At 41.2% G+C, this 71,282-nt stretch overlaps 4 protein-coding genes across 7 annotated transcripts; 3 read left to right on the top strand and 1 right to left on the bottom strand.

Annotated features, from left to right (window-relative positions):
• Window positions 1-11,381: 11,381 nt before the first annotated feature.
• Window positions 11,382-16,948, bottom strand: zc3h14 (zinc finger CCCH-type containing 14). Of its 3 annotated transcripts, none has more exons than XM_061091207.1 (17): window positions 16,836-16,948; window positions 16,530-16,572; window positions 16,300-16,414; window positions 16,148-16,188; window positions 15,437-15,608; window positions 15,014-15,329; window positions 14,732-14,898; window positions 14,136-14,236; window positions 13,868-14,026; window positions 13,632-13,709; window positions 13,293-13,458; window positions 12,999-13,204; window positions 12,749-12,887; window positions 12,505-12,644; window positions 12,295-12,377; window positions 12,095-12,201; window positions 11,382-11,769 (listed from the first exon to the last, which is right to left on the bottom strand). In XM_061091207.1, the coding sequence occupies exons 1-17, from the start codon at window positions 16,869-16,871 to the stop codon at window positions 11,766-11,768; spliced, it is 2,073 nt and encodes a 690-aa protein (XP_060947190.1). In that variant the 5' UTR covers window positions 16,872-16,948; the 3' UTR covers window positions 11,382-11,765. The 3 variants fall into 3 exon arrangements, with proteins under 3 accessions (XP_060947190.1, XP_060947192.1, XP_060947193.1); XM_061091209.1 differs by having other exon boundaries at window positions 12,295-12,374; XM_061091210.1 differs by having other exon boundaries at window positions 14,732-14,895.
• Window positions 16,949-21,760: 4,812 nt separating this feature from the next.
• Window positions 21,761-24,065, top strand: LOC133024954 (mitochondrial thiamine pyrophosphate carrier-like). Its single transcript, XM_061092124.1, has 6 exons — window positions 21,761-21,892; window positions 22,391-22,546; window positions 22,635-22,805; window positions 23,358-23,538; window positions 23,638-23,768; window positions 23,850-24,065. Exons 1-6 carry the CDS (start codon window positions 21,761-21,763, stop codon window positions 24,063-24,065), a joined length of 987 nt encoding a protein of 328 aa, XP_060948107.1.
• A 15,911-nt stretch (window positions 24,066-39,976) lies between these two features.
• On the top strand, window positions 39,977-44,230 carry batf (basic leucine zipper transcription factor, ATF-like). The gene is made up of 3 exons (XM_061091892.1): window positions 39,977-40,049; window positions 40,954-41,058; window positions 43,322-44,230. The coding sequence occupies exons 1-3, from the start codon at window positions 39,987-39,989 to the stop codon at window positions 43,520-43,522; spliced, it is 369 nt and encodes a 122-aa protein (XP_060947875.1). The 5' UTR covers window positions 39,977-39,986; the 3' UTR covers window positions 43,523-44,230.
• A 1,961-nt stretch (window positions 44,231-46,191) lies between these two features.
• flvcr2b (FLVCR choline and putative heme transporter 2b) lies at window positions 46,192-65,422 on the top strand. 2 transcript variants are annotated; one of them, XR_009683103.1, is made up of 11 exons: window positions 46,192-47,229; window positions 51,057-51,198; window positions 54,694-54,834; window positions 56,259-56,326; window positions 56,941-57,044; window positions 58,195-58,305; window positions 59,752-59,857; window positions 60,882-60,993; window positions 62,262-62,317; window positions 63,420-63,581; window positions 64,834-64,903. XR_009683103.1 is itself a non-coding variant. In XM_061091139.1 (10 exons), the coding sequence occupies exons 1-10, from the start codon at window positions 46,648-46,650 to the stop codon at window positions 64,897-64,899; spliced, it is 1,488 nt and encodes a 495-aa protein (XP_060947122.1). In that variant the 5' UTR covers window positions 46,192-46,647; the 3' UTR covers window positions 64,900-65,422. The 2 variants fall into 2 exon arrangements, 1 of the variants encoding a protein (XP_060947122.1); XM_061091139.1 differs by lacking the exon at window positions 63,420-63,581 and having other exon boundaries at window positions 64,834-65,422.
• The last annotated feature ends 5,860 nt before the right edge of the window (window positions 65,423-71,282 follow it).

Here is a 71,282-nt window from a genome sequence, read left to right as displayed (position 1 = left end):
CTGACAGTTGTTTCCTCTGCAAGAAAGAGAAATACAATGACTTCCCGGACTCTGTTGTGTTCCCAGATTGGGTTTCAGATTGAGGTGATGGCTTCCTATGACTCCCCTGACTCACTGTTGTCTGTATCGTCCATCTACAGTATGTTGATCCAAAATCCTTTCAATGCAGATGGGACTGATACGTGATTAAAAAAACTGTTTCAATCGTAACAAGGACGATTGCTTACGTCATCCCCCAATGTGTATAAACTGAAAGATTATGTTTCTGACGGTTTTATCTTAAACTGGTTGATCCCTGTCACATTAGCTGACATCAGCTTCTTTTCATCAACCTCTTCCTCTGGATTTAATACCGTTTATAAAACAGTCATAGACACAGGCAAAGAACACCAAGTACTCGGAATATGTCATAAGGTCACAAGGGTTTGGCAGATGAAGCCAACATGTAACCCATCATTTTATCTTTCCAATACAATGCATGTCTTCCACAACTAATGCCTCTCAGTTAAACAAGTAAACATGAATCTGTGATTGTGTGCATGTTGTTGGTACATATAGTGAACTTTAGGGTCAGACCACACAGGTATAAAATGTTACCTCCACAATTCACTGCACCATCCACGGCCAGCGCGATGAATGCACTTGAATGGTTGTGTTTAGTGTCGACATGCACGGGCACGTTCCATGCAGCTGCAGAGTGGTCTGTCATTACCTGCTAATGTGTCACCGCAGGAGAGAGAGCCATGACCCCTGATGGTTGGTGGATTCCCCCGGGATCAGCCTGAGGTGTTCTCACTGCGTTCAAGCTGAACTTTCAACTCACATCAGAAAGACAAAGGACAATGGACGCATACACAGACACACACAGACACACACAGACAAACACAGACACACTTTATCTTAGGGCACTTACAAACACACACTCAGCAATTCTGGCAAACCTTTTTCTTCTCTTAACGACGACATTACATGATTTTTTTCACATACGACGTCATTATGGATCTTATAGTTGAGTCCATATCCAGGCTCCAAGACGAGGAGAATGCCCATAGCTAAAAAAAGCCAAACTCGACTTAAATACGTGTTTTGTCTGGGCTGTCGTCGATTGGCCGACGTCAGTGCATTGTGATTTTGTTTATGTAAAGAAAAACGAAACTTCAATTCAAAAAGGGAATTAACTACGAAGAAAACAAAGGCTTAGTGATTGGTCATCCAGGCACTTTAAAACTTTTCTAGCTGTTGAATACAGTCAGGCCAACGAGTTAAACTCACATGAGGACACTTTTTTATGTTAGATACTTTCCTTGTGAGAATGAAGTCAAAGCCTGTCCAAAAAAAGTTTGCACTTGGAAATTAAAAGTCACCAAGTCTAGCACAAAAAATGTAATCACTAATTGGCAGGACTGGGAATGAGTAGAACCACTGGCTTAGCTTACTAATGAGTAACCTTGATATGTTCAGTGTGTTTTGGCTCAAGATGTTTCTTATTTTTCTCCTTTTCCCAGTTTGTTTTAAGATTTTCAATTGTAGGACTCGCGGCTGCAGCTATCATTCAAGCTTTAATATCATAACCAGTGAATAATACCACCTTTAAAAATCCTAATTATTACTTATAAATGGGCCACTCATTGTCCTTTAATAATCCTGTTATCCATAACAGGTAATCAATCAGGATTTATGCTAAAAATGTCTTGTGACAAGTTAATCAAGGAATTCCCCCGTTAAGTCCCTTAAAATCATCTCAGCTAAAGAAGATGTCTGGGACCGTCCCCGGGGGATTTCTCTCCGAACATGAGGTCAGGAGAAGAGGGAGAAGAGCAACATTAGGGACATTATGCATGGCCCGACATGTCAGCTCCTGTCGTTTAGAAGTAATACGATTAGAGGAAATGTCAGAGATTATCTAAAATAGACCAGCAAGAGCTCAGATGTTACACTCGCAATTCAAAGATGATATGCTGTTTTAAATGAAAGAAGAGAGATAGAAGCAATTCTAAACAAAAATCTGTTATTCTGTTATTTACAAAAGTTTGAAATCCAGGATTATGTCAAATTTGAATTATTAGAAATCCAGTTTGGAGTATGACATTCATCAGGAAGAAAAATTAGATCAGAAATTTTATCAAAAAGCAAGTAGTTTGATTAATTTCTGTACTTTTTCTGTATCAAGTTGGGGGAAAAAAGGAAAGACTTCATGTCGTCAGGTTCTGTTCGTCATCATTTAGCACCCGTAATCTCCCGTGGCTCGTCTAACCCTCTGAGATAAGTCCTGCTCCTCAGCGTGAGCCTCCCCTCTCCCAGCCGTCGAGTGCAGTGTGTCCGACAGCTTTATTCAGCAGTGAAGGTAATTAATCTGGAAACCTAAGGCTGCTCCCCATTCACTGTGCACTGCCGAGATAATTATTGCTACAGGCTTTCAGGGGCTACAAGGGCAATGGAAGTGCTGAGAGACCGGCTTAAATGAGAGACTGAAGAACTTTATTTAATTCTTCTTTTTTTTTCTTTTACGCTCTAGAGTTTCATTTTCTCCTTTGACTTTCTGTCCTTTGGAGGAATCACAACACTACAAGGTGAGAAAGGCGTTTAACAAGAAAGCACTCCATAAAAGGCCATAAAGTCACAATTCAAATGACCAACTCGTCGTGTTAAACATTTATTTCTCCCACCTTTACAAACAGAAAGCTGGGGCAGGAGGTTTGAGGTAGTGCAGAGGTGGAGTCAGTTTAATGATGGTGCTGATAGATGAGTTGAAAGGACAAGGTCACAGTTCAAACCCGGAGGCTGCGACCCCAACAGTGACCATTTTGACTAACTGGTTGCTTGGACAGTCCAAGCCATCTGTGGGATTCCAGATCAGCTCAAACCTTTAAAGTATAAAACATTTAATTGTTTTCTATATTGCATTGTTGACATCTAAACAATTACCTGGAACTATTGCCCTAAAATTATTAGATCATCCATCAGTGCAAGAAGCTTACGGCCCAGCTGCTTTTTACTTATCTCAAGTCTAATAGGGTCTATAGATTAGGTTATGAGTTAAAACACAACAGTCTCCAGTGGCAGCCAAACACCAGGAGATATAAATAAATACAAAATAAAACAGGAAACATCAGTACACGACAGATCACAAGACAGCAACAGAACGGAGACAGAGACACACGAAGACTGAGATTGAACACAGAATACAAATCCACAAAGAGAATAAAAAAGAAAATTAGACTGAATATGAGAAAATAATGGGAAAGTATAGGGAAATGTGCTTGAGTACAGCGACAGTATACTATTTGTGCATTTTATATATAAAACAGACTGTTTAGTATAGTACAGTATAGTAAAGTATGTGTTTTAGTATCACATATAGGCCGCTCAATGTTTAAATCAACAAGTTATTGCAGATTCCATAAATTTAGCTTAGTTGTCTGAGTTCTGAAATAGATACATGTTTATAATTCTATTTCTGAACCTGCTTCATGTATATTATGCTCTGTATTTTGAGTTGAGAGAGGAAAAAAACGACTTAATATCAAATTTCTTGTGTTGTTTAGTGTGTGCTACTTACCTACCGCTTAGTGGTTTTAGATGTTTCAGGAGTCGTCTGTGTTTTCACAATGAGTCACTCACAATGAGAAACTTCACACCCACAACCCGTTGTAATGAATATTTCCTGTTGCAGGAAAAGTCTTTTTTGTGGGTTTGAGTTGTAAACTCTGTAAACTATGCATAATTTATAGGAAATAATAAACCTGTCAGAAGGTTTTAAGATGAAAAACACTACTACTTCTACTACTGCTATTAATAATAATAATAACAATAACAATAATAATGATAATAATAATATTATAGTAATGGTAATTAATTCTTTACAAGGGTCACGTTGAGCTTTGATGAAGTGAAAAAGCAAGAAGAAACAGACCACATACTATTAACCATGAACTGAGAAAATAATTATCCATCCAGGATCCTAATAATCTCTCAAGATATTCAAAAGCTTTGTATTAGTTATTATACAACTTTTAGTAAATATCATATCTGATCATTTATGGGGGAGATTAGTGTTATCAGCAGCACTGATAGAGCTGCAGGGAATCTCACAGGGAAACTTCTCCCTCCTTTGGTCCGCGGATGAAAAGCACGGCCTGGCATCCTGCTAATACTCTAATTAAAGCCAAACAGGCGCACAGCTTGCTCCACCACATAATCAGTCACCCCCCTCACCAAGATTCATTCTCACAATGGCGCGCATTATCTCGCTCATTCTGTCTCGGTAAGAAGATTATTAGTGAAAATAGCCCGAACGTGACGTGCTTCATAATGTAGGAGTGGGGTGGACGGCTTTGTTTGAGACGGCTGAATGTTTGCAGAAAAAAACACAACAGTTCTTTGGGAAAATCTTGATGATGGTGTTATTAGAATGCATCGAAACTGTGATTTCAGACTCGTAATCTGAAAATACTGAAGACTTTAGGACCATAACAACAAATGTCAGGCCCTTAGTGTTACTAAAAGCCACATCATACAGGGGGAAGTCAGGGGTTGAACTCCTCGCAAACAAAGAGAGTCCACATGTGTTGTCAATTCCAATGGGTAAATGCACTTGTTGAAGCCAACCAGCTGCAAATGCAATCAGTGGAGGTTGTTACACGACTCTGCGAAGCGTGCCAAGATGTGAAGGCTGTTAAAAGGCTTCAGCTGAATGTGTCCTGAGTAGCTGCAAACTATAGCTGTCATTGCCATTGATTCGGGCCGAAATAATATCTCAACGAACGCACGAATAAAAGAACTCATGGTCTCGGGAACCAGGGGTTAGAGTGCGTCCAGGAGAGAAAGTCATGTGGAAAACTTAATGCATTTTATTGTAAAATGCATTAAGTTCTATGTTGTAACATATCGGAGGAGAGCATCTGGGCTTCTTCTGCGCTGAGGTTCAAATGTTTGATAGTATTTTTTAACACGTCCTCAGTCATGGCGAGGTCAGAGAGGGTCGTAAAGTTATTTCAAAATACAAATATAAGCATCAATTGAAAGAAGGGAATCAACACTGCGCTCAGATCCAATTGCAGCAAATCTTCAACAACTGTTTTGTATTTTTAGAGAGGCAATAAAAAATGAGAAAAACCACAGGGCCAGCTTTAACCCACAGGGCTCTCTCTCTCCATTTGAACAATCTAGGTCAGGGACAATGTTCTTCTACTTCTTGAATATGTTTTGATGACTTCGACCTTCGGCTCTGCTGTCATCAGCCACAGTGACATTAAGGATTCACTGTAAATCATTGTCTGACTGTGTGAGAATCTTCACTCAGCAGAAGAAAAATAACATGCAAATAATGTGGTAGTATATAAGTGTCTGGTTTCCTGCCGCTTCTCATTAGCATGTGACCGTAACTTAAAATTACCCGAATTATCATACCGCGTTTTTCCACTTAAAGACAGAAACAGTTGCACCTGATGTTTCTGTTTTATGTGGTTTGGCAAGTAACAACTTCAGTGGTGTTAATGATGTTTACTCTCTGTGCCATTGTGCTGAGACTTTGTATTTTCATTCATTCTTTAATTCATTTTCACGGCAGAGCTGTAGTGAATTTTCCAGCCTTCTGTCAGATGTGTTTTGACATTTGTTTGCTTGGATTTTCTTCCACAAATACAAGTGTTGATACATCACCACATCATCGCTACAAAAATGGTGGTGAAACACATTTTTATTGGTCCACACAAGCCAAACAATAAAACTAAACAAAACCTGTTCTGCTTCTATAAGTCCGTTAAGTTGATCTGTGTTTGATTCAGAACATTAGAAAATTCAGAATAATTTGCTTGATAAGTGTTTACTCTGTTAAATTTCAGTTAGTCCTTAAATGTCAAAAACTGTTTATAAAGATTGACGACATGTTTAAACTTTTTATAGTTGTGAAAAAACTGATGAAGCCAAACTACATTTATCTCAGATTCAGGTGCAACAATCCTACAGCACATAGTCGAGATTTGGGTTTGGAGTCAGTCTCATCTGTCAATCATAACTTTACATCCTATTATAAAGTATCAAATAGCCAATTAAAAGCAATCTTTTCAATATTTTTTAGTGAGATAGAAAACGGATTTTAATGAAAAAATGTATTTGATATTTTTCGGGTTTATGACCTATAGGGCCTACTGCAGCTAGCCACCAGGAGATTTCAAGATACATACAGTCTATGATTAAAGGATTGGTTAGCCTAGCTTAGCACAACAACGACTGGATACAGGGGGAAACAGCTTTCTTTGTACATATTGCATTGGTGAGCTTAAGACGTGCTGGCATATGAATTTTGTTACCTCTGCACAGAGCTAGGCTAGCTGTTACCAGTCTTTATGCTAAGCTATGCTAATCATCTTTCGCTCTAGCTCTTTATTTAGCTTACAGACGTGAAATAAATATTATCTTGCTAATTCAGAAATAAAGCAAATGTATGTGTTTCTGTCTTTAATACATTCAGCTTTATCCTCAAGTAACATTTCTGTGCGTGATATTGCATTTGACTCATGTCCTCGTAGGATCCAACAAGACAAAAACCTTTTCTGCATTCAGATGATAATGACGGCATGGTTAAGTTCTCACTCAGCTCATATCTCTTAAAAAAGCTATCAAGACAAACACTGTCAAGAGATGCTGCTCTCCTGAGGGCTAATTGAGAATAAATGCAGACGCCACATTGTAATGAGACAACCTAAATCCTGAGAAGACCACAACGGTGCAGAGATTAAAAAGTCCAGAGTTGGAAATGTGGAAGTTGTGTAATTTGCTAAATATGTTTTTATGAAATCAAACCTTGACCCACACTCCACAGCAGAATGATGAAAATGTTTCCATCTGTGTTGCCCTGACTCTTCCACACTCAGTACTGGATGAGAGCTGCAGTAAGACACCCCCCCCCCCCCCACCCCCCCCCCCACCCCCTGCCGAACCTCGAGCAGGTTTGGCAGCTGTGATCGGGCCAGCTGTAAATCTTAATGGGCCTGCACTACCTCGCCAATCTAATGAGTAAATGCTTCACCCTTCAGATGCTGCAAATCAAAACCCGAGTTAGGCCTCAAACTTCTGGGTCCTACGCGAAACACAAGGCTGCGACCGAGCTTTGATTGCACTTGTAAGTGATTGTGGTGCCTTTCTTTTTGTGTCTTTCGCAGTAAACCGATAATTCCACTGGAGCTCCTCTGACATCACTTGTGTCTCGCCTTCGTCCATGAGTTTGTGCACAAAATCTGAGCAGCTGTTCCACCGTGTAACTCCAAAAGCATGCAAATCATCCTTATTGTGTGTGTGTGTTTGTGTGCAGAGAGAACGTGTGGTTGTGTGCTGACACCCAGCTGCAGCAGCTCCACTCGTACAGGTGTCATCTTCTCCAGGAAAAGCCAGTATAAGGTTTCAGGACATTGTCAGAGCAGGTGCAAAGAATTATCATCTTGTCATTTCTTTGTAAAAGTTTTTTTTGCTGTAACCTTCTACCTTTCCGTCCTTTCTGTTTTTCCCCCTCTCCAGCCTCGAGGTAGAGTCTGGACTCATCATAACTGTAACTGGACACTGGAGGAGTATTACTTTCCTCAATGGGAGACATGTTTCTGAGCACTTCACTTTGTCTCCGGCTCAGGAGGAGACAGGATTGTCGACGCAGCACATGCCGCTGAACAACTCGTGGAAGTTTATCAGCTGATTCAAAACTGAAGCTTCATGGTGTATGACAGCGTTTCACAGAAAGGGGAAGAAGAATTACAGTAATCCTCTGTGTAGGTGTCGGGGGGGGGAGAGGTACCGGCCACATGACAGCAAATTTGCGGTCATACATATGTACAGAATACAGAGGGTGACTGAAAGCAGCTGCAGATGGAATTCACAGAAACGTTCTCAGAGCTGCACTCTTCTCATGGTATGTTAGGAAAATTTCCATAGCTAAAAATATAGTCAAAGTAAAGTACAGAGAGAAGCCACTTATGCTTCTAATAATATAATTTAATATAATATACCCCAACATAAGAAATGGTCTTTGAGGAGGTCACATATCAGATGAAATTCAGATGAAGTTTACTCATGGTTTATTTGTGGCATTTACAGTGGATCGGCCAAATGTTACAGCTGTTACTTATTGCCAAACTACACTGACTTAAAGTATTCTATCGATACATTAGACTTCATATAAAGATAGACAACTTCACCTCCTCCTGTTGTATAAAAATTAAGTTGAAATATCATGTCTACGGGTGCCACAATTTTCAACAACCAATCACAGTCCGTCTCCGCTGTAGATTATGACATTTGGTAATATAAGCTAACAAATTACAACCAAACCTATGTAAAAAATTCAAACTAGGACGGACATCAGTTAATTAGAGAAATAATCTTTAAACTGCAATCTTTAGGTTGGTCAATGTCCCATCCACTAACATCGGGGGTGTCGGATTTATGACTTGCACTGAACCCAACCACCAGGGGGCAATCAAGGGGATTTGGATTCATTTTTGGGCCGCTGTCACGTCATCCATCTTTTTATACAGTCAATGATTGATTCACACAGAGAACAGATACACAGAGTACTCCTCTATAAACTAAAGCATTGATCTCAGGTACCTCTAGTAGGCTAGAACTCCACAGAGTTCCTTGACTTTTATATTTTCAGGAGATTCCTTTCACTATGAAGTAAATGTTGAATATTCTAGTAAATACAGTTACTTTCCTTTTCTGCAAAATCATAAGAAGACTGATACCAATCTCATGTTCCTGCACTGACAATGGAGTTAGAAGCTGGACGCAACAAAAATACTTCCACAAATGCACCAATCCTCTGCAATCACCAAACTGTTTGTTGAACTGTTTGCTCGATCTCAAACCAAAGAGTGACCGAAAAACTAAAATTTGCGCTGCACCAAAAAAAGTCTGCCCGAGTAGCTGAAGTAGGACACACTGGTTGCGTGTGACGGCGCAGTACGAGAGTTGTTTTGTCTCTTCTGATGGATGTTGTTGCAATTCCATTGTTACAAGGGTCACTGCAGAGGTCCCGTCCCTCCCTTGATCCAATTAAGCAATAGAGAAATGAACAGCTATGACACGGAGCACCTTTGCGCCCCGGAGCTGAATTTGGTTCTGCCATACTCCAGGGATTATACCGGAGCCACTCGGGGTTGTCTTTCATTCCCCCTCTGAAAACCAGACAGGAGAGGCTGTCCTCATCCAACCCTGCAACCTAAATCCCTCCTGCTCCAAGATGAATGGAAACTATTAAGTTGTGTTGGGTATGACAAATAACTGGAGTGAGCATTGAGCTTTGGCATGTGTACAAGATGTGTTCCTTTTTGTGTCTATCCCGACATCATTTTGAAGATATTTATGGCAGAAAATATGACAATGTTGATTATACTACTGATCATTTTAATAATAGGAATATGTGGATCCACAAAGGGAATGTCAAGAATATGTGTCAAAACATTTGTGGGGAAAAAAGAAAGGAAAGAAACAAAGTTGATGTTTCCAAGCATCAAACAGTTTGAGAACACAGACGGTGGCAGAGAGAGAAACTGAGCAGACAGACGCTGCCTCTGAGAGTGTTAGACACTCGTCTAGACAGAGAGTAAGATCCTTCCCGTCATTGTTGGGTGGCAATAAGGGACTGTCTGCAAAACAGGAAATATGCTGAAGGAAAACATACAGCTACGGACACAAGAGAGCCAAGGACACATGGCACACAGGCAGCATTTCACTGTTATTTTACATTTCATTGAAATTGTGATAGAGTTGAAACAAAGTGCTGATTCAATCATGTTTAACTTTTCTATTCTGTAACTTGAAACCGAGCAGCGTCTGAATATGTCGCCCATTGTACACATGCAAGATGAGGTACAACATTTATCATCATCATGTCAGTTTAATAGAATCAAGACTAATACGGAATCCTTAAACTTTTGGGTCTGTAATGTTATTACCAGTCTGTGCTTCAGACTGTGGTTTGAGTCACTTTTTAAATGGTCAGTCCTTGAGTTTAGATTCATGTTTTGGAACCAGTTTTAGTCATTGTTTATTGAATCCATTATTGAAATACTGTAAATCACAGTGGAGAGAAATAATTAGTGTTGCATTATTATCAGTCTCCTACGCCACCTTGTGGGCACAGCCATCAGATATAAAATGACACTTTTATTTTTGTTTGCTTCCTATCTGCCCATCGAGAAATCTGTCAAAAGTTTATTCAACTGATTTAACTTCTCTTCATTTCTGGGGTCAAATTTATTGTCATTGCACAGAAATACTAGGACATGAGTAAAAGTGTAGAGAGAGGTTGTTGTAGTAGGTGGTGTCCTCCAGGTGGAGGCGCTGTAACAGCAGCAGAACTGCAGGTTAGTGCAGGTTTAGGTGGAACAAGAAGATGAAGCAGCAGAGATGAAGCTGTTGTGTGATGTAAACATGTGATGTCTGTGTGTGTGTTGTGTGTTGCTGAGTATAAAAAGACTGGGTCTCGCTGTATTACTCAAGCTGCACTACAGCGTCTATTCTGCAGCGGCCTCTGGTGGCAGGAAATAAAACTACAGCCACTCCAGTTAGGAAGATGATCGATCACTGATAGACATATTTGAGTTCAGGGGAACTGCAACAACCATGAGCATAATCACGAATCAATGGTTTGACTCTTGCACTGTTTTACAAACCTTGTTGTCCAAAAAGACACAGTTAACATTAATAAATTGTGATGTTTTATGGTGATTTTGAGCAACATCTGTTCTAATCCTTTTTTTTTTTTAAATAAACTTACATGTACTGTACCACTATTTAACAGGCACAACTTGGTACAGCTGAAGTTATGTATCTCTAAAGCTGTAATTATATTTGACTTCAATACTCTGCCTCGGTTATTTGTGTCTTTCATCATCTCATACTTTAAATATTTGTATTGTCAGTATCTCCTCTTTGCAGTGACATTTGTAGTGGTTTTGGGGACTTGACTTTCATCTCACTGCAGTGAACTCACTCTTGACTCATTTTTAACTTTTATTATTCTCATGCTCTTGTGTTTGACTGTTTTGTTAGCTACTGGATGCCTACATTCCCCTCGGGAGCAATAAAGTATGCGTCTATCTTTAATTTTACATTTTAGAGTAATGAATCAATGACAGAATACAACTGCAGTGTTTCAGTTCTCATAATCTCTTACAACGCATCACTGGACGTGTTGACAGACTAAAAATCAAATGACTTCACAGTTAAAGTTACTTGGACAGTACATTTATTCAAATACTTTCATCAGTGCAGTAGGTTCTCTTATGGTTTCTCAGTGGGCATCACCTGGCTTATCTTTTCAATGTGAAAAGTAAATAAAATCTTTGAGCTGACGAGAAGAAAATATATCACAAGCAGCTTGATTGAATGTTAGAAAATTCATAGAATTTTATGTTTGTGCTTTATCATCTGCTATTCCAACTACTAATACTAATAATAATCACAATAAAAGATCATCTGTCAGTGGTGAACCTCCTTTGAACCAAACTTGTATGATCATTAGACAAATTACACAAGATAAATATTCAGTGTGGAGCAATTTAATGTTTTTAGATTATCAGCAAAAATCTGACTGGTCATCTTACAAAACACGTTTTCTTACAAACAAGTTCAAACAATCCAATAAAATAACATAACAAAACGATACAAGGCCAAGAGAGAGCAACAAGCATGATGAGTCATAGACACAGATCCAGAACATCGTCCACAGCTTCATATCTTCCTGATCATCCGACTTCTGCTCGACTTAATTAGCTGCAAGGGAGAGAAAGCCAGAAAACTTTTAGTGGTGCATCAAGTATTTATATTTTATACTGTAGACTGTTTATAATCTTCATTCCAAAATTTAAATTACCTTTTTTATTACTGTAATTCTATACTTGAATTATAAGGCATTACAATTAGCATGAGAAATTTTACATGAATTACGTCAGTTTCCTTGTTTTAAATAATGCATTGGTTGAAACCTAATATGTTAGCTGAGCTTAGTACTTTGGACGCAATTCCATGATGCATAAGAATTTATACTGATCTAAACTACAAGCTCCGGCCATATGGACTTATACAATGTGAGTTTAACCTGCTCTGTGCTTTTGTCCACTTCAGGGCGTGTCTTGGAGGCACAGATGTGTTTGGGTGGTAGAAGGTACATCCAACTCGTTTACACTTCGCTGCAAAGCGACAGGGCTGCAGGAAAGAGTGAAATTCAGAATTGCTAAGAATTGAAACATCCATTTATTTCTCTTTAAATATCAACAACTGCACTTAGGAATGCTTTACCTTAGGATGATAAAACGGGCAGTCCATCTTCTTGCAGTCTGGGAAGAAGCGACACACGCTCGTGGTTTGCACTGGCTGCACTGCTGGGAACACACACAGTCCAGTTAGAGAAGCAGCCGCAAGTTCTACAAACTGCATGTGACTGCAAAACTAAAGCTAACATCTGATTTATAATGGTACCTGGTGGTGACATAATGAAAGTTTGAGTACCTGGCTTTGGAGGAGGAGCAGCTTGGCCTCTGCGGCTCACATGAGTGAAGGGACAGTCTGGCTTTGTGCACCTGGCATCATATTTACAATTAGGGTGAACGAAGAGGCATTTTTCCCCAAACCTGCAGCTGGGAAACGTTCTTCAGGGACAAAAAGAGACAAGAAAAAACATGAAGAATGAGTCAGAATGAGAAGGGGAAAAAGCCAATTATCACATTTTCAGAATATTAACAGGATCACTCACTTGCACTGTGTTGTCGGGTGATGGTACGGACACTCATCTCCACTTTTACACACCGGCCAGAACTTGCAACGCTCCTGGACTTTCTGTTTCTTTAAAGGGACAGCATCCTCATCCACCATCTCAACCTCCATCCCATCATCTATCAAAAGAAGAAGGGTTTTAAAAAAAGATCTATTTAAGTTAAGTCTCTCATAATCATCAGATTGACATTAAAATAAAATACATTTATATTTCTAACGAGACAACACACCATCTGATGTGGTGATCACTCCTTGTAGTCTGTGAAGGATGCTGAGTTTAGGCCCCCTGTTGACGTGGATGGTCGCCTCAGTGACTTTTTTGGGAGGATTCCCTTCATCCATCTCCATTTCACAGTCTGCTAGATTCCCCAGAGGACTTGGTACTCCGTCTAAGGTCACAATGAACTTAGGGCTGGAGGAGTCACCCCTCTCCTTACTAAAATAAAAGAGAGGACAAAATTAAATATCTGACAATTCAGACGCAGATTTTGGTAGCATACTCTAATGCGTGTTTGTTTGTGTACCTGGCCTGGACAGTGCGTGGTAAAGCAGAATGCACTTCCCCTTTGACCTGAAGATGCTGCGGAGTTGTGGTCTGAGAGTCTTCCAGTTTAGGTCGACTCATTATGAAGGAACGAGTATCGAATGGCTTTGCATCACTGCCGGCAGCCACCTCCACACCTAGAGGCACTGCACAAAATGCAGACACAAGACAGTGTAATGTATCTCTGGAGAAAATCCTTTCGAACATGATCTGAGACATTAATTATTAACAACTACTTTTTAAATGTTCTAATTTGAGTTAAAACTGATAAGAAACTGTTATGTCAGCCCTTTTGCAAAAAAAAACAACTCAAACTCACCGTAGCGGCTCTGCTCTCTTGCAACATTGGTCTGTGCCAAGTCCAGCTGGAGGCGTGAAGCTAAAGATCTGGTTGGAACTGGAAATGTTTCAGGAAAAAAGATAAAAACAGCACAAAAAATAAGAATAAGACCAGATGTTGCTCAAAATTACCATAAAACCATCACAATTTATCAAAGTTAACTGTGTCTTTTGGACAAGGTGTATAAAGCAGTGTTCACTAAACAGCATGTCTACCTGGTGCTCTTAAAGGAGGCAGCGCAGCAAGTGAGTAAGTTGGCACCCCGGGAGCAACACTGTGGAGGTGATCCTGAACCAGCTGGATGGCTGCCGACATCTCCTCGCTGCTGGCCAAGCGGGTGCGAGGCGCCACAGGAACAGTTTGCCTCTGTGGTACTGTGTGGGAGGAGAAAGGTCAATGTCAGGAAGCGGTATTGACAACTGAGATAAACGGCCGGGACACACAGATTGTTCCTGACCAGGTGTCTGGCAGTGGGGGACGTACTTGAGGGGTAGGCTGTGGTTTTAGTGATGGAGTCTTGGGCCTCAGAGATGGCCTTCAGTATCAGATTCCTGTTGGCTTGCTTGCCTGGAGGGAGAGTGGGTCTGAAATAACAGTGAAGAATGTGAGGCACATGAGTGAAGGAAGCAGGACATTGTTGGAGCACAGAAGGGTTACGATCACCTCAAAAAAAACAGGTACACATCTACTGCAGTGTAAAATTACATCAGCTTCACGGATTCCAACCGGATGCCAGTTACAAGGATATATCACATTTACGAAATCACCATGCTTGGTGGAATTTATGTATATAGTGCAGACCAGATCAATCAATCAAATCAAATTGTATTTGTATAGCCCATATTCACAAATCACAATTCGTCTCATAGGGCTTTAACATGGTGTTACACCCTCTGTTCTTAACCCTAATCAAGAGTAAGGAAAAACTACTAAAAACCCTTTTAACAGGTCAAAATACGTAGAAACCTCAGAGAGACACACGTGAGGATCCGTCTCCCAGGACGGACAGAAGTGCAATTGATGTCAAGTGTAGTAAAACATCATCAAGATTAAAGTTTAAATACAGTTGAGAATCATACTTGCGCTCTGGTTTGGAGGGCAGAGACACTCTACTGGACATGCCTCTTCCTCCGTAGCTTGGCTCCTCCTCCTCCACATCATCATCACTGTCCTCATCTGCTGCTCTGTTCACTCGCACCACTGAACTCGCTACTGGCGCCTTACGCTTCCGTGACAACTCTTCCTGCTGAACAACCAATAATATTATGAATCTTCGCCAAACACCTGTCTGAAATTTTCTAAAAAGAAAGGGAAAATATCTGAGTGAAGACGGCTGACTATGCTCTGACTGAATCACATACCTTACTGGATCTGGAGGATCTGCTGCTTCTGCTGTCCTGCTGCCTGCTGTGAGAGGATCCTTCTGAGGACCTAAATGTGTCTGCAGGGCTAACTAATGAAAATTTGCTGTGACCCGCTCTGTAGATTTCAGCTGTTGGTCTACCAGCTGCACCACGTGTCCGACCATGGTTGGAGCCCATTTCTACAGCGTTGTCAGCAATGAGGTCATCATCCATCTCCGGTTTAATGTCGATAAAGGCCTCCGAGGGGACCGGCTCGATGAGGGGTTTAACAGCGGAGGTAAGTCGAGAAGAAGTCCTCTCTGAGGCCCCCCTCCTAAACACAAACAGATACATGTTAGTAGTTTTCATTGACAAAATCTGCCGTGTAGGCCAAGCATGAAAACAAACACATCCTAGCTTTAAAAAATGCACATTTAGCACCTGCTTTCGTGGGCAGAACTCGATACACTTGCTTCCGTCCTATCAGAGTGAGAACTGGACACTGTCAAGAACTTCAGCTCATCCGTCCTGAGGTCTTCGCTTACAAATAACTGGCTCTTCCCAGCCACAGAGCTGCCATCGGACTGAAACGGATTTTGGAGCGATGTAGGCTCTACAACAAACATGCAGGCAATCGGGAGAAGAAAACATGAATAACAGGGAACATCCAAGGCCACATATTCTACAATGTATTCTACATTATACAAGAGGCTCTGTTCAGACCCGATATATACATCAGCCCTGAGAGATCCGATAATAATTGGGCAGCTGTGAGTTCGTCGGTTATTAAAATATGTCCTGAATGTGCCGACTTTGAACATTTGCGATCGGATCTCACTTCCCTGCTCTATATGCAAATAATCATGTACGTCACATTGTTTTCACTCAGGCAGAGCATAGAGATGTGACCAATGCTATTGTGTATGTGTGAAGTGCAGTCAGCAGGGGGCTGAATGAGTCAATGCTGAGTGTACAATCTAACAGGTCGGAGTGATTGGATCTCGAGATGCATTGAGGACGCATCTGGATGCGTTCAGACCTGAACTCAGCACTTGTGATAAGTTCACTCAGGGTGGATGTCAATGCCTCAACAGGTTTATAGATCAATTCCCTTTAGCAAAGCTTGAATGTGTCACACAGAGACTGACTTACCGACTGCAACTGATCGCAATTTCTCCAGGACGCCGCTCAACCTGAAAGAAACCAACAAGTCCATGTCATGGCAAAACAGAGCATAACTTGGTACAAAGAAGTGCGTGCTCTTCGTACATAACATGTGGAAGTGTTGTGACTGTAATCGTTACCAGGCTGTGAACTTAATCGTGTTGTTCCCAAGGAAAAGGGAGAGATCGTCAGCCATCTGCTCAGAGGTCTTCTTGTTTGCCACCATCACCATGATGTAGTCAGGAAGCTCTTCGTCTGAATGAGTGAAGATAACGACTTCATGAAGCATGAAACCACGCGGATGTGGACTCCGACAGCAACACACACACAAAAACACAAACACACAGACACACACATGTTGTTCACTTACCGATATAAGCACCGAGCTCTTGGAGCTTCGCCTTGATGGCAGCCTGCAAAAGACGAGGAGAGACTTTAAAGGGCAGGATCACTACGTTGTGAGAGTTACGTAGGTTACAGTGAGTCCTGTTACGTTACAGTTACTTAACGGAGGTGTTTCGAAAACTGTTTAGCTCGACCTCGTTAGCATTCCGCTCGACCCACACGCTAAGCTAGCATGCTAACGTTAGCAGCGAGCCTCTGTGGGAAGCTAACGTACAAAAGCACCAGTGAGTCCGCATTAAATAACTCACGCACACTCCACGGTGGTACTCACTCTTATCTTCTTGCTGATCTCGGTTCCGATTTCCATGTTTGTCCTTTGATTCAAGCCAAAAAGTCATAAAAACGAGGAACTGTTTTCTTTTAGCTGCACCGCTTCTAGCTAGGAAGGAGTGTGACGTCGAACAACGTGACTAATGACGGCAGCCGAACAGGGATAAAACTCAAACTAACGAATTGTATTAAATGTGCGGGGAATGTTTCAATACATCTTTCACTTAAATAGTTTTGTGTGGATTTGAAATGTATATAAAATATCAATTAACACTTACTTAAATAAAAAACATGATTGTAGTTTGAAAGAGTTATTTTTATATTTAAATATACAAATTTATATTTTTGATCATTAATTCATATTAAAAAAGGAAGATAAAATACATATTAGAAATACAATGTAAAACGTAGGTGATTTACATAATCTAATACATGAACAGGTCAACTATAGAAAAGTCTTCACGTGTTTATTTAATCCTACATCTACAGCACCACCAGGACTGTCTTATAGCAATTAACTTGGTTTGTATGTCTCTGCTTTAAAGCAAAAAGTGGAATCACTCTGGGTCGAATCAATTTAATAATAAACCAAATATACATACTGTGAGATTTTGTGAGTGTTGTGACTGAATCAATCTGTCTGTGACATCAACTACGATGCTGATTTGATTTATTTTCAGATTGGATAAATAACATGGTGTCTCTTTATCAGTGATCGATCATCTTCCTAACTGCAGTGGCTGTAGTTTCATTTCCCGCCACTAGAGGCCACCGCAGTGCTGCGTGAAGTCGTGACGTCAGTCCCATTCAAACCATTCAAATCTCTGTGAGTGTGTGATCTCCTCGTCGGGTGCGGTGGCGTGCGCCTGTAATCCCAGCTCCCGGGAGTCTGAGGCTGGAGGATCGTTTGAGCTCAGGAGCTCTGAGCTGCAGCGGACTGTGTCGAGCGGGTGTCCGCACTAAGTTCGGTATCGATATGGTTCTCCCGGGGGAGCCCGGGACCTCCAGGTCGCCTAAGGAGGGGTGCATCGGCCCAGGCCGGACACGGAGCAGGTCAAAGCCCCCGTGCCGCTCAGTAGTGGGATCGCGCCTGTGAATAGACGCTGTAGTGCAGCTTGAGTAATACAGCGAGACCCAGTCTTTTCATACTCAGCAACACACAACACACACACAGACATCACATGTTTACATCACACAACAGCTTCATCTCTGCTGCTTCATCTTCTTGTTCCAACTAAACCTGCACTAACCTGCAGTTCTGCTGCTGTTACAGCGCCTCCACTTGGAGGACACCACCTACTACAACCACCTCTCTCTACACTTTTACTCATGTCCTAGTATTTCTGTGCAATGACAATAAATTTGACCCGAGAAAGGAAGAGAAGTTAAATCAGTCGAAGAAACTTTTGACAGATTTCTCGATGGGCAGATAGGAAGCAAACAAAAATAAAAGTGTCATTTTAAATCTGATGGCTGTGACCACAATGACTAAAACTGATTTTTATACTGAGCAACACACAACACAACACACACACTGACATCACATGTTTACATCACGCAACAGCTTAATCTTTGCTGCTTCATCTTCTTGTTCCAAATAAAATTGCAGCTCTGCTGCTGCTACAGCGCCTCCACCTGTAGGACAATAACCTCTCTACACTTATACTAATGTCAAACTACATCGAAACAGATTAAACAGGTTCCTCATAAACACAATTTTCAATTCACATCTGTCAGTGTTTCAGATATTTAATGCGGCAACACACAAACACAGAGGTCTCCACTAATTATAGTAGATGTGTTTACGATTGATTGACCAATAACTGTTTGCAGCATTTTCCGGTTTTACCAGAGTTTTACCACTCCTTCCTGACTATGTGATGTGTAAACAGTTGAACTATTATTTATAGTAAAGTTAAGCTATTTGTCCACTTTGATGAGTTCATCTTTTTATATCATCCTCATCAAGCATTTTTGATGATAATAGTGAAAACAAACCTTCCATGATTCAACCAAGTCTGTTTACCCTCTAATATGCAGCATATATTGGTGATAGATTAAAAAAATCAAGACATGCATCTGGGTTTTTACTAATTAGTGATATATTAGTACCTTGTGTTTGACGTGTAGTTGGTGCCACTACACTTCTTAAAAAACATTAAGACCATTAAAACAAACACATTTTCCAAACTTAGTAGAATTTTTATTTGGATCTGCAATAAATCACACACTGCTACATCCTTCCAAGTAGATTCAGTTCAGTAGTGTTTAGAGTAATCCTGCTAAATGTCAAACAAACACAGATGGAAACATAAATCTGTACTAATAAGTTATTTCAATCATACCACATCTTAACCTTTGACGTGTTTTCCCTCCAACTTCAGGTGGGAAGCTGCCAAGAGGATTCAACTAAACCAGCTGCCACCCACCTGACAGATCCTCCTGTTAAACATGTACGGTTTGCTCATCAAACATAATATGCAGGCTAAATCAAATTTTAGTGACTGTTTTACAGAGGTTGCCAGAGCAGGAAACAGGAAGTTGACATATCAATGCTTTTTTTAGAAAATCTATCCCAGGGTCAGAGTGGAGTTTCCAGATGTCTGATTGGCTCCCCACAGCTCAGAGTTTTATCAGAGGTCTGATGTTGTTCTTAGCGACGGCTGCTGTAAATCATCATCATCATCTGAAACAAAACATTTACTGCTGCTCTCTGCTCATGTTTCCACTGAGGAGGAGGGGAAGCATCACTCAGAAGTGATGGGTTGGGACAACGTGACCTCCTCTTCCTCGAGGCTGAATGACACCAGTAAAACTAAATGACGGTTTAGATTTGTTATCATGTTCAGCTCTGATAAATCCCCAGGTTCTCTCACTGTGTGTTTATCCATGTGAAGCTGGAGGACAGAGGAATTGTGACCTGACGAGTGGAGATGGGGGATTACTTCAGTTTGCACCTCGACTGCTTCGAGCTGTTGAAGATAATCACATGTTTCTATCTGAAGCCCCTCCCCGTCTCCAATTACCTGAGCCTGTATGGGAAACACAAGCAACTACTGGGCCAGATGTTGATTTGGAATGACCTGAGTTTACACAACTTAGCTGCGGAATGAGCACCATAAACCAAAACTCCAGCATAGAGAGGCTGAGTGAATTTGGTCTGGACTCTGTGGATGAGAGTCATGGTGTCAGAGACTCTGTAGAAGGACAGAACACCTGCACTGTAATCCAAGTACACTCCTACTCTGGAGAACATAGTACTTGACGGTGGGATTCTGATCCAGTTGTCACGAAAGTAATATCCTTCTTGGGAACGATCTATTAACCAAGATTTATCACTTAATCCAAATCCATATTCATCTGCGTCTCCTGCTATGCTGATATTCTTGTATGTGACTGCTACACGAACGTCTCCTCTCACCTCCACCTCCCAGTAAGAACATCCAGTCAGACTCTCTTTACTCAGGACCTGACCCCATTCAGGTAATCTGTCTGTCTTCTTCTCTCGTAAAATACATTTTCTGTTTCCCTTAGATAATAACACACGTTTGGATGCTGTGTCTGGATCCAGTGTGATATTTTGTGAATATTTTAAGAAGTCAGCTCTGGTCTTGGGCTCTGGTTGTGGCAGTAAAACATCCACTTGAGACAAAATCGGTTTCTTAAGTGGACCTTGGAGTCCAGTCTTCTTTAGCTCCTCCACTAAATCAGCTAACATGGTGTTTTTCCCCAGGACAGGCCTTGGTGTGAAGGTCTGTCTACACTGAGGGCAGCTGTAGCTTCCGCTCTCACCCTCTTTGTCCCAGTGGGATTTAACACAGCTCATACAGTAGCTGTGTCCACAGCCAATAGTCACCGGATCCTTCAGTGGATCCAGACAGACCGAACAGCAGAATCTGTCACTGTCCAGTTCATTTTCTTGCTGCTCCATTTCAGCTGGTGCCAGTGACTGTAGAATAGTTTCCCTTCCTCTGGACAGTAACAGATCTCTGCTCCTCCCTCTCTCGTTCACCTCCTCTTTTTACCACGTTTAAACACACCATTGAAAAGAGCAACAGTACCTCTCCTCACCAGTGTTGCCACATGGTTTAAAGGCGGCTGCCTTTGTTGCCCGACTGTTTAAAGGCGGCTGCCTTTGTTGCTACACTGTTTTTTTAGTGCGTGTGCCTAGCGATATTTCTTCTTTGACAGGAGTACCCGACCTGGAAGTAATACCCGCGGTCCATGGCATGCGATGAGCGGCTATTTTTGTCCTGATATGTCGGATTTGTCGGATTTGAAGTTTCCGGGTCCAGATCTGTTCCTGTAGATTCTCTTACATCCAAGCCTGTGAGCTGCTTTCATGACGGACTTTCCGACGTAACATCATGTGCATTTACCTAACAGCTGTTTACTTCCCTTACATCTGTATATCTTCATTTACGTAGCACTTCTCAAAACAATGACACGTGATAATACATAAAAAATTACATAAATACAAATAATAAGTCATGAAAAAGTTGTTGAAAGAATGACAACACAAACTACCAGCTACTGACTCTGTCTGCTGTATTTCCCATATTAAGTCGTTTATCGTATCATAATACAGCAATTTGTAAGGGACCATTCTCAACAAAATGTTCTGTTGCCAGTATTTTCAATGTAATGGAATAAATCAACAGTCCCCCTGTGGTGTTGCTACTTGAACCTAAAAAGTAAAGAACTTAGAATGCTAGAGAAATCGGAATAAATTCAAATGAAATGATCCCTTGTGTTATTGAACTTAAACGCATGAAAACAGATCTTACATTAAGGTTTTTTTGTCTTCTGCACACCTGAATAATTTTGTATTTTACCGTTAAACAAAAGCTGATGGTTAATTGACCTAACACAAATGGTGAATGACTCCTGTGTGCAGTGTTGATGGGTGATTGAGGTCGTGGAGACATGTTGGGCTTCGACCCCGGGGCTAAGGGGGCAGCTCACCCCCCAGAGGAGGCAGCTCTGGCCGGGTCGGCCGCTGGGATGGTGACCCGAGCAATCATCAGCCCGTTCGATGTCCTTAAAATTAGGTTTCAGGTAATGGATGTAGCTGAGTGCTTTGATGAGAGGTAGTTAATCAACTGCTGTAGGAAGAGAGGAGTTCAGGTCATCATCCCGTGACCAGATCTCTATAAGAATGATATTTCATGTTAATAGATTACGGTAGATGATGAAACAGGTTTTCTTAAATTGTACTTACTCCAAACTTCTAAACCACTCATGTACAAGTAAAAAATGAAGTGCAGCTCAAAACTTTGACGAAAAAAAAGGCAACACTGTTTAATATATTTAATCTTCACCTATGGAAATCAGTTATTGTTTGCTCTAAATGTCTAAACTTAGCTTGTGAATAAAAATCCAAAGCTGTTTTGAAAATAGGGGCAGTCAGATATGTTGCTAATGATGCATTTATTTGGACTGTTAATCAAAGTTGAGGTTTTCGCTGATATATCAGCTTTGTATTAAAACCTTCAGAAAGGTCTAATGTTGTGTTGACGATCCTGTGCGTTCATCCGTGTTTCTCTCCATCACCAGCTGCAGATTGAGAGTTTGTCCTCCCAGAGGCCGAAGGGAAAGTACTGGGGATTGTTTCAGGCGTCGCGCTGCATTCACTCGGAGGAGGGTCTCTCTGCCTTCTGGAAGGGCCACGTCCCGGCGCAGACACTCTCAATCTGCTTCGGGGCTGTGCAGGTGGAGCCTGTCGACTGCACGCTCACACAAAACCATTCTTATAAAGCCATCGCTTATATTCATGCATCTGTGTCTCCGTGCTTTGCAGTTCGCCAGCTTTCAGCTCCTGACTGAGGCAGTTCACAAGTCGACGGCGTATGACAGCCAAACAGCAGGAGTTCTCTTTGTGTGTGGCGGCCTGGCTGCCTGCTCTGCCACAGTGGTCTGCCAACCTCTGGACATACTGCGCACACGCTTTGCAGCTCAGGGAGAACCCAAGGTGGGATCAGTTTTACTGTAGCTGTCAGGGAGTATCTATGATGGTAGTCAAGATTTTATTAGGGCAACAGGGTTCGTCCCTCTGTTCGTTTCAATGGAAAACTGCCCAAACTGAACTGAAATGCAGTAAATTTGTTTTAAAGGAGACGTATAACAATCATCTTCAGGTTTATTATTTTAATCTGGGTTATTACTTGAGTTTACATGCTCTTATGTTCATTAGATCAATTTCACATAAAAATGCTTCAACTCTTCTTTTCAGCCTGTCTGAAACACTCGGTTTTAGCTCCTGTCTCTTTAAGGCCCTCCCTCCTGATTGGCCAGCTGGCCCGCTCTGTTGTAGTTATTCAACCACTTCCAGCGTTTGTAGGAAATGTTGCTTTACCCTGTGAGAGTGGCAATGAATTGGGATGGTTGTGACAGTGGATTGTGCTCAGAGTCACCTGCTTAGTCCTTCTTAGCAAAAGTTTAAAATTAAACAGACAAATTATTTTTAACTGGTTATCCCACGGATCTATTTCCTGCTGCTGTGATATCTGGATTGTCTTGTCAGGTGTACAGGAACATGCGACACGCCGTGTCCACAATGTGTCGCTCAGAGGGAGTTCTGACTTTTTACCGCGGCCTTTCTCCAACCCTGATGGCAGTGTTTCCTTATGCCGGGCTGCAGTTCTTTTTCTACAACGTCTTTAAAAATCTCTTGGCTCCGCTGGCCAAATCTGGGAACTCTGGAGGTCAGTGGAGCTCAGAATTCTACGGCCTGCAGATAAGAGCCCACACATGCAGCGTCTACAGCTCCAGGTACTTTGACTTATTTATGTCCTTCTTTCCAGGGAGCCTGACGAGTCTGGTCAGCGGTGGCGGAGCCGGAATGATCAGCAAAGCCATCACTTACCCGTTTGACCTCATCAAGAAGAGGCTGCAGGTGGGGGGCTTCGAAGCAGCCAGACTTCACTTTGGACAGGTGAGCTCTTCTACCACATGTTGCACGTTTTAACATGTTTCAAGTTCACATTCTATTGCCTCATGTGTCTCTTACATGCAGGTGCGGAGTTACAGCGGTGTGGTGGACTGCATGGTGCAAATAGCCAAAGAGGAGGGCGTGCACGGCTTCTTTAAAGGCCTCTCCCCGAGCCTCCTGAAGGCTGCACTCTCGACAGGCTTCACCTTTTTCTGGTATGAATTGTTCCTCAATGTCGTGCGTGACCTCAGGCGGAGGCGGAGAACAGACGACCTCACCAAAGACCTTGAGGAAAGATGATCGAGTTGAAAATGTAACCAGGACAGAATTCACGCACATCACTAACGCACTTCCTGTATGCCTTGCCCTTTGCAGTGAGATATAACTGGTTAACTTTATAACTTTTCAAAATAAAAGCTCAATACTTCCACTTTGAAATGCCAGGTGGTTTGCTCTGTGGTTTCAATTTTATTTTGTGGACCAATAAAACATACTTTGTTCGTTCTTGAGCAGAATAAAAGAGAGACACGTCAGAAGAGACAGTTGCAGGTGAGCGTGCTTTTGTCCTGTAGTGATCAGGTTCAATGGACTGTTCTGAGGGTTAAGGTTAGAGTTAGTTTAGGTTAGAGTTAAGGTTGGGTTACGCATTAAATAGTGTTAGTTAAGGTTTGGTTTAGGGGCAGTCAAGTGCATTATGTCAATGAGTGTCCTCATGAAAACAGCAAACTTCATCAGACCCAAGAAACAAAACCAAGTTCAACTTGTAATGGTAAGAAAGTGGTATTAAACACAAAACCAGATTAGTACACTTGAGGCCTACATTCCATGTGATTCCACATAATTCAAATCATTCAGTATCAATAAACAGATTAAGAAAGAGAATTACATTTAAGAGCAGCTCTATATCAGCTGATCTTTACAGTGTTTGTATATGTTTCCCGTGGGAACATTTACCTATTGTGCATCACTCCTGTGCATTTCTGGTGTCTGAGGGTAAGTTTTGTTGGGAGATGCTGTGCCGATGTGGTGTCGTTTTCTATGAAAAATGTATATTTCAAGACGTAAGACTTAGTAGATGTTGGTCCAGATGTTATAACTGTGTTGTCCACGTCGTTTTGTATTATTTTGATGAAGTTGTATATATGTTTAAGTGATGCAGTTCTTTGGCGCGATTTACAACAGTGGTGGACTGTTGATCGCCTATTTCCCTGTCTTAAGTTTGGAACTTTTATATGTTTAGGAGCTGATGTGCGGGCCATAAAATACCGGAAGGACATTAATGGTTTCATATTGTCCTTACCGGTATGTTTTTCATTTGTAGTTTATCATTAATAGCTCAGTGGCGTTTCTACATAAGGGGCACTGCCCCACCAGATCCAGATGGCGCTGTTGTGCAGAAAGCTCAATACATCTGAACTTTGTGGCAAAATATATTTTATTTTATATGCAAAGTAGCGTGAATGTGTGTGTGACTAAACTTGACTCACAAGCATTATAGTCTTGTTTTGGAGTAATTTGATTCCTGTGTGTTTCTGTCTGTGCTTGCTCTGTGAAATGCTGCTCTCCGCTGTCCCTCTCTGCTCTGTTGGGCAACGTCGCAAGCTTAAGACTGTTGCCATGAAAACACCAATGAGCGTGAAACACACAGGCCAAAGTTAACATTGGGAGATGGGGCCCTTTCAAATGTGCCCCACGAAATCTGCCTAGCAACTCGACTCGAATAATGCGAAACACGACTCCAGCTCCTAGCCTGTTGCCTGCTCGGCTTCCCCTGAGCTAACAGGCTATCCCCCGTCAGTGAATCAACCTGAGTCTGTGGAGAGGTTTCACTCACATATCGGATGAATAATACAGTTTGATGTTCGGCTTGTTTTCCTGACAGAGAAGCTAAAGACGTCTGTGCTCCCGTTTCTGTGGTAAGTCAAGTTTAGTATTGTATTTATGTGTTAGTAGTTATGAGCAGGTATTAGTGTCTCTGTACCTGGCTTGTTAGTTTAGCTCCGCTAGCCTGCAGGCAAGAGACCAGCAATAATGGCGATGCTAACAGGACCATACAGAGTTATTGACCCAACATGAATCGACGTGATCCGGTCCACCAAGCAGAGAGAAGCGTTAGAGTTTATTAGGATGAGTGTGTTTGGAGAATAAGCTCCACCACGTAAGATATCTAATGGTATGAACGAGGGGAAGCTGCAAACCTACAAGAGGCCTTGTCTGAACCCTGCACTCTGCTCAGCGTCATCATCACAACCCCCATGACGTCTGCAGAGTCTGAGAGGAACTTTTCAACGTTGAAAAGGATTAAGACGTTCACAAGAAACACGATGGGACAGAAGAGACTGAACGCCCACTCCATGCTTTCCATTGAAAACCCGTTCGTTCATGGACTGGTGGATTTTAACAGCGAAGGCATCGAGAGGTTTGCTCAAGCAAAGAACCGCCACGCCAACTTCCTTTTTAAGTGATCAACATTGTTGAGTCAAAACTTTTTTGTCATTTTACCTTAATGTTGTATTATAGGCAACATCTTTGTGTCGCTCAGCGCGACACAAAGATGTTGCCTATAATACAACTGTAAGTCGTGGTCTTTCATACCCTCATCCACACATCGGTTACATAAGCAGTGTGTCTCTTCGGACTTTTGTTGTAACTAGTTTACAACGGATATTGTTAGCATTATATTAGCATTAGAGCTATGTCAGTGAAGCTAATATAGCCTAGGTTTGACCTCGCATTCCAGCTAACAACACATTATCTCTTTTTTTCGGTGAAAGCTAATTGATGATGGTGTGCTTTTTTTTGGTTTAATACATTTACATTTTAATAATAATGTAAGCTATTTTATTTAGTTGATTTATCGTGACAGGTGGGTGTGTTAGGTTTGGGTTGAAAGCATGAGGGCTGCCTGCCAGATGTATTTGTTAAACTTACTCCAGTTCACCTGCTAGTCTCTTTAGATTGGAAGTAAAACTTATGTCACTACACTGTCATACTCCCTAAAGGCCGGCGCATGGTTCTGCGTTTTCAGAGACACGCAAGGACACGCAAGAGCCCTTTGCGTGCGTCACCCAATTTTTGTAACTCTATGGCAATGCTACGCAAGCCTCACATGTCTTGTAAAAAACTATTTGTTCACTGAATCTGCTCAACGACATCACCCCCCCCCCCCCCCCCCCCGCGACTCTCTCTCTCTGCGCGGACATTTTAACGTCTTTCTCGAAGCCGTTCAGAAAGCTCACCTCTACACTGTAACCTGTTGTCGACAAGGAATACGAGAAAATGGTAAATTAAAGAAAATCTGTGGTATTTAGTAAGAATACAAACAGGATCATGTACGTTCAGATTGTTATAATTGTGTTTCCTGTTGTGAGCAGTGTGTCTCGTCGGACTTTTGTTATGAATAGTTAAGAACCGGTGTTGTTAGCATGATATTAGCATTAGAGCTACTTCCGTGAAGCTAATGTAGCCCAAGCTAATTGATGATGGTGTGCTTTGTTTTGGGGTAATGCTTTTACATTTTAATAATAATATAAGCTATTTCATTTAGTTGATTTATCGTGGCAGGTGAGTGTATTGGGCTTGTGTTGAAAGCATGAGGGCTTGCTGCCAGATGTATTTGTTAACTTTACTCCAGTTCAACTGCTACAGTCTCTTTAGATTGGAAGTGCCACTTATATGTTTTTACCATGTCATACTCCCTAAGTAAATGATACACAATAAAGTACTAAAATATAATGATGTGCTAATTAACACATTAAAAATCCTCTGGTTCTCCCTTAAATTATTTTCTCCAAAAACATGATTAACAAATGCATTAGAAATGAATTTGAAACCTTTGTGTGTGTCTTTTCTTTCAGGGCAGAACAGCCGAGGAATGGCTTGAGATGGTTAAATTCCAAAAGGATTTGATATTTAGCCGTCAGTGCCAACCAGATGAGGTTTGTGTAACTCAGCATAGAGAAAACATGTAGACCATGTCTTTATTGAAACAGAAAAAAACGTGTTAACTGACTGTCCTTTCCCTCACAGGTTGAGCATCTCAGGGAATGTTATAGAACGATCTTCGTCTCTATCCCACCCCACCAGGCGCAGCAGCTCCTAAGGGAAAACATGGAATTTGAGAAGAAGCTGGAAGAGCAACAGGGAAAAAACCGAACCATCGAAGACTTCAAAGATATCCTCAAGGTATTAATCAGGAAACTAGAACCTGACACATATTCAGTAGCCGGAAGGATTTGGGTTCATGATGGTTTGAGAAAAGTGATGAAAATATGGACACACTCTGTTTTTTATTCATAATTTAAAAAAATTGTTCCATAAATACCTTTACATGTCCTTGGAGTGAATACGTGAGTTTTTCTTGTTTTCTAAGTTAACAAGTCATTTTGTTTTTGTTTTCAGAACGATCCAGACAATTCTTACAAGTGGTTCAACTACTTGCACTTCTTGGAGAGGAAGCATCACCCAAATGCCAGGGCAGCATATGGGGAAGCCATCGCCCTCATACCCCTCTTCCAGGAGGAGACACATTTGAGGACATATGTCGCCTCTCTAGTTTGGATCATGTTTGCGGAATTTGAAGGTGGCAGAGATGGATAAGGAGAAGGTCGCATGTCACTTCCCAGGAATTCTCCCAATATCAATGGACGACAGGGTAAGAATACAATGCCAAATTAAATGCAGCAAAGTGTTGATTGTTCATGGTTCTGTACTTTTGGCTGTTTTTCACTCCAAATACTCGAAAATGTTATTTTCTGAGATTGAGCTACAGTCTTACAAAATGTTCCAGTAAAACATAGTTAGAAGATGAACAATGGACTTGTTGATTAACAGATCTTTTTATTCTCATGTGTCAAAGAAAAACAATTATCTGGCTCCAGCTGCTCTTTTTTTCTTTGGGTTTATATTATTTTAAACTAAATACTAAAGAATTTCAGTTTTTATATTTTATACACAAATTGAAATATTACCGCAGTTTAACAAGCCACAGATTAAAAGTTGAAAGTGACTTGCAACCAGTCACGGGTTTTGATCATTATCTCTCCCTCATTTCCCACCAGATGGATACACGTTGGGAGGAGAAGTACAGATACATCTACCCAGAGGAAGAAATACTGGCTCCGAGCAGGCCTTCTCTGCGCAGGAGGAGGGGCCAGGAAATGGCAAAAAACTAAAATCGTTATCTTTAATCTAATTTCACAGGTTACAGAGTTTTAGCATTAGCATTATTAATATTGTTGTTTATTTTGAGGAATTAAATTAAATGTTTCCTGACAATGTGTTTTGTTCAATTATCATATAATTATATATAATATTATTCTAGTTTTATATTCAATGTGGCCATGTTACCATTTCTGCCTCGCTGATGTATAATAAGTTGTCTTGCATGTGTTTATGTCCATTCAAATAATAAACCAGTTCTTGAGACCAGTACAGATGTTTAACATGTCAGATTCCCATCACTCACTGTCACTTCCTCCCTTGTTTCACTTTCATACACTGATGATGTGCACGTCCACGCCGTCTTCCTTGCATTAGAGATGTGATCATTTGAATCAGACTTACCTCTACACAGGAGGAGGGGCCAGGAACTGAAAGAAACCTAATCTTATTAGTTTTAGCATTAATGAAAGCTATTTTGAAGAGGGTTCTGTGAGGAGTGTTGTGGTTGAGAGGTGACGGGAAATAAATGGGTATTATGTCCCCGAGTTGATGACCCTCTCGTGTCTTCTTTCGGCTGAGGCCTGATTCAATACAACAACTAAACGCTCGGTTACATTGGTGGCAGCGGTGGGATTCTGCCCACTCAAAGCCCATCGCAAGATAAGTGCACTGTGAAGACGAATGAAGCAGCTCATAAAGTTTTAGCAAGTTAGCTAATGTAAGCCACAGCTTAAGGCCAATTTATGCCTCTCCGTTTCTTCTATTACGGACAGATAAGACCGCCCTATCCGTCGTGAAACGCCCTCTCCGAATGCTTCGTACAGCTTTTCGTACACGTCTGATTTTTCTAACTATCCGTCTTCATGCTGGAGACCCGACGGACCGCTCTTGGCTGTGATTGGTCCGCGAACGACATCATTTCCGTATGACGCCATTTCCGTATTTCCGGACCTCAAACTTCCTGTTTACTTCCTGTTTACTTCCATGTAGCATCAAACCCAAACACAACTATGATTCTACGATTAATGTGACGTGTGTGTTAAGCCAGCGGAGTTGTCCGGCTGACGGTGGCTCGTTAGAGCACTGAGGGCATGTGTGCACGGTCACAGACGGTTATAACGAGCTTTCAAAACGGCGCTAGCAGGCTAGGCTAGCGGGCTAGGCTAGCCACCATGCTAACTGCGGTGGTAACAGTGCAAGAACCCGCCGTCACGACTTTAATTCCACTTCTATCATGACACTGTTTCTATAATACCGTCAGGTTAGAAGCAAACACTGGATAGTAGTAGTTAGTGTCGGGAGTCCCTGCTGACTGTGTGTGGAAGCTGGGGGGAGCTAGGTCCAAGTAGCTTCTAGCTACATGTAGCCTCAAGCAGATTCAAGCTGTGGAATCAGCAACACAGTTCGGAAACAAGACCGGTTCAGTGTGTGGGACGCAAGCTAACATGTCAACAGAGACACGTGGACTTCTTCTTCCCAAATGGGGTAGGCCTCTCTGAGCTCGTCTTCCATTGCGCCACCTATGGGTTTGGCGGTGAATTTTTTCCGGACGTAGACTGACGGAGAAGTAAAAATCAAAAAGAGTCTTTGCCCCCTGCTGAGAACTCTCCGAGAAACGGACACGTAGTAGTATATAAGAGCCTTAACCGATGTATTGCTAGTAACCTCGTCTCTAAAGTAAACGGTCCGTTAGTTCTGATGTTCGATGAAATCATGAACCAGACAAGCAAAACCAAGCAGCTAGACCTGCATGTACGTTTCTGGGACGTCTATGGTCGTGAAATAGGTCTTAAATTCTATTCAAAGTGGTCTTAAAAAGGTCTTAAATTTCACTTGTTGAAACCTGCAGGAACCCTGAAGTATATGCAGCAGAAATAAGCAAACTAGTCCAAGAAGCATTCCCAGGCTATGGGGATGTAGCTCAAAGAGAGTGAAAGTTCTGCAGATTTTGCCCTGATGAGTGTGGGGCAAACAGTCACCAAGCTAGTTTTGTAAACAATGTTTGACAATTAACTTTATGAATTTTTAGCTTTAGCTAAGGGCTAGCTTGCTTGCCCTTGTAAAAAAATTTATAGTTTTAAAAGTGAAAAGCAATTTGGTCTGATTTCTTTTTGAGAAAGCGCAGAATACAACTTGGAACCATTGTTTTTTTTCCATGAAATTAAATTAAAAACACAGAAACTCGGAGAAACAAACTGAAAATAAAATCAAAAACTGAACGTTTCGACCCTCTTGGGTCTTCTTCAGGTTTTAGGCACGTGAAAAAGCAAGATATTTCTATCTGAGCTATGAGGTCCTTCCACTACAACGTTCAGAGCAAGAGTGATTGAGGAGACTGAGGGGCGGGCTCCTCTATTTATAAGCTGCCTCTCACAGACTCCTCCCCCTTGACTATTCCACTGTGATCCTTTAATTCTATAAGTGAATAAAAATAAACTTATATATATATATATATTTTCATTCATGATACTGTGTATCTATGAATATATTATATTTTATTGGACTTAAGTGAAATATGTATTTATTGATATTCTATTTAAAATAAAATTGTGACTTGCGACTTTAAACGAATTTCGGATCGATAAACTGTGATTGTTTTAACTCACATATCAAATTATATGTTATTCATTTTTCAGATGTCTACATCCAATTATTGTTTTTGTAATAAATCGTCTTGTTATTACTACTTTGTGACGTCTACGAATTGTCATTTTTTTTATTACTGAACTGTGACTTGCTAATTCAAGCGAATTTTGTATAGATAAACTGTGATTGTTTTAACTTACATATCAAATAACATTATTTAATTCCTTAGCAGGGTATATGCAGCAATCCTGAGATTAAATTCAATACTTTTCAAGACCCTTCTAATATTTTTCAAGACCCCAGCGCCACTAGGAGCTGTAACCGATTACAACTACATATAGTGGATACCATCTGGATGCTGGATCATGATCTTGCTGGCTGCTGACCAGAGACTATGATGCAGCAGGACTGCTTGACATATAGTATTGAAGTTATCCTTCAAAATGTTAACCCTCATCAATGCTGCTAAAAACTTTAATTCCGATGATGTTTTCCTACACTGCGCTGAGCCTGCTCGAGCCCCGTCCCCGCTTGAACGCCAGGTATTTTTTTGTTGCGTTGTCGTGAGGACTAGAATAAGTGAATTCACAAACTCTTAACAACTTTTGACAAATATGCTATTCACATCAAGAAAACAACACATATGTTAGCTATTTTATTTAGTGGCTTTATTGTGGAAGGTTGATGTGTAGTTCCTGTATTAAGCAAGGTGTTGGTTGGGACTCTTGTTTTGAAGGGGGGTTCTAACGGAAAGGGGTGTTATCGAGAGAGAAGTGCGAAGGAAAATAAACGGGTGCGATCTCCCGATTAAATAACCATCTCTCGTGTCATTTTTCGGCTGAAGCCTGACAGTATAAGAGGAAAAAACCATCGGCTAGACAGTCTTGAATTCGAAAAAGATTCAAGACTTTTTAATACTTTTCAAGGGTCTTGATTTTCCCTAAATTTATATATCACCTTTTAATACTTTTAAAGACCCCGCGGATACCCTGCTTAGTGTTTATTTGAGTTGTCTACATCCATGTCTTCTTTTTGTGATCCATCTTGTTATTACTACTTTGTAACATCCACAAATTGTCTTTTTTTTAATAGTTTTTTTCTTGTTCTTGTGAGTACATCAATACATATACGCGTGTATTTATTCTTTTTGTTCAGTGTAATTCACTGGTCATTTGAAGTGTACTTCAGAGTGATGGAAGCATTGTGTGTTTTCAATATATTAACAAATTCATCAAACTCCTCGTTGGAGTGGGTCCAAATCCCCTAAATGTCATCTAAATATCAAAAATAATGGAGTGGCCTTTTGGGGCATTTTGCCAGGGCTTTTTCTTTCCATTCTGCCATGAAAATATTGGCAAAACAAATTGTCCATTAAACTCAAAATCATTTTTGGTGAGATTGATTTCCAATAATTGTAATAGCGCCTGATCCGGCCTTTTGATGTTAGGATATTTTCTCATTATGTTTTTCACAGCCAATAGTCCCGCTTTGGTATCAATATTGGTATATAAGCTGTCTATATCCATGGTGAAGACTAATGAATTTGGAGGGATTTGTAGGTTTTGATATGTATCTTTAATATATGATGGGTGTTCTATTGACAATGGATTGAGATGTTGTTTGGTACGTTTCACTTCCACAGTCAGATATCTGTCTATTTATATATTTATTCTTCTGTAAATCATTTAAAATGCTGTGACGGACAGGTATGGTTTTTAAATATATGGGTTCGTTAAGGTTTTTGTATTATGTAGTATTCTTTAATTGCCCATGGGCCTCCATAACATATCGATCTCTTCCTAATATTACAACAACACTCCCCTTATCAGCAGGTTTAATAACAATGTTTTTATTATGACTTAGTTGTCTAATTGCTTTTACTTTGTCATTTGATGGATTACTCTTTTCCCTGTGACTTTTAAAAAAATATGTTTTGAGTGTCATTATCTTTTTGAATTAAAAATTAACTTAACTTGGTGGTACTTTGTCAGGTGGTGGCCTCCAAACCGAAGGGGCCATGAATGGCAGAAACTCTTTATGTTGTGATCCTTGAAAATATGCCGCCAACTTTATCTTCCTATGATACTGTAATGGACTGAGTTTATGCTTATTTTTTGTATTGACTTATTTTCAGTTAAGACACCGTGTTAAAGGAGTATTGAGATGTCCTTAGGGTCAGTGAACAGGTCGGGGTAGGGCATGTGACAGTTCTGGACCAATGGCTGTGGGGTTGTGTGGGATGACAGTCTCTCATTGGCTGGTTTTGTTGGGGGGTCAGGGGTGAATGAGGAAAGGGAGTGACGAAGACGGTTTGGTCATGGAAATTTGGTTTAAAGTTATTTAAAAGTCATGGAAATCCATTGGTCAAAATGTGTATGAACCCTGTGATTTATAAAAGGGTAAGTTCAGAAATGATAGCCGAGTAAGTGTTTAGGCTCTCCCTTTGTTCAGGTAAATTGGTCTGAAGTTCAGAGGTGACGATGAACTAGGCCGCAGCTAGCTTCCAAAATAGGATCATTGATTTTAGGAACTACCAAAAATACCTGAAATCGACTATGGTTTTCTTAGCGGACGTCATGGCCTGTCAGAGACTTATTCTTTTGATATATGCATAATGCTTATATGTTTATCTGCGTATACATATAACATTACATTGCGATTAAAAATGAGTGCATTCAACATCTATGAGGGGCTCAGTATCTTGCTCTTGGACACTTTGGCATGAAGATTGTAACACTGAGGATTGAACCACAAACCACTGGTCGGAGGACGACCACTCTACACACGTATAGATATTATATTCATATAATTGAATGCTTCCAGAATAACAAAACACATTACCTGCTAGAATTTGTTTCCGATGGGAATCAGGGATTGTTACACAGGAGACAGGAGCCTCGATCCCATAGCTGGAGATGGGACTACAGCTCCCATAATCCTTCCGGAGTGACACCAGGAAGTACTGAAACACGAGCTAAATCTGGCAACTTTCCAAATCCTCTTGTCGACTTTTTTTGTCAACACTTTTCCTTGTGTTATTGAACAATTTCCTGTTGTTTCGGAGACTCTGACGTGAAAGCACGCATCGTTCTGCAGTTAGGCTACTGTCCTCCACGAGCAGCCGGCAGCACCCACTCCTCTCTACAGTTATACTTATGTCCTACAGGGGGAGACAAACTATAAATATACAGATTAAACAGCTTCCTGTTGAGTTAATCACGAACACACTCTTCTATTCACCTCTATCGGTGTCAGTGATGATATTGTGCCAGTCTCATTGTATGTACATGTCTGGCACTAACTGCAGTCAGCTATGAGCTGTGTGATCTCTGTAATGTTGACGATAATGTCCACTGAGTAGTTTACCTGATCACCCACGTGACCATGTGAACTACTTTTAGTTTGTAGAAAGTCCGAGTGAACTGTAAACTTCTAACACAAAACATCAACAATCAAACAAAAATCTGGAGCAGACTGAATAGAGATCAAACTCTGGCATTAGATGTATCACTAACAAAGTCTTAGGTAATAAAATCTGCATTTTATTAAGAAAATACTACGGTGTTTCTTCAATTACAAGTTTTCTGTCCATTGTGGATTTAAAGGAATTTAAAAACCCGCAGGACCATTGATAATTTGACTTCACATGTTCACATCAGTGACTCAATCTTAGAGAGTGAATGATTATTTCACTGTTGTTTTTTTCTTTTACAACAAAATATTCCTTACTGGATTTGGCATAAGGTTCTTTGTTGTTCAATAAATATTAGTAAATGTTAGTTGGGTGGCTATGTTATCACCAGTGGCTTGTTATGCCCCCAATCAGTAGTTTAAATCTTATTTTGACAGGTTAAAGAGTTTTAGAATATCATAATTAATATTATTGTTTGTTTCTAAGTAAATGTTTCCTCTGACAATGTGTTTTTTATTATCACATAAAAACTTGTTATTATTTCATGTATTAGTGTCATGTATCAGTGTGTCTGTGTGTTTATGTGTTCGTGTTGTGTAATGTACAAAGTCAGTTGAAGAACAAATTATCCTCAGTTGATGAATGTGATTGAAAATATCCTGGAGTTGAACGACTGATCCATAAACATGTATTTTGATTGTTTTATTTGTTTGTAGTTGTGACTCTTGTTCACCTTGATTTCATTTTAAAGTTACATCAGCGTTTTATCAGAACAAACAAGATGAATCTGCTGATCTATGATCACATTGGATCAATACCATGATGTCTCTTTATCAGCAGTTTTATTACTGATTCCTGACAAAAGCCTCAACAGCTCTACACCACTAGAGGCCACCGCAGTGCTCCTTGATGTCGTGACGTCAGTCCCATTCAAACCATTCAAACTTCTGTGAGTGTGTGATCTCCTCGTCGGGTGCGGTGGCGTGCGCCTGTAATCCCAGCTCCCGGGAGTCTGAGGCTGGAGGATCGTTTGAGCTCAGGAGCTCTGAGCTGCAGCGGACTGTGTCGAGCGGGTGTCCGCACTAAGTTCGGTATCGATATGGTTCTCCTGGGGGAGCCCGGGACCTCCAGGTCGCCTAAGGAGGGGTGCATCGGCCCAGGCCGGACACGGAGCAGGTCAAAGCCCCCGTGCCGCTCAGTAGTGGGATCGCGCCTGTGAATAGACGCTGTAGTGCAGCTTGAGTAATACAGCGAGACCCAGTCTTTTTATACTCAGTACAACAACGTCTCTCTACACTTATATAAACTTTTATTTGTGCTTTGTTAATAATATTTAATCTGATTCAATGTGGCCATGTTATCATTTCTACATCGCTGATTTAAACATAAGTTGTCTTGTGTGTGTTTATGTCCATTCCAATAATGAACCAGTGCTCGAGACCAGTACAGATGTTTAACATGTCTAACATAACATGTTTAACATTTATTGCTCTCCATGCATGTTGTATTTATTGCGTCTTTATGTTCTATGTTCATTGTTTGCACCAATTACCAGAGCAAATTCCTTGTATGTGTGAACGTACTTGGCAATAAAATACTTCTGATTCTGATTCTGATGTCAGATTCCCATCACTCACTGTCACTTCCTCCCTTGTTTCACTTTCATACACTGATGATGTGCACGTCCACGCCGTCTTCCTTGCATTAGAGATGTGATCATTTGAATCAGACTTACTGAATCTTGTGTTAATTGCAATAGCTGATGCGATCAGAGAATTTAAATATATTATCCATGGTTTTCTTTCCATCATGATCTAGAATAGGATATATTTACAGCTGATATTATCAGACCATCAGAAACAATGCCTGTAGCATCTAATGATTATTAGATTCAGCTGATACTGGTCAAGAATAAGTTTAAAAAGTCCTCCAATAGTTCAGTTGTATATAAAATGTTAGAAAAAACCTCAAATCAACATAATACTGATGATGTGAAAACAGAAGTCAGATTCTTACTGGACTTTACACTTCTACCATGACTCATTGATGGCCTTTGTTTAGAGGTGAAACGCACGATACATGTGTCACTGTTGGTGTTTGTACGAGCATCAGCTTCTTCACTGTCCCTCATTAATTTATTGGAAAACTCCCACTTTCATTTCCAAGAGAGAAGCCCTCACTGTTATCTATCCAAACAAATGAGACTTCAAGGGTTTTTCCAAGTAAACGACACCTGAAGACGAAGCCTGACAGCAATACAATTGATTAAAGATCAGTTAGCGATTGTCACTTTTACTGAATGTTCTTCAGGATGTACGTTTGATCTGTATTTTCTTTGATGACAAACTATCAAGCCTGTCAGTGCTCCTGAGAGATGAGTTTATCCCCAGAATTAAAGTGATGAAGAGAGTTAAAAAGCTGATATGATGGAATAGATCCCAAACATGGCTGTATTTTAATGAAATAAACAAAATGACAGACAAATAAAACATCTTTGAAATCATTGCAGCATTTGATGGACTTTATGGATCAATAAGAATAGAAATCAAGCATCTGAGCACCCCACTGCCTTGAAGTCACTTAAACGTACAGTATGTAACTTTGAACGATAGGTGTCTCTCAAGCCCGAGTTCGATGACGTTGTGAAGCAGCGTGGGATCATGGGAGTCGTTGTTTTCACAACTATTGCCGATGAAAATCCACCTGACACAGTGCAAGGTGAAAATCATGGATGAGGTGATGTATTCAAGTTTTATTCAGGTTACGCAGCGAATGATAATAATGAAAAGAAATAATAGTAAACTATGCAAACAGTGAAACAAAGGTTCAGCCGAAAACTGTGGAGACGGACAAAGCCACGGATAAAGTTGATTTTACGCAATTCCCAGGCGAACAAAATTGAGCGTCCCTTTTACTTGAAAAAAATTTGGTTTCTTTGGGTTTGTACATTGTTGGTAACATTTGGAATAATGCATGTACAAAAATCAACCAAATATATTCATATGTCTAGTTGTTTTTAATCATATTAATAAAGAACTGTTACATATTATATCTCTCAGGTTAAGAAAACTCGAAACAAACTGGGACACCTTAAGTCAAAGCCCTACTCTTGTCTTTTTGTTTCCTGCAGCTCTATTTTTGTCCTCTATTGTGTCTGCGCCCTGGTTAAAGCAGAATTTGACTAATCAGCTTTGCTCTTCATTCTGTCTTTTTTCTTTTTACAGACTCAACTCTTTTGGATGGCATTAAATGCCAAGTATTAGAAATGTCTGCCCTTGCCCAAGTGCTTCAAAATGCCTGTGATGGTAGAAAGAACATGTTTTTGTGTGGGAGGACTGTTCTGCCAAGCAAAGCTGTTTTGGTCCTGATTTTCATTTTTTTATTTTTCTCACAAGAAAATCGAGTTCTTGCACCACCAAATGCCACCTCGTGATGGGGGCAAACAAGAATATCATACACAAGTAAAGGGCAGAGCAGCTTTAGAGTCGCTGTGCGTCGATTTTTACATGGATTTCCTGGATTTTGAAGTATCAGTATGAAACCCACAACAAAAACTCCTTGAACATTTCTCTCCTACACAACTGTGTATATTCAGTGAATATTTAACGTCCTCAGACTGTACATTTTCTGCAAGTTTCCCCATGATTGAAGAGAGTCATTTACTGTAGAGTGAAAGTCAATGAGGGACCTCTACAGGTGGGCTTTTGGGGAGCCCCTTGAGCATTTCCTCAACACCCAGGCCTGCCTTACCTTTTGCAGCTGCTATACAATATACTGCTTACAAGCAAGGGAGCGTGGGCCACTTCTGGAAATTACCATGAAACGTGTTAAAAAGTTCACAACGCAGTCGTCCGTGTGGAACACAGGGATGCACCGTCTCTGGAGGATTTAGTTGAAACATGACATCATATGTGGCTGCTCAAAAAGAGGAAGAGGGGATGCCCGCGATGCCCATCAAACACACAGGTTGACTTCCATTCATTAAATACAACCTCACCAAAACCTGATCCTTGAACCTTCCCATGATCAATTCATGCCAAACCTTGACCTAACCATAGTTCATACCTTAGCCGAACCTTCACCAGGACATCTGATTTTAAGTTTTGCCTTCAAATCAAAAAAGGCTATGTCCTCACTTTCTCACAAGTATGTAAGTACCAAAACACAAACACACAAGGTCAAGAGAAGAGGACACACTGGATGGTGGTGGGGCACATTGATGTTGCTTGCCAACCGCTAATGGACTTAACAAAGACGAACACACACACACACACAAAGATACAGAAGTTAAGTTTTGCCTTAGTTTTACCATTGATTTTAAGAAAGGCATGTCCCCCCTTTGTTAGTTCTATACATTGGTCCTCACAAATGTACATAAGCAAAGGTACACACACATATACGTTAAAAAGGCATTACAATACGGTACATATATTGATTTATAGAAACGTAATTTCCGTTTGGGTTCTTCTCGTTCTTCTTCAATGGATGAGAACTTATAACTTTATTTGCTCTGGTGATATCCACCCCTATTGATTTGTGTCGTTACTTAATGCCTCAATATGTTATTTTTGTGGAGTTTACACGATTTCATTATGCATGCTTTAACTTTCCACCAGCCATGTGACTTCCAGTCTAATGCAACTTACCCAGATTATTACCAGAAACCACATCAGATATAGCTAATGGGGCTAGTCTCACAGTGTATGTGTGTGTCATCAGAGAGAGAGAGAGAGAGAGAGAGAGAGAGAGAGAGAGAGAGAGAGAGAGAGTGAAAGAGAGAGAGAGAGAGAGAGAGAGAGAGAGAGAGAGAGAGAGAGAAAGAGAAAGAGGAGGAGTAACAGAAAGGGAAAAGAAAAGAGGGAAGGAGTGTCAATTCTCATAGGTGGTAAACTTAAAGTTCTTCTCAGCAACTTGTGCTGCTACACAGACTCTCTCTCTCTCTCTCTCTCTGTCTCTCTCACGCTCTCTCTCTCTCTCTTACACACACACAAACCACACACACTCAAAAACACAAAGCAGAAGTGGACGGAGTCACACAGTTTCAGTCGCTGCGGTCGGCTATGGCTCACGGCTCTGACAGCAATGACACAAGTTACAAGTCCCCTTCACCTGGAAGCAGGCCGGTAAGAGAGCTTTTCAAATTTACTTTGTGACTTGGTTTTCTCCTATTTTCACTAACACATGTGTTTATGTCAAACAGTTAATGCTTTGTAAACAACATTTTATTTTTAATTTCTAACAAATCCTGTGAATTAAACATCTAAATCTTCGATTGGACGCAGTTGATTTTGTGTATATTTGCTGGGCAGCAACACGACCTATCAAAGAGACACTAGCTCATGTCCTCGCTGGCTCATTTCACAGCTTCTCTGGGTGTTTCACATGCACACATGGGCTGGAGGCATGACTCGCCTCAAGAGTAGGCTTTTAGTGAATCGCAGAATTCATCACTGTTGTAAGTAGGAGGTATCCTTTGTCTTTGCACGTTCTTCACTCTGTGACTGATATGAGAGGAACAGGCAGTGTGTCATGTATGTTTTCTGTGCATGTGAGGTATACCCATCTCCCTGAGGGCTGTGCAGATTCACACGTGCCAGCACACTGTTACTCATCTTCTTGCCTAAGAGCATTCTGGAAATAAAACCACGAAAAGCTATTATTTCACATGTTATAAGTTGGTGTGTCGATAGAGCAAAGTCCCAGACGCATCAGTTGTTTTTTAAATTTGAAGCAATGCTCAGAACATGGCAGATTATTGGCGGATAAATGATGTGCAAGTGACTCAGAGTTTTTCGAGTGGATTAGTTATTACGATACCAAGAAGATCGATGGTTCAGGACCTGAAACAGGGTGAACGTTACACATAACCGATGACTCAAGGCACTCCCTGTCCCAGCCCTTCACATTAGCTGCATGTAAAACACATCATCTGTCAAACTGTCATTACACTAACGCTGTCCCCCCCACTCACTTGAGTGTCTGATGCTACTGCACACACGTTAACTGACAGCGCTTGTGTTTCGTCAGAACTCCTCAGACAACGTGAAGAAGGTGATGCGGAGGGAGAAGAACAGGATCGCTGCTCAGAAGAGCAGGATGAGGCAAACTCAGAAAGCCGACAGCCTACATCTGGTGAGGAGAGATTCACACTCACTCACACACACACACCCCGAAAACAGTTTCACACTGACCTCTGCTTCTCAAAGAATTAGTCAGAGAGACAAAAGCCAGGACGGCAGTGAGATCATGTGAGATTAAATGTAAAAACACAGTTTATTAATAAAGTACTGCCCAGTGTTTTGAAGTATAAATAAGGCGTCTGTGCTTTGAGGATTATTCATGGCGCAATCTAAATTTATAGCGTTAAAAGCTCCTATTCTGCAGGCATTTTTATCTAATTCAAGTAACAAATCATATTATTTATATAAACATGCAATTATCAATTTTGTATAGCGGCAAATCACAACATACTCTCAAGACACTTTACATAAAACTATCAAGACCTTACGAAATCACAGAGAAACCCAATGGTGCCCACAACGAGGTGGGAAAGAGTTTTTGTGTATAATGTTGAGGTAAACAGTGATGTTAGTGCAGCATGGAGGTCACGCCAAATCAGTTTCCAACCCATCTCCACGATATATTGACCTAAACAAACAGTGCTCTGTGCTTTAAAGCGACCAGGAATGGATTTGTACTATATTTACAAAATTCTATACCTGACCATGTGGCGATGTGTCACGGCTTCTGTCAGGCCCGCACACTTGGACGCTGCTCTGCATGTTTGCAGAAGCCTCGGGAATAAATTAGCACGTGTGGGCAGTCGCTCCCTGTTGCAGCAGCGTCCAGCACCAGAGAGGGTGTACAGTTCTGCTGATTCTGATGACAGGAGCGTGTTCGGGGGGTAGCCTCTTTGCGCGTCACCCCTCGTCTGTTGTTTCAGCTCGTACTTGCTGGACTTGGGATGAGATGAAACTTCAAAAAGAGTATTGCTCTACCTCCAACTGTATGGATGTGCAGGTGTCTCTCAACGCTGCACACTTCCCTACCAAAACTCCAGTTATCTAACCTTTGCTGCAGGTCTATGAACTCAACATTTTCTCTGGCAATTTAAAATTTTTTAAAAATTCTTTACCTGTGACTGCTGTGAATATCAGCCCGTATTGCAACACTCTGACCACACATTAACCCGCTTTGTGACTTCCTTGTTGAAGGAAACACGATTTGTGCTTGTGTCTCCGTGATGCTTTCAGAGCAGCGGTTTCTCTGAACTTTATCAGATGAACTGAAAAGATTTTTAAGAAAAACCAAACTGTCTCTTCATCTAGTCCAACTGATCTGAATATCTGAGAATCTTTCCACTGACGAACGCTGCGTGTGTATTACCGATCTCTTTAACTCTGGTGGCAGTCGCTGAGAAAAACGGGGGGACCGCAGATCACATTCTGTGGTTGCTTTCATCGTCTCTGTAGATAAACAGGAAAGTTTCCCTCTTTGTGACACAGTGGCCTATTTCCTGTTTCTTCAGTAGTATTTTCTTCTCTACTTTGTAAATGAGCTTGAAATTGAGTGTGGGCAGGAGGATAGAAAGAGGTAGTCACTTCTTGTAAAGCGCTGATAGCAGTGGGCTGTGTTTGGCCAAGTGACGCAGGAACAGGGGTTTGCCCAAAGGTTCTGTGACAGTAAGGACCTACAGCTCGGTATTATGATCTCTTGCCCACGATGTGATGACCTTTATATTAACCGAGTGGAAGATTTTCCCCTTGTTCTTCCCACACACCCACACACACACACACGCACACACACACACAAAAGCTTTTATCAACTAGTGACGTGGAGTGTGTCCTAGTTTGTTATCTCAAATTAGATGATCAGTAAGAAAGCTTGATTCAGGAACTGTACTTACATCATCCAAAATGTTTGAATTTTTTAGAATTGCTGCTTTGAGGTGCACATGGTTGATTATTTCAAGTTTCTGGTTGAGTCTATGTTCATACTTTCATGTCAAAGAAGAATTTTATTTGACTAATTAGCATCATCATTTTCATACTTTTTTTGGTGCTTTAACTAATTTCCACCTTTGGTTTTCATTGATCTCATTATGTGAAGAAACATGAGATCAATATAAAAGTTAAATATATTAAAGCAACACTATGTTACTGTGACTGAGCAACAGTGCCCTCTGCAGCCAAACACGGTGATTAATTCTGTGTCCAAGCCATTAAACTGTGACTGCATGGTCGCCAACTGAAATACAATTGAATTATAGATTTTACCCGTACTTTCCCGCATTCTTGAACCAGACGAACTGCCTCTTTAACAAATTGTGAAACATGAAAAACACCAGCATCATATCATCTGATCTGACAATTCTGATCACCCTGTGTGTCTCAAGGAGAGCGAGAACCTGGAGAAGGAGAACGCCGCCCTGAGGAAGGAGGTGAAGCAGCTGACCGAGGAGGCCAAGTACCTGTCGTCTGTTCTGAGCAGCCACGAGCCTTTGTGCACCGGCCTGGCCCCTCAGACCCCGGACCTCCTCTACCCTCCTCACCACAGCAGCTACCACCAACCGCACATCGCCGTACCACACTACTAGCACTGACCCTCCCCCCCCAAAACTGCCCTGTAAGACGGCCAAGCCAGCATACAGACGACTGACCTCAAAGGAGAGAGACTGAGAAAAGACGTGTCTCTAGATGCTAACCATTGTTCAAAACTGATGAAGGAGTAACGTGACGGGCTGATGAGTCAGACAAACAATAACAGTATTCAACCCAAACTGTAACATGCAGTATTCAAAACTATTTATTTTGCTTCTACACGTTATTCTGCTTTCCTCTGACTGCTGTGATCTGTGACCTTAAATGACTTGATGGTGAGAATTATCAGCCAGTATATGTTTACATTGGAGCAAAATTACCAACTTACTGAAAGTTCAGGTGACTTAGTCAATACATTGTTTTTTGTAAAGTGCTTGTTTATAAGCATATGTCATAGAAGACCTTTGTCATCCTGCCATGTTCAGATTTCCATGTGTTATTTTGTTGTTTTTGTGTGTAAATGTAGATGCTCAGGAGCTTTTCGCGACAGATTTGATTGTGGACAAACAGAATGTAACATGTACGATCCTATAAATAGGCTTAGATGCACCAAAAAGATATAACTGGCTGTAAAGAACGGGCATTTAACGGGTTGACCTGTGTACTTTTGTGAGGAGACCCAGCAGATATATTTATTAAATGTGATGCCTTTTAGGTGATCTTTTCTGACACTGTTTTTTCATGACACCCAAAAAAGAAAATAATGTTTGCATCTGTTTGGAAATATATATGTAAAAAAAAAAAAAAAACACAAGTAGCCCTTTGTTGCAGGAGAGATCAATTTTAATGTAAAAAAAAAAAGGGAAATAAACCAATGCAATCTTGCTTTAAAGGTTCAGTGTGTAGAATTTAATGACATCTACTGGTGAAGTTGCATGTTGCAGTTGAACACCCCTCATCTCCCCCTGCCCTTCCAAACATGAAAGATAACCTGTGGCAGCCTTCAGTTGTCATAAAAACTCAAAAGGTGTTTAGTTTGTCTGGTTTGGACGACTGTAAAAAACATGGTGGCCTCCGTAGAGAGGACCCGCTCCTATAAATATAAAGTATTTAAATATTAAGCCCCACACTACAGCAAAAAAACTACAACAATTTGTACAATTTAGATGAAACACACTATCGAAAACATCACTAGGATTATTTTATATTCAATTTCTTCCAATAGAGCCCTGTCACCTAAATCTTACTCTCTGAACCTTTGAAACATTTTAAAAACCTTTATTTACGTGGGCCCTGGGAGCTCAACGTGCTGCGATGTAAGAAAATACATGCAAACAGAAAAAAACAACTAACAATCCTCATCAATATCTCCCATGAAAACACTTCTGTTGTGTTGTGAGTATTTGCAGTGTACTATTTATTTTCTATTTGCCATGCATGTGTTATCAAATTGATGACATTTGCATGTGTTATCTTAAGTTGCAGAGTGTTCGACTCCCAGGGCAACAATATTTACAAGAATGGATGAAGCTCGGAAAAGATACAAATAAAAAAAACAACACCTCCGAGTTCCGGCACCCTGGCCTTCATCAGGGAAACGAAACGGAAGTAAAGGAAGGAGGAGGCCTGGGCGGTATCAGGAGGTGACGGCTGTAGGCTCATCATCACGACAGACAGAGCCGGTGACTGAAATGAGAGGAAATAGCCACAATTAGAAAGCATGTACACTCCAGAAAAAAATCCAAAATTCAAATATACAACATATCTGAAAGACATGAACACATACATCCTCGTAAATCAAGTTATAAAACAAACCAAATTATAATAAAGGCAAATTCTGCATGTCTTTATTAAGACCATGATGAAAAGTTCATTGTTGCACGGTCCTCCTCTGAGAACTAGAGTGACTAAACCTCAGCAGCAATAACCTTCAAAGAAAATTGCCCGTCTGGGTTTTTGACATTAAAAGTCCTGATGACATAACTATGTTCAGACCACCTGTCCTCAAAAAATACCACACACACTCAAACCTCCATGTGTGCCATACGATCCTATTATGGGATCGTATGTTGTGGGTCCAAGAGGGCCTTTCAAAATATTAGATTCCCAGTGTGGTGACACAGACTCCCACATGGATGATCACCCGTGTGGACTGTGCTGATTTGGTGCGGTGAGATATTCGTTAAATGTGATGTCTCTTCTAATCTTCTCTTGTTGTCGTGCCTTTGTGTCAGTGTTGTTCTTCGGTGAACAACACACTGTGTTCTTCTGTGTGGGTGTGTGAAATCTGCACAGATGCTGATAGCAGGGGGCATGAAAAACAAACACCATGGTGCTTCATTGACTCAACCTGTAGATGGCAGTGTTGACTTTTATGGAAGTTACAGTAACAGAAAAGGAATCCTTCATATCCTGTACTGGAAGGTTATGGTTATGTTTTTGCTCCGAATAAGGCTTTCATGTCTCTTTTTGTGACATGTGCCACCTTGGAAGATCAGAATAAAAACAACTGTCGATTGTGAAATCAACTCAAAATGTTTTAAACTTGAGCCTAAAGTTGAAATAAAGTTATTCTACAGGAAATATTTATTGAATTCACCATCAGACACATTGGACCAATGAATAGCAGAGTTCCCTGGATGCGTGTGGTTTTAACAGTGAGATGTTTTGATTGTACAAAGCTGTTCGAACCCCAGCGTAGTGCTGTCGGTGAAACTCCGCCCTTGTAGCTTGTGATGACCCACTCCTTTGAAGACTTTGGTCCGGGTGCAGCGTCGCAGCCGCCGCTCTACACGTGTCTCACCCCGGAGGAGTCCCTGAGGAGATCCGGATCCTTCTTTATATGAATCTCAGACTGGAAGGGATTTGAACAGCCCGGGCTTCACAGTTCGCGGGTGGCCCAGAATAGAGTCTCCAATCCGGGGAGAGGAAATTCATGTGTGGATCCGCATGTTGTAGAGACTTCACCCTGTGATTATGAACCATTCACGTCAGCATGAGTGACATTTGAGACACTTCGTTTTGAGTTGAAGCCGATTAACGTGTATTTCTAAAGCCTGGTTGCCCTTAGCGTGTGACTCCTTTGCCCATGAGACCCGGAGAGTCTCCGCCACGCTCACTTGTCCTTCGCGGTGCTCTGACCCGCTGCACTTGGGTTTGAAACTTTGTTTTAGAGACTATTATGATCGAGAAACAAGCGCTGGAAGATCCTAAAGTGAACCTGGAGGAGCTCAAAGAGGAGCATGTCCGGCAGGAGGAGGCGGTGGAGGCGTCGCTGTGCGCCGGGGAACCCAAGCTGAAGGACGGGCATGAGGATCCGCGGAGCACCCGGCTCTACCGCCGCCGCTGGATGATCGTGCTCCTCTTCAGCTTCTACTCCCTGTCCAACTCCTTCCAGTGGATCCAGTACGGCATCATCAGCAACATCTTCATGAAGTTCTACAACGTGGACGCCTTCACCATAGACTGGATGTCCATGATCTACATGCTGACGTACATCCCCTTCATCTTCCCGGTCACCTGGCTCCTGGACAAGCGGGGGCTCCGGGTCATCGCGCTGGTGGCCACCTCGCTGAACTGCGCAGGGACGTGGATCAAGGTGGCCAGCGTCAGGCCCGACCTGTTCGCCGTCACCTTCCTGGGCCAGTTCTGCTGCTCCCTTGCGCAGGTGTTCATCCTCGGCATGCCGTCCAGGATCGCGTCGGTGTGGTTCGGATCCGAGGAGGTGTCCACCGCCTGCTCCATCGGAGTCTTCGGGAATCAGGTGAGCGAGCTGTCAGGCAAAGGCTGGCTTCTCCTCTCTGGAAACGCAGGTCAAGTTAGGTCCTGACCTACTTCATTACTTATTTAATCCGTAGGCCTGTGTATGAGCTCCACTGGCCACCAGTGACTTGGACATTCCAACATCTATTTGGCACGTCTGCGTAATTACGCACGTCCAGGCGAACCACAGTGCTTCTCTTGTGCGTCCAAGCCTGCTGAGGTGGTGAGAGAATGAATGGGTTTATACTCCAATCACATGAACCCTCCACACAGACAAAATAAGTCAAGGAAGAGGAAGACTAAACGTGATCTGTTATCATGTTACATGCATTAAACTCAATGGAGAAACATATATCTACACATATAGTGTAGACACGTGTGATCAAACTTATTATCAGTGTGAAACCTATGGATGAGTGTTTTCCTTAAAGGCTCATATTTGAAGCATCCTCTTCTTTGGGCATGAGAAAACAACTTTCCTATTGTTACACTTTTTTTTAAAGTAAACTTAAAACAGATCCATATTCGCGTAAATCAATTAGAGTAGTTCAAAGGCTGCAAAGCAAATACAGATGTGTCTGGATGTACGACCCCGTCTTCAGGGGCTGATGCAGTGAGCGATAGATAGATGAACAAAGAGCAGATTTTTATAAAGTCTGTTCAAAAACTTAACAGTTGACCTTGAGTGCACTTGGTCTCACTGCGTCAAACTCTTAGTGCGAGTGAAATAGTTTAAAGAAAGCCAAGTGTTTTTGTTAAGACATATTAAGGATGGAAACACTTTTGTGGATTTCTGAAACAACCATACACAATCCTCTACACTCTCATTTAGCTTTTAGGAAAAATGTATCCAACACAAGAATCATAGAAAGAATTCTACTAAAGCAGCTATTCAGACCATTTTAAAAGAAAGACGCATGAAGCACCCAACTTTGTGTTAATTAATTAAAAGAGCGCAAACAAAAATAAATTGGAAATCATCACAGGTTGGCAAAGTTTCATCCATTCAAACAACAGTGCATCTATGTGCAGCACTCTCTCTGTCACGCATTATATGCTCAGAATGGGGGAGCTGGAGATCGAACAGCTGACCCTCTGGTTAGTGGACGACCCGCTCTATCCCCTGAGCCACAGCTGCTAGCGAAGTCTGTTCAAAAACACTTTGAGTGTCTTCACTGCAGCTCATTCAGAGTCTGAGTGGGAATCAAATAGTTTGCAGGCAGCCACATGGCTTTTGTTGAGTCACCTCAAAGACAAAAACAGTCTTCTGAAATTGGTCTGACTGATCTTGTGAAACAACAACCCACAAAATCCTCCACATTATCAAAAATACACGAAGTGCTTCTTTTGTATTCTGTTCATCTGAATAAGTCACAACACCACAATTTGACATGGCGCAGATGGGGGAGCAAAGATCTGTCATCATGCCACCGGAAACTCGAATTTAAGCTGACGAGCATCGGATGTAACGCGACAAGTTTTTGAACAAACAACACTTGAGTCAACTTCAACATCAAAACTGAAATGCCAATGAAAAGTCATCGCTTAGCGCCAGGGAAGTTTGGTGCAGTTGTGTGCTCGGTGCACGATTTGTGTGTTTTTGGGAGGCAGTGTCAGTAAATAATAACAAACAGACTTCCTACAAATCTTCCGATGCGTGTGGCAAGTCGCTTAAAAGCAGATGGCGATGCTTAGTGAAGTGTTTGTCTTCAGGCTGGATTTTAACACTGTGAAAACGTTCCTTTAACACTACCAATGACCTGCAGACAGATTAGGTCTCAGTTTGACACAACTCCTGCAGACATATAGACAGATTAGGTCTCACTTCTGCTTGTGTCACAGGTTATCTCGCCGCGGCCAGACAGCCTTTACATCAGCACATTTCATCACATCACACTCCTCCAGGAGGGAACGTGTGTCTGAGCCATGTCTAACACAAAAGAAGCCTCCACTGATCTCTCTGTGTTTTCACAGGCGGGTGGACTTTAGAATGTTCAAAAGTCTGTGGTGGGATGAACATTTTAATCCGCATAGTCGATACAAAGGGTTGAAAGCAAAGGAATCTTCCTTGTTATCCCTCTTTAACTAATCGTAGATAAAGAATAACACAGACATGGAATCATTAAGCTTCAAACGAGGTAACTCTCACAATAATTATAGTTCAACACAGAGAGAAATGTGTATTGCAGTTTCCAGGGGTCACTTGTACTTGGACAGTTAACTAAAGATAATCCAGGGTCCGAGTAAGTGGGAGTGGTTTGGGTGGAATTGGCCTTTCTCCTGTAGTAACATCACATGACAGGCCTAAAGGTAACAACTATGTGGAGTGAATGGACAGGGAGCAGTGTGCTTCCAGGACAGCGAGCCGTTAGGAACACCAGCTCCGGCATCTCTCACCTCTCGCGTTCTAGGAGGGCGGCCCCCCCGCTCTGGGACAATCGCGATGCCACGAAACAATACTTTGAAAGGCTACCGTGCAAATTCTGAACTCGGTGGTGACGAGTGGCTGAGGTCCAAGGCTGCAAAGGAGCCCGCTCCAGGCCTCTCTTCGGTGCAGTGGAGCCCGGGACCTCTGGGTAGACCAATCTCCATGGGCTCCCAGCTGGACGGGGGTGCGGGCTTACGAGGTGACCACGAGCAGCTGGTCCCGAAGCCCAAGACCAAACTCTACCGACGCCGCTGGTTCATGCTGTTCCTCTTCAGCGCCGTCTCGGCCAGCAACGCCTTCATGTGGCTCCAGTACGGCATCATCAGCAACATTTTCATGCGCTTTTACAACATCGACTCTCTGGCCATCGACTGGCTGTCTATGATCTATCTCCTCACATATATCCCTCTCATCGTGCCCGTCCTGTGGCTTCTGGAACACAGGGGCATCCGGGATGTCGTCCTCGTTGGTGCAGCCTTCAACTGCATTGGTGCATGGATCAAAATTGGTAGTGCAAGTCCCCATCTGTTCGCAGTCACCTTCTTTGGCCAGTTTGTGTGCTCAGTAGCCACGGTGTTTGTGCTTGGTATTCCCTCTTACCTCGCCTCGGTGTGGTTCGGAGAGAAAGAGGTCTCCACTGCCTGCTCCATAGGAGTTCTGGGAAACCAGGTCTGTCTGAATAATCAAATTAATCATTTAATTTGTTCTCCTGCAGCAAGTGACTCATGGAGATGTATAAACTGTCTGATAGCTGCATGTAGATTATGCAGCGCAGCACTAGATGCCAGAGTCACATAGGACTTCTAGTGTCTCAGTGTGAGAGGCCTGAGAATTGAGTTAACTGTTTCCTGAATACTTGGTATTTGGTTGGTTTAAATGTGAAAATATTGAGTCCCAGTGTTTCAATTGTTTGTTAGATTAGTCACATTACAATGTTGCTTTTAAAATATGTTTATATAGCAAGCTAAATTTGAAGATATATGATAATAACGTGGTAATCGAAGTCCAAACACCTTTCAACTCCATGAGTGTTGTATACAAGAGACAGAGAAGAGATGTAGAACTTTTTGAGAGGGCTTACTTTATTCAATTTAAATTAAATTTATTTTCTCCACCGCTATCTGCCTTTTTAAAGATCAGACTCTTAAAATTGTACATTTAAACCAGTCGCAAACCAACAGTTTTGAATGATAAGTATTGAATCCCTGATATTTGCACTTAATATATCATAACAAGCAAAAATGGCTTCTACGTTTAGAGATTTTGATTAACGGCAGCAGTGAGGTTCAAATCACCATTTTTCTAATTCACTTTGATTTCATTTTACCTCAAAAAAACAACCATGTAGCTCTGCGACCTCTCTTTCTCTAATCTGCGTTGTGTGCGTTCCTCACTCACAGCTGGGCATTGCCATTGGGTTCCTGGTGCCTCCCATCCTGGTGCCTAATGTGGACGACTTGGACGAGCTGGCTCACCACATCAGCATCATGTTCTACATCACAGCAGGAGTGGCGACCTTACTCTTCATCCTTGTTGTCTTTGGTAAGATGACCCCAAGGGGCCCCCAGGAAACACGTTCATTATATATATATATATATATATTATGCATGATTGGATTAATAGCACATTTGTTCTAGGTTTGCACCACTGAAATACCTTTGGGCTTCCATTCTCTGTCTCTTGCTTTGTGAAGGTTAATTTGTCTACATTTAAGAACGTAGTTGTTTTACTTTATATTGTGTTTGTTAGTTGTAATCTCTTAGCAAATGACCTATTTTATATTTGTCAATAAAGACACAGAAAACTTAACATGAGGCAGCCATCATTTAAGGTCTGAATGGCTGCAACTGGCAATTGTTTTTTATCATCAATATGTCAGACAGTTTTGCTGTCGCAATATTCCTCTTATTAAAGCCCAATTTGACTTATTCATAACTTTATGTTATATTTTCGGTATTTATTTTATATTTTCATAGTTTTGTTGGACCACCATTCAAAATAGAAGTTTGATGATGAGTTTTTATAGAAAACTGAAAGAAAACTATTAAATATTCCCATTTGAGAAGCTGATACCTGAAATTATTGGTAATTTTTGCTTAAAAGAATCAACTGAGAAAAATGAATGAAATCAAAGACATCATCACCTTATTAAGTTTTCTCTCATTGCACTTTTTGATGCCTTTATTTTCTTACCTGGCCAATGAGATTTCTCCATCTACAACCATCATCTAACCATTATAGACCTAATGATTTTTAGATGATTTAATAGTAGACCTACACTCTGACAAGAAGCACGATAGAAAAGTGCTGAGAAGTGGATAAGAAAAGTGCTAACCACGCCGGCACCAACACAAAACCCTTCCTGAGGGGGAGGCAGAAAAGAAACTATTGTGGTAGAAGTGAGGTCAGGAGAAGTGTCCCTGGAACGAGCACAAATGTACACGAGCAATCCGGCACACTACAATCAACCGTGTAGGTTTGTAAATGAAATGCTGCTTATAGATATATTAAGAAAAGTAGAGAAACTATAGTACCAGAAGGACTTTCTGAAAGAAGGAAGTGGTCTTACATGGCATGAGAAATGAGTGACGAGCTGTCAAAAAGAAAATGCTGAGTTGCCCTTTATCTGCTCCATATGCAATTTGACTCCTATAGTCTTAACCTACTTTTTTAAACAGAATATCTTAAAATTTGAATTTTTGATTGCAAATGTAATAGCTCACATGTTGCAATTAAATCAGTTTCTCGTAGTTTAAAACTCAAAAAATAGATTTGTGTGTTATGTTAAATAGGGACGAGGCCGATGAATAATTAAGGATAATTCAGTAGATAGAGAACCTTGTTGTTAACTATACAGAACACTGGACAGAGCCGTTGTCAGACTGGAACCACGCGTATGAAATGGCTGTTGTCCTGCAATCTTTGGGGGGGGGGGGTGAGGGTGAGTGGAGGGGCTCGTCGGCTTCGAGAAACACAAAAGCATGTTTGTGAAGGCATTCCATAGTAGAACCATGCAGCACATTCAGGCTGCATTAACTGTCGCTGCTGTGTTGACGGTATAAAGTCGTGTGATTCGTGCTGCTATCGCTCACTCCAGCGAGAAAGATTCCCACCAGCTGGCCGCAGTAGTTTCATGATGTGACGCATACACTCGCACACACAGAACAACCCTCGCACATACATGCGAGATGTGTGAGGGTTGTCCTGCTGGCCCGGCCATCTGTAGCCCCGCAGCAGGCCTGTGGACCTGTTAGCGGGGCGGACTGAGTCCCAGGATTCACAGATTTGCATGAACTGTGTCTAAAGAGAGGTGAGAGAAGACGTTTTGGCTGCTGCGATCCTCTGAAAGACACAGAGACAGTCTGCAGGAGGACCAGAGGAGTGGATTTGGTCGAGTGAATGAGAAGAATCCCCGGGGGTGTTTAGGGGAAATATGCATGCACGAACAAGTTTTTAAAATAAATATAGTGTGAGTACTTCTAAAAGTGCTTTCCCTTTGAATGGGGGGCGGTGCAGTGGTTCGCATTTGTCGGCTCACTGCATTAAAGGGATAGTTCACCGACAAACGAAGACCACTCATTATCTAGTCACCACTATGCCGATGGAGGGGAGGGGGAAGTGTTTGAGTCTGCAAGACACCTCTCAGAAGTTTCAGGGGTAAACAGCGTTGCAGCCAAATCCAAAACAATCAAAGTCAATTGTGACTTCTTCTGGAAACTTAAAAATCAACAGACAAAAAACATAAAATGCTCCAAATAATAATAATAATGGCTTGCATTTATATAGTACCTTACACTGGCCCCAAGGACACTTTACATATGTCTGTGAGGACAAAAACAAAATAGTAATAATCAAGTGTCCTTAGGCCGCAACAATCACTCTAAATTTGGCTGCAACACTGTTTATCCCCTGAAACTCCAAAAGTGTTTCTCACTTTCTCGCTTCTCAAACACTTCAGCCACCTGCCCAAGGTGAACCCCCGCCTCTCACCTAATGTTAACTGGCCTGGAAGGAAGAACATTGAATGACAGTGACCTCTCATGCAGTAAAATGCAGCTGGGATTCTGTGGAAATTACTGAGCCTCCACTTTCCGAGCGGTCGTATCAAAGAGCAGGTTCGTTTTGTAGATCTAGTGAGAGGCCGTTCCTCTCCACAAACACTCAGTTCAGATTGACCACCGGGAGAAAAGGGCTGGCTCGGCCCCAAGAACCACAAAGACAAGACATCTGTGTTTCTCCGTGCGGCCTGAGGACGAACCCTTTCAACCAGGAGAAAGAAACGGGTCACTGACGGTGACAGTGACTGGCCGTTTGTCCTCGAGACGTGCATGGTGTCAAAATGTTTACGAGTGCGTCGTGTTGCAGAGCAGTGCTTTACACTAAACATAGACGCCTCACATGCACAGTGGCACATGCATCTGTTTGACATTTCAGAGGTCTGCAGGCCTGTCCTATTGATTCAGCCTCTTAAATCCCAATACTCTCAATGTTTCCAGCCTCATTTGTCTTTTGACAATATCACGTACAGTAAAAATATTTTTTCAGCTTGCTTGGTTTACGTTCTATTTATTTGGTTGCATTTGTGGGTTTTTTTTTCAGTTATTTTTAAGTATAGGTAAATTAAATATAAAAGTACATTTCTTATAAGGGTTTGATAACATCTTAGAAGTCATTGCCCATCTATGCATTTGTATGTATTGTCATCTGCTCTAAAAAAAAATCCACATTGGTCATACAACTCTTGTATTTCAGCATTTAATGTTTTTGTTTCTTTGTAAAGAAAGTGCATTGTTGACTATAATGACAATCACAGCTCTGTGGGTTTGATGTAATGATGAACTTGTGCAATAACTGAAAAGCTCAACGAGTTATAACAAGTCACCAGTATCATTAAATGCAAGCAGACTGATACTTGCCAATGGCTCAATCACCTGTTCACCTGTAACCGGCATTTGAATGTATATTTGTGTGTAGAAGAGTTTGCAGCTGCTTTTTATCCGTGTGTGATAATTATTTTGTTCCTCTCCTTATGTCCAGTGTTCCAGGAACGTCCCGAGCTCCCCCCGACTCAGGCCCAGGCCACAGCTCGTAGCATCCCACCGGAGCAGTACTCCTACACTGCCTCCGTCCTCAGGCTGCTGCGCAATAGGCCCTTCATCTTCCTCATCATCACTTACGGTCGGTCATCACTGCTCATGACAGTAACAGTTGTTAGTTTAAAGCATAGACTTACCCCCTTGTGACTGGCTGCAGTATGGTTCATGAACCCAGGATCCTCCCTATTAGCAAATTTCTTACAGTATTGTTTAACTTTAATGCTCAGCGCATGGTGCACAAGACAATGGCTGGTTTGTAAAATGCACACCGATGGGAAGCTGTTCTTTCTCTTTTTACGTTTGGCTTCTTCCTCCCCCTCTGGTTCAGGGTTAGGGTTTCTAAGCCAAAGGTCAGAATCTTCTGATGACATAAAGGCAACAAGCCTTAGTTTAGACAATCAGGCCAAGAGTATTGGTTTTTAGTTATATAATTGGTATTATCTCTCACAGTAATCATGCACCACATCAGTCAGTGACTTTCTTGGATAATGGTTTTACATGTTAACCTCCAGTAGAAAAAAACAGCAACCCTCCCTTTAAAGTTTAACAAGACTTTTAAGCCTCATATCGGTGCACCAAACAGAAAGTCATCAATTATTCTAGAGCCCAAAGACATGCCAGCGAGTGTGTCTTGCTCGGGTCCAAAGTTTGTTTATGGATCCGATAATGTTTAACAAATGGGTTTGATCAATGTGGCCCAAAGGTAAAGACAGTTTATGATGGGATATGAACTTGGGGCCTCATTTACCAATACCTTCTTAAGTTTGTTTCTTTAATTTATCCTTAGGAGAGTTTAAGAGCATTTTCTCTAAGAAACATGCTCTTAAACCGCAGATTAATTTGCAATGTGTTGTTAACTTCTATGCAGTCTGTCAAGATGGTCCAATCACAGCAGCTCTCTCCAACAGCTGTTGGCTGTGAAAAAGGTAGTACTTTAACCTCCTTTGACCCGACTGTGTTGTTCACGTGAAACAATTAATGTAACTATTATTAGTGCGTGTCTCTGGACTTTTTCACTTCCTGTATGTGAGCTTTTAGTCGTCAGTTAACAATGTTGAGTCTGACATTTGCCTGGGGTTGTCACACTGTGCACTGCAGACTGCAGTACAGCACAAAAATGTGTAATACTTCTTATTTTTACATTTTTACTCAATTCATTCTCATATAGAAATATATGTCAATGATCTTTTTAGTGTGTAATCAAGGTTTAGTTTCTTTACGTCTGAGAGTTAATGAATTTATGTTCAAGGGGAAAACATGGTGAAGTGCTGTTGGCCTTTTATAGAAATCCTTGTATTGGGACGGCTGTGTTTTGGAAACGAGTGGGATTGGGTCCACCAGACACAAGTGAAGACCAAATCTTTCCACTGTTCCTGTTGTTATATTTCATAATTTTGCGGAGGAAGTCAACTCGGAACTTCCGTGACAGGTTTCCTGAAAGATATGACTGTCCTGTGGTTTGTGTTGTGCAGTGCTTTACTTTGACAGTTGTTTCCAAACCTACAGGTCTGAACGTTGGATGTTTCTACGCTGTTGGCACCCTGCTCAACCGCATGATCATTGAGCATTACCCTGTAAGTAAACACAACCGTTTGTGGTTTAAGTTCCTCACTGTGTATGCACCTCCGGTCAATCACACTTCCACAAACCTTTTTGCACATCCTATAATTTGTCATTTCAGGACCTGAAAATCTGGATCTGCCTTGATATTTAGAAAAAAAAGAGATAATAATACAGAGTAAATTTCTGGTAGAAGTATTTTTTGTTGCCAGTATAATTGAAATAAAATAAGATAAAATAATCAAAGTTAACAAACATCACGGGTAAAGTTAGATGAGGCTTTTCAGTAGAAGTGCATTTTAATGTAACATGAAATGGATAAACTGCATTGTGGTTGTAAGATTTAAGAGTTTATTTCCTCTTGAGATTCAGTGGTTGTATTGATAGTCATACTAATCAGACTATATAAGCTCTAAGATATTTGTATATAATGTTCAGAAGCTTTTCATCTTATTGGACCGTGCATTAACAGGGTGTGTGGAGGAATCACTGATGTGATAGAAACTCTTTAAAATTCCCACCCCTGCTCCTTTTGTGTCAAAATGAATCTGAAGCTGCCGTGCCTTTACCTGGTATGTGAGGTCATGAGGTCACTGGTCTTTCTGTTCTCTCTTCCTCAACCTTTCAGGGAGAAGAGGTGAATGCTGGGAGGATCGGCCTCACCATTGTCATTGCAGGGATGGTCGGCTCTCTCATCTGCGGCATCTGGTTGGACAAGACTAAAACCTACAAGTAAGGCGAATGTCGACAGAGGAAAGAAACTTTTGTGTGACCCCATGTTATTCTTCATTCATCATAAAGCGACGACACAATCTCTCTTCTCACCTGTTTAAGGACGTTCACCTCCTCATCTCACCACAGATCTTTAGTTTTTTTGTGTTGACACTGTGTGTGTGTTTATCCAGCTGCAACACGCCGCTCTAACAGTGACCCCTCGGCCTCATGCGCCCTCTGGCCGTGTAGCAGCAGCAGTGTCCACCCTGTGGAGCCGGGGCTAAATTCAACCCCCTCTTTCTTATTGACCAGACTTTTGACCTGCAAATCAGGGAATGCGGCCGTGTTTGTTGCCTACATGCAGAGACACATTCACACATTTAAATCTCACATAGTTCTGCTTCTGCAGGTCTTTTTAAATGCTGGTTATTATAGATTTACAGGGATTAAGGAAAAAGGTGCCACTTATAATAAATAACGTGGACACTGCAGACTTTTTTATTTCTAACTGTATGAGAGTAGATCTCCCTGCAAACATATAAAAATATATTTAAATTAGTTTTCAACCTCATAAAACATTTGCAAAAGTTTTTTTAATTTTAAATAGTGTTTTTTTCCCATTTGTATTCTATGTTTAATTTTCACCCTTCCTTGTCTACGTGTCTCTGCCTCGGTTTTGTTGCCTTGTGTTTTGTCATTTCCTGTTTTATTTTGATAACACGTCACTTCCTCTTGTTTCCTGCTCCCTTGATCCCCTGCAAAATGCACACTGATGTGTCCTCCCCCCTGTGTCTCATAGTCTACCCGCTCTTCAGCATCTAGTCGTTTCCTTCCTGTGTTACCCGTCGGGTTTTCAGCTCCGGTTGTGTATAATCTGACTTCTTTTTCCTTACTATTACAGATGTATTCTTTCCAGCACTTGACATTTTGTTTTGTGTACCCTGATTTGGGTCCAGCGCAGCAAAGAATGACAATATGTAAAGAATATGAGTCCACTGACAATTTTTAGTCAAAGACAAAAATGACGTGGGGAACAGTTGATAATAATATATCTGCTTTTATACATTTCCAGACCACCTGAGAAATAACTATGGTCTGCTACAGCGCCCTCTGTCTTCAAATCATAATTGCTATGCTCAGTGTTGTATATGTCTCTTGTCTGTTCCAGGCAGACCACCCTTGCAGTCTACTCCATGTCTCTGGTGGGGATGATCATCTACGCAGCCACACTCAATCTGGGACACCTCTGGGTGGTCTTCATCACAGCTGGAACTCTTGGGTATTCTGACGTCCATTCCTTCTTTCTTCTTTGGATAGAAGTCTAATGAACTACTTGTTCATTTTAGTTTTTTGCACATTTGTGAGATGCCTAATTCAAAATACACTTAAGCATTTCAGTCAAAGGGCATAAAACTGAACTGACAGTTTTGCAGGAATATATAGTGCTTGCAAACAAATCAGCAACATACAGATTTTATTCTAAATTAATAATAATATAGTTGAAGCTCTTGACTATTTGCACATTCTTCAGAGAGGGTCTCGTCCAGAGTAGGTGAATACATCTGGGTCATTGATTGAAACCTGCAGATAAAGTTTTGCAACCATGCTCTATTGAATTCTTCCTTCATACTGTGAAGTCTGTTCTGTTTATATCCCCAGGTGCAATATTTCTGTTGACATTTGCAACAATGATTTACATTGTGTTTATTTAACGGTCAACTTTGTTCTCTATGTTTTTACATATGCACTGTAGGATGTTAGCAAAACATTTGCCTTTGTACTGACCCAGTATTGAAAGTCAAGATACAAAGGGTCAAGGTAATATTAGCTCCTGTTTGAGGGAAGAGAAGAAAAGTACGGAGGGAGGCCAACTCCATCCAACTGCACAGACTCCAAAATGGCTCCAAATGCGCAAGATGGCGACAATATCTCGGATATTCTGGCTTCATTTCTTGATAGTGGGAGTAAATTGAGACGTGTTGTCCATCTTTATGTACAGTCTGTAGTTTAGAAATTGAAATTTTGTGTTCTAGATGGTTATCAGCTTATGTAGGTAAAGTGCATGAAATTAAAGGCTACATAGCCATTATGAATTGGATAAGATAACAGTCAAAATCTTCACAGGGTGGAATGATCCTGTCGACTCCAATGATTCTCCTGTATCATGGGATTAAAAGCATATCTTATCACCCTCAGTGACTATGTGGCTGTTTTGAAATCATAAAAAACACCTATTCAGTCACACAGATTGCTTCTCCCAGATTGGACTCACCCTTTTCTGTGAAGGCACACCTACATAACCGTCCAGTGTTCTCACAAGTATTTGTCAGGCAACATTCCATATTCCTGTCAAACAGAAAGCTTGTTTTGTTAATGGAGATTCCAGGAGCAGCAGATAGCTTCACTTGCTGTAATTCCTGGTATTTAGATTTTTTGCTGCCTAGATCTGTTGTTCGTGTTTAACGTCACCTATGACAAACGCTTTAATCTTAGATACTATGGTGAGGGGTGAAGAACAGGGAGAGGCCAAGACAACACCCCTCATTGTACTGAGCATGTGGCCCAAAATTAATAAGGATAATAATAATAATGCAAAATAAGAAATGGAGGGTTTAATGTTGACACTTAACTCAAATTAGTACCTTGTGTTATGGGGTAATAGCTGATTACTGAGCTGTTATGGCCCAAAAAAAACAACATAAATAACATGTGTGTGTGTGTCCAGGTTCTTCATGACAGGCTACCTGCCGCTGGGCTTTGAGTTCGCTGTCGAGCTGACGTACCCGGAGTCAGAGGGAACCTCCTCTGGACTCCTCAACTGCTCAGCACAGGTACGTCTCAGTGACTGACAGAATCATCTCTCAACAGCGTTTTTCCAGGAAAAGTCAGAACAGTAGATCAGATCAGTGGTTTTCTTGCAGGTCGCATCCAGATCGGCTAACAGTGTTTTGTGATAACGCTGTTTCCTGTCACATGGTCACATGTCATTGTACCAGTTTCAATGCGAAACATTTGATTGAATCTGTGATACTATCACTAAGAAAGTCCTTGTCCTACTACATGGGCTATTGGGATTTTTGTTTTAATGTCTATACAGTATATTATATCGCAAACTGGGCTGTACATCCATAACAAAAGAGGGAGATGCACACAAACCAAGCTATTCCACAAAGTTCTTTACAATTTAAAGAAGAAGTCTTGAGCAAGCTAGTTAGTAATGTCTGCAGTGTAGGTGGGTGCGTGAGTGATGTGTATGTGGACAATGTCGTAAGGTGCAGAAACAAACCAATCACCAGAGGGGTGTCTCAGGGAGGAGAGATAGCCAGAACAGAGCTCCAGCCCCAGGGTAACGTCACACAAACACGAATGCTAAGTGAATGCTGTGGGTCAAATTCGAACTTCATGCGAGGCCTCGCTGCAGTTTGCCTTGGGACAGGAAACATATTTTATCTTCTCCTGCCTCACATAGATTGGAAGTAAACAGGACTAAGTACCTGACTGATAACCCTCTGCCACGCTAACCTCAAGTACCTGCAGAGGAAACAGGGACAAAAACACACAAACCAAACAGTCCCCATACGATTTTCATAATAACTGAAGAAGCAACATTTGAACAGTGATTTGGATGATGATTACCACAGCAACAGCCATAGTTCATATTTGTGTTTGTGTTGACCAGGGAAATACTCACCAAATATGTAACATGCAAATGCTGCAATGTACCGCAAAGGAAAAAAGCTGAGTTGAAACCCATGTGTAAGCAAGTTAGAGCTCTGCAGGACAAATGTGCAATCTGCGTGTGAGCAACTCCCACAAAACATGTTGGATTAACTATCACATATTCTGCATCTGCAGGTGTTCGGCATCATATTCACCATCTGCCAGGGAAAGATCATCGATGCCTTTGGCACGTTGGCAGGAAACATCTTCCTCTGTGTCTTTCTTCTGATCGGCACAATATTGACTGGTAAGATCTTTCTGTATAGTCATAAGGTCTCAAGTCGAATACAGCAAAGCACAAGAAACGTCTGTCTGTGACTGCTTCCTTTTTCTGATGTTTACTCATGTTCCCATGGAAAAGTGTTTAATTTCTTAAAATGTAGACGACAGTTACTGTGAAACCTGAGCGACTCTACAGAGCTGAATGTGATTCAGACATTTACATATACTTGAATAAAAATAGTCTTTTCCCATCTAATAAATCCCAGGAAAGACATTTGGTTCTTAAGCATCCGCTCAAGCTTTGGAGATCTCAGAATTTCTTTGATCCCCTTACCAAAACAGGTTAGGTCAAGACTCAGCTGTGCTGTTTTCAACTGGTTTTGGGACACGAGTGTGTAACCGCAGGCATTTCCTCGTTCCACTCTCTGTCCCTCTCACTCAAAAGTAAATGTTTTTCATTAACGAGACTCCAAGCCAAAGTTTCTAAAAAAAAACACATTGGAGGGGCAAGCAGTAAACATTTTGTTGTTCATTGACTGAGTAATGGAAACTTGAAAGCTTCACTGAGATGGACATGAACCTACAGTAAGAATTGTGAACTGCACGACTGACACTTCAGTTTTTTCAGACTTCATGCCTCAGTCAGTACGCAGCCACTTTGTACGGCCCATTGAGGCTTTTATGAGCAATCAATAACTTTTTAAACATGTATTAGCTACTGAAGCGCTTAACTTTTAAGAAACCACTCACCTTTAGCTCACAAAGGTCAACACAGCGAGTTACTGTATTTTGTAACTTAGTCATCTTTATTCCAGAAAATAAGAAGTTTCCATATCTGCACATATCAGCAACATTAACACCAATATGTGTGTGAAAAGCTCCCATCAGCTGATTTTTATTCTTAGGTCGCTCAGGCTTCGGATTCTCTTTTAGGGGAACTTTAAGTGTGCTTCTTAGATGTCAGCTGTTTATGTCATTGCACAATGCAAAGTTTCAAGTTAATCTGAGTTGCACATACTTTGTTTCATCATTTAAATTTGCATCTGTTACCACACAGTCCCTGGGAAATGTTTACCAATATCTATTACACTCTCAAAGAGCCACTGTTGGGTTGTTAGGATGTGCAAGAGCCATGAACTCTAGTCCCTGTTATTACCTCATGTTCATTTAATGTATATTTACAGCATTAAAGTGGAACATAAATAATATTCTGTTCTTCTCTGTCTGTCTAACGCAGGAGTTGCATTGTTGCTTCATTCAAACTTTGCCCGTTCTCTGTTTATTCCTCTGCAGGTTTGATCAAGTCTGACCTACGGAGACAAAGAGCTAACCTCTTGGCCAGAGCAGCAGTAAGTGTTAAAAACAAACCATAAAACCTGTCTGGCTTCATGTTTTTACTGAGCAAAGATTCTGTAGATGAATATCGGTTGGTTTTGTATTGTGTGTGGGAATGTCCCAGAAGGATAAGCATGGAAGGAATGTGGTCAAGGTCACAAATTGCATCTTGTGCTGCTCCATAGTAACACACTTTGTGCTCCCAGTTGTGTCAGTGGTTTTGCTGTTTTGTTTAGCAGGTTTGCGTATTGTTGAGCACTGCTTCACGGCCTCTCGCTGCATGTCCGCCGCTGTGATCTTCCTCAGGCACTGCCACTCACCTGCCAAAGTAGTTTCACGAGCAGGGAAATAATTTACCGACAGTTTGGAATCACTGCTCTGAGCAAGAACGACACAATAAAATAAATTGTATGAAGCAGCTCTGCCTGAAGGAGGTGACAGGATTTGTGACATTGTGAGTCTCCAAGCTCTGTGGTGAAGTTGGTGATGAGGGGTGTCAGGAAATCAGTCAAATCCTACACATGGAGCATAAAATGGAGGAGAAGATCTGTAACGCTCTCTTATCTGTCCATTAAATATGAGGCTAGAGCCAGGGGAGGATTAATCTAGATTAAAGACGGGAAACGGCTTGTCTCTGTTAGAATGTAACTGAAACACAGTGGATATTACCCATGATCCCTGGCTTCCTGAACCAGAGGAGCTGCCACTGTGACAAATACACCAAACTCTATTTGAAATTCTTCATATTTTAGGAGTATTCATGTTTTTTAGCTGAATGTCAGAGATAAACACGGTCTTTCTTATAACTTCTACATTTTTTTTAACTGATCTACAGTTCAGCCTGCCTCTTGAACTTTAAACTCCCTATTTCAAGTCAAGGAACCTTAACACTAATTTGTGAAGCTGCTATTTTAAGGTAGAATTGGATTTAATGGACAAACAGGAGAGTGGTATCAATCTTCAAAACAAAGAGGATAATGGAAACAAACTTAAAAGCGGGAAGTCATTTGATTCACAAAAGTTGCCTGTTAGATCAGATTGTGTTAAACTTCACCCCAGACTGGAGACGCAACTCCATGACCCTGAGTGAGAAGTGATGAGTAGCTGTTGTTTTAGGAGGAGGGGCAGATGTCGGGACAAGACTACGGAGCCACCACACTAATCTGCCAGCAGCAGGCTTCTCCCACTCAAGCCTGATCAATAAACCTTTCTGCTTCCGACAAAAAAACTAAACAATCATCATCTTCAAATCATTGCTCAACACGCAGCCGCACAGAGGTAGGAGCACAGCTATGTTGATTATCCACCACCCCCCCCCCTCCCTCCACCTGCCTGTCTGTCTGTCTCACGCTGAAATATATGAATCAGCACATGCACCTGATGCTGCTTTTACCAGAAATGTGATAATAAAAAGTGTTTTACTATGTGGATTTGACTGATTGTGAAGTCCCCCTATAAAGCTTGTTATTCCTACGTAGACCTTGTAGATCTTTATTGATTTACAGATAGTTTAAAAAAAAAACGTCAGCTTTATTCGAATTCGACTGTTTCAAGTTTTCCATATTTTGTACTTCTTTATATTTCTACTCTACAACATTCAAGAGAGAAACATTAAGACTTTAGTTACTAGTTACTTTCCAGATCAAGATTTTATAGTCAATAAATATAAATATGCCTTGTTATAGATCACACCCCTTTGACCTCTGACCCCTCAATAAAACAGTGTTTGTTAGTAGTTCCACTAGTTTCATTTGTGAAAGTCAACTTTATTGTCATATCTGCCATATGTACAGAATATGAAGGGGATTGAAATGCCTTTCTCTTTAATCCCTGAAATCAATTTTAATCATGTTAAAGTGGAAATCTTTTCCATTATTTCACCAAAAGCAAAGATTACAGAAAAGTCCAAAAAGCAATTCTACATTTTAAGAGCAGAACTTTGTTTTTGCTTATTTCTTCTCCCACCAATCATCTCATGCCCCCTCATATTTACATAGCGACCCCTGGTGGCGGTATAACCCCAATGTTGGGACCCACCGGAATAACAACTGTTGTTATATCCACCTCAACTAACAATAAAATACAAATATTAATGCATGAGTATTAGTCTTATTATGTCATATAATATATATTGTGTATATATAATATGTAATGTCATATAATAGTCTCAGGTATATGTGCCATTTTTCTGCTGAATAAGTTGAATACGTTTTTAAAGCTAATGTCTTTACTCAAGTTGGATTTTGAATTGCAGGACTTGGACTTGTAATAGAGTATTTTTACTTCTGCCCCACTCATGTTCAGTTATATGTTGCACCATCTTCATCAAGAACTGGATAAATGGGGAAAAAGTCAATGAAAAGTACACCAGCAGTCATGTGCTACTATCACACTTCAGCTAAATATACTTAATTATTTTTGGCTCAATCTTCTGTTCTTTCCTTCACATTAAAAGTATTTTCCACAGAATATTTCACCTTTTGTGACATGAGGAATAGGAATGAATTAACGATTCTTCTTTGATGAATAGGGTCCCACCGACTGCCGTGATGTGAGCCTGACCACACCTACTATCATCAGAGAAGCACAGTTGTAGACCCACACGCACTAACAATAACGCTTGGAAAAGAACAAAGATCTTCCTGTTGCAATGTAACAAACTGACAGTAGAACCGCATAATCAGGAAGTGACTTTTCCTTTTAAAGAAGATTTTAATGTTTAATTATTTTTTTAGAAAAAAGAAATACCTTGTTCGTAAAAGTATTTGTTTATATTTAACTATAGATATAAATGCTCTTTCCAAAATCAAATCTGTGGAATGTTTGTTTGTGTCTTGACAATTTTACCTGTCAGTATTTTCAGTGTGCAATTGATTATGTACATCATAGATTAAAAGCAATAATGAATTGCCATTTAATCTACTCATTGCATCAACTGTTGATTGACAATTTTTGTAGAAAGTATTTTGAGGCAAATAATTTATACGACAGCTTATTGAAGGCTTTCTGATCCATTGTGGTTCACAGGGAGTAAATACTGATGATGCATGTTTGTGCAATTTTTGTAATGCCTTTCATGTTTCCTGCTTATTTAACATGAAATAAAACTGTTTTATCAATGTGTGTCATGGTTTATGTTAAATGTTATCTCATGGGGAAACTAGATTTGACACACAGAGAACATTGTAAAAACCCAGCAGCTCCACCACACCCAATACAAGTCATATATCAGAGTGTCATGGTATCCTAACATTATCATGATGCAGATTCCCCTGGTTACAGTGTCAGACATTTTTACTGACGGATACGTTTCAACACACAGCAGTTATCTCGCTCCGGGAACCACAGCATGAAGTCATTTGAGATATTGATCAGCATATTTATGCTTATGGAGGTTTTTCTAGGACTTCATGTAACCTTTGATATGTTATCATATCTCAAGTCTGCCAGCAGCAAAATCTAATTTTGACCAGTTATCGTTTCAACTCAAAGATGAACTGATTAGATTTCACTGGCCAAAGGTTACGGGGGGAATGTAGACTGAAACTGGTTGGTGGAGGCATTCAACCACAGGGCAGCCAGTCATATGTATTACCAATTATTACATCTGCTCACAGATGTGGATGGAATTTTTCATATTGAGACAGCATTGCAGTGGAGGCCACCAGAACCCTTTTCTGCTTTTGGCCCCATTATGGCTTGATCTGGCCCTGAAAGCATGAATATAGTAATACAAAATAAAAATGTATTTACAAAATAATATACAGAAGTAGAATAAAAACTGTATACAGACATGATATAATATAATAAAACTATTATCAATGTAAAAACAGGGTTTCAAAGTGCTTTGAAACTAAAAGCAGACACAGGATACAAAATGTATTCACACTGATAAAAACAATAAATAAAAGTAATAAGAAGACAGCATCTCATAATATGTGGTACCAGGGAAGGTTGAATACTGCAGATGTATGGTTCTTGCATTGCAAAGGATTGTTTTCTTTGTTTATTCTGTTGTCTTCTGGTCTAAGAGAAAAGGTTATGTGAGACCAGGTGGTCCTGTACCCCTGAAGTGTAAAGACAACTACATCTGGTTTCTAGGTTTGAAACCATCAATTTTTTTTAAACGATGATATACTTATATACAAATCATTCTAATATATAACTTGTCACATTTTTTCATATATAAATAAATACAGGGTTGTGTGTACCCCTCCTGGTCACAAGGGGGCAGCATTGTTCCACATGACTCTCACTGACGAGCAAAAGGGCCCAGAAGGATTCAAGTGAGGGACTCAAAGGGAAAACATGATCAAAGTTCACTGAGGATATCATTTGAGTTATCTGTGTCATATTGATTTTTATTGAGAGTAGATATATTAAATAAAGTGCAGAGACAGGAGAGAGAGTAGCAGTGATGATCTGATTTTGAAACTTCTCGCTGGCAAAGAGAGATAAAGTTGCCTCGGAGCAGCTCCATCATGACATCATCCTGACTCCAGGCCAGTCCTCAAAGAGCAGAATGATTCTCTGATGATCTCATTGTTCTCCAGTTCAGCTAATGACCTGTCCTCTGCCATAGATTGATTGTTGAAGTTTCTATCGCGGCTTATTTTCTCCCGGTGCTACAGACTCGTCAGATCGCATGGATCTGTGGAAATATCAGATTCATCACTTTGTTCTAAAAAATACATTTTTACATCTGCTTTGTGAAGCAAATTGAGAAAAAAGGCAAAGAAAGAGGAGTGGGTTCATATTTGGTTTCATGAAGACGGTGACATCATGCGTCATTTGTTGTGTCAACACTATTTATACCACACAGCCGAGTTTCCTTCTCTTTATGAGCTTTATTAATGTGGAATATATGAAGTGTAGACAGGAAGGTCATAAAAGGACGAGGACGAGCAGGGTGTGGGTCTCGCTGGGGAAACTCCTCACATGTAGACATGGATGTTTGAATAAGGCCTCTTGTATGTGTAGGACGTTTCAGAGCTACTAGGAACAACTTACTCTACATGTGTGTGGTTACGTCATTTTGTTTTTGGGGATTTTGCTCGACTGCCGTCACTTGTTAGATTACTTTACTTCTCTGCTGTGAAGATCCAACATGGTGCAAATAAAGTTAAGTTTAGATTTGAACAAGGTCGGAAAAGCATTGGAGAAATTTGTCAATTAGATTTCTACTTAAAAAAAAAGTACTTTACTCTGAAGTATTTATTGCTTTGCTTTGCTCTCATGTCTGTACTTTAAGTATGGGGTAGTAGCTAAAAAAGTCTTCCTACTTTCACCTCTACAATAAAACACACACACACACACATACAGTCACACTGTAACTATTCATTGTTGAACTCACCGTGATCACGAAACTCATACAATCCTAAAGTGTTATTTGTCCGTACATAAAGATGGATGACATGAAAGCCCCCCAATAAGTGAAGCCAAATGATCCTGATCACCCCCCTGGTGGCTGGCTGGAGTATAGGTCATTACCTCTGCCTCCTCGATGTTAGTGGATGGGAAGTACAGATAAAGTAAATTTTTCTCAAAGGTGGTTTCTGTCATTTTAGATAGTGATGATATTTCCGGTAAGTTTGGTTTTAATTGTTTACTTGCTGCTGTCAGCCTGGGTGAAACATCGTGATTGGCCGAGCTTGTGTATCAGCAGGACCTCGGTACCGTGGCTCAATCCCCGATCACATCTGCACAGTCTGACACCAAATGAGGCCGAAAGTTCAAGTTCTTCCTGTACATGGGCCATTTTGGCTTCATTTTTACAGAATGGGAGTAAGAAGAGAAACATTTGTCCATCTGTACTGAGCTTTAGAGATGCTAGTAGATACTTTTTTTACTTTAGAGAGGGCCAGCTCTCAAAGCTTATCGAAACAGTCTACCCGTGCAAATTACCGATCCTATAAAGAAAGTCTAAGTCAGTATAAATGGTATCGTTTGCTATATATCATCACATCACCCACTCGTAGACATGCTCGTGTACCTCATGGCCTTGTGGGTATTGTGACAGATTACCCGCACGACCACAGGCTTGGATATGGCGCACTTTGTTCGCAGCCTGTGAGCAAAAATCCTTAATACTCCGTGGCACGATGATTTATTCTGCAACGCCGCTGCATGATGGTGAAGTGCGTCATTGCACTGAGCGCGGACGATCCAATCTGCCCGCTGGCGCTTCACAGATATTATCAACTATCCACACCGCGATCCGTCCTGCACCCACAAATCCCCCAAAACCAAAAATACACAGTTCAAATTATAAAGACTATATTTAGTTTGTCAAGCGAGGTGGGAGGAAAACGGCATTCTGTAATCAGCTGTGTGCCGTTTAAGTCAAATGAGGCTTCGGGACGAGATTGCAGGCGTCTGTCCGACTAGTTATAAACTAGAAATAAACCAGACATTTGCCAATAACATCGCCAGGGGCTGAGATAGCCAATCGGACTCACGGGGCATGGATTGGAGGGTGTGCACAGGGATGGAAAAAAAGAAGCGAGACAGGGTGGATGAGGCCAAATCACTTTGTAGAGATGAGAAAAGCAGAGTGAGGAGCGCTCAGGCTGACAAGGAGGGTATCAAAACAGGAGATGAAAGTGTAACTGCGACCGAGAGTGAAACACAAGTAAGTGCGGTGGAGATTTTGTCGCACACAGCTGGCCCGCTCGGTGTGTTTTGGAGGAGCCGCAGTACGATCACCTCATCCGTGCACACGCTGGAGAAACATTAGCCTCGTGCAGATGGACTGCAGAGGAGGGAGGTGCTGCTGTGAAGTCAAACTCTAAAAGCCATTCTTCATATTTAACACCGGCTCAGCGCCAGACGAGCTGTGCTTGGTACCGGCGTTTTCTCCACGTTACACAGAAGATAAAGACCTCGCTCTGTTTTCTCTCTGTGTATGTGTGTGTCTGTGTGTGTGTGTGTTTGTGTGTGCATGTCTGTGTGTGGGCTCCTCAGCTCCTCAGATAAGGAGAACTAGAAATAGCAAACACAGAAAATGAATGTGTTTGGTTTTCCATTCTGAACAAACAAAATAACACACCAAGCACTGATCCTGTCTGTTTGCTTATTTGTTAATGATCGGAGCAAAGAGAAATGATCATGCTTGGACGGAAATTGGAAAATCTTCAATTAGTTAATGAGAATAGGATTTGAATCTTATATGAACAAACTTCAAGTGAAACTGATATCTGAGGGTGAAGGAAATTTGGTGCAGCTTCATTGCATTCAAGGAGACAATTGGGCCTTGGTATAAATATGCGATCGTCTGAGCACCTCTCTAGTTTTTTTGTTTGTTTGTCTGGATTACACAAAAGCCACCTAACGGATTTCCGCGAAATTTGATTTAAGGATGGGACATGGGCCAAGTAAGAACTCAGTCATTCAAGGACCTGGACACAAAAATCTGGCTTATTTAGGTGATATCTATGAAAGTGTGAAAGTATAAATCTGTATGTAGTGAATTTAAACGCGTTTCATAAGGGGTGTAGGTTTGTTTCAGAGTCTTACAGGGTTGTGAATAAATACTATTCACTAACTTCTCATTCATCTGCAGTGGAGATTATGATTTCATGATCTGCATTATTTTATTTGCTTGGCTCTTGAGACTTGATTGAATTTAAAGGGACTATTGGGCCTTGGTGAAGGTTCTGCACTCTACTTTGTGCCATATTGTATATTTCTTCAGTAGGACCAGCAAACATTCACACAAGACTTATTAAATATCTCTCGTCTATAATAAAAGAAAGATTTAAACCCAACTTATTGTGACACTAACACTCAGAGTGCCACACTTGCATTTTATCGTGTCACAGTAAACAGGGCGTCACAGTTTGTGGCTGAGGCAGCGTTGATTACCTTCTACAGCCGGGGACACATTTCTTCCAGGGCTTATGTGTTGTTTTTATTTTATTGTTTCAATGGGGAAAGTGGCTCAGCCGGTTAAAGTGGAAAAGTCACTTAATTTTTCCTGCCCTGCCGAGCTACTGTTTTGGCTTTTGGAGCTCACTCCTGCGCCTACGAGCCGCTCAGAGACTGGATCTCTCCATTAAAAGGTTTATGCCTGTGGGCATGTGGATGTAAAGGTGCTACCAAATCCTGTCAGTGACATTTCACTGTAATGACCAGCGGTGCTGCAGGACGAGTGGAACATTTTCCAACTGTACGGCACACGCTTAACGACAAGTAGGTTATTCATGCAAGAGTTTGCAAGAAAAGAGAAGAAGAAAAAAAAACTGCTTGGATTTTTACCTCTAAACTTTTCTTCTGGGAGCAGGAGAGGCCTGAGAGCTGGTGGAGGAGGAGGGTTCTCTCCCGCGGCCTCAGGTTTCAAAGCTGGCAGTGGGATCAGAGCGCTGAAGGTTTGTGAGCCTTGGCACCGGCACACAGCACCGGGCTTTGAGGGCCCGGATTAACCTGCACAGTAGTTAAATAAACACACATCCACGCATGGCCGCATGAATGGACGTTTCAGCGCAGCTTGCTACATTTCCGTGATCAAGCTGGACTCACACCCTACATCCCTGCGTGATGCAATTAAAAATAACAGTGAAACATATGTGCAGTATTGACGGGTGCAGGTGTTGGTACAGTGTACGTCGACAGCGGAAACCAAAAACCTTCAGGTCTTCACTTTTAGAGCTTTTTCCTTGGCTTTTATTTAGGTTGAGATATTTGTCGGTTGTTTGCTCCTACCCGTGTGCGTCGATCAAGTCCAGCATTGTGCAGCTTGGTCCTTGTAAAATTACCTCATAACCACTTCTGCCTGACCCGTGTGAGTGGCCGCTGTTTTTCAGACAACTGCAGGATGGGAGCGTAGTGGCGTGTGAGGTAAACCCCCATGGCATCAGGTCATGTTAAAACAGCAGCGGTGGGGGGGGGGTGTTGCTGCAGGGCTCGTGTTTGTACACAGGGAACCCCGGGCAGCTCCGTAAATGGGAGCTTTTTATTATTTAGAGCTCCGCCAAGCAGAGA

This window comes from Limanda limanda, chromosome 18, assembly GCF_963576545.1.
Source record: "Limanda limanda chromosome 18, fLimLim1.1, whole genome shotgun sequence".
Classification (NCBI taxonomy): domain Eukaryota; kingdom Metazoa; phylum Chordata; class Actinopteri; order Pleuronectiformes; family Pleuronectidae; genus Limanda; species Limanda limanda.
This window is presented reverse-complemented; position numbering and strand designations above follow the sequence as displayed.

Excerpts from the sequence above, each read along its gene's own strand:
- zc3h14 (XM_061091207.1), bottom strand. The coding sequence starts at position 16,871 with ATGGAAATCGGAACCGAGATCAGCAAGAAGATAAGA. Across the intron at positions 16,189-16,299 it reads ACGATTAAGTTCACAGCCTG|GTTGAGCGGCGTCCTGGAGA; the intron begins GTAACGATTACA and ends GGTTTCTTTCAG. Across the intron at positions 12,888-12,998 it reads AGTGATCACCACATCAGATG|ATGATGGGATGGAGGTTGAG; the intron begins GTGTGTTGTCTC and ends TTCTTTTGATAG.
- LOC133024954 (XM_061092124.1), top strand. The coding sequence starts at position 21,761 with ATGTTGGGCTTCGACCCCGGGGCTAAGGGGGCAGCTCACCCCCCAGAG. Across the intron at positions 22,547-22,634 it reads TCTGCTTCGGGGCTGTGCAG|TTCGCCAGCTTTCAGCTCCT; the intron begins GTGGAGCCTGTC and ends CGTGCTTTGCAG. Across the intron at positions 23,539-23,637 it reads CAAATCTGGGAACTCTGGAG|GGAGCCTGACGAGTCTGGTC; the intron begins GTCAGTGGAGCT and ends CCTTCTTTCCAG.
- batf (XM_061091892.1), top strand. The coding sequence starts at position 39,987 with ATGGCTCACGGCTCTGACAGCAATGACACAAGTTACAAGTCCCCTTCA. Across the intron at positions 40,050-40,953 it reads CTTCACCTGGAAGCAGGCCG|AACTCCTCAGACAACGTGAA; the intron begins GTAAGAGAGCTT and ends GTGTTTCGTCAG. Across the intron at positions 41,059-43,321 it reads AAGCCGACAGCCTACATCTG|GAGAGCGAGAACCTGGAGAA; the intron begins GTGAGGAGAGAT and ends GTGTGTCTCAAG.
- flvcr2b (XM_061091139.1), top strand. The coding sequence starts at position 46,648 with ATGATCGAGAAACAAGCGCTGGAAGATCCTAAAGTGAACCTGGAGGAG. Across the intron at positions 57,045-58,194 it reads GACAAGACTAAAACCTACAA|GCAGACCACCCTTGCAGTCT; the intron begins GTAAGGCGAATG and ends TGTCTGTTCCAG. Across the intron at positions 62,318-64,833 it reads ACCTCTTGGCCAGAGCAGCA|GGTCCCACCGACTGCCGTGA; the intron begins GTAAGTGTTAAA and ends TTTGATGAATAG.